Here is a 72,089-nt window from a genome sequence, read left to right on the forward strand (position 1 = left end):
ATTCTTCTAAAAGAATACAATATACTTACTCCCCCTCACGAAAATATCACTTAATATCTCTGAGTCGCCGCGTTCTATTGTTGTGCATCAATTTTTCAAAAGTTGCAGTTGGTAATGCTTTTATAAATAAGTCTGTCAAGTTATCCTTCGAACAAATTTGTTGTACAGTGATGTTGCCATTTTCTTCAAGATCATGAGTGTAGGTGCATTCGCGGTTAATACGTTGTAATTGGATAAGTTATTAGGAATATGACGGAACGAAAGACCAAAGCTTCGATGAAATATGTTTTGTTCTATCTCTCTCAGTATATCCTCATTTGATTTAAGCTATGCAAGTTGTGATGTATTAGTATAATATTGTTGGAAGATTTTCACGAATGTACTAAGTCATTTACCTTAGCCATACACATTCTCAACTAACCTCGTGAATTGCAAGAATTTCAGCATGATTCGAGAAAGTGGTCGTTATGGTCTGTTTCACCTTCGCCATGATATAGCAATTCCCCCACATGTGAACAGATAACCTATTTAATATATAGTTTTGTATAGATCGGATAAATATCCAAAATATGCATAATCAACTAGATCAAAATTTGATTTATGTGAATAAAACAAACTCATACCAATTGTTCCTCGAAGATAACAGAGGATATGCTTATTTCCATTCCAATACCTTTTTGTAGGAGAAGAACTATATCTAGCTAATAAATTTACTGAAAATACAATATCTAGTCTTGTATTTGTTGGGTTGTATGTCCTAAAACTCGCAGTTTGTAATGACAAACATATTATATTATCAATCAATAAAGATATTATTGATATTTATTCAATAAAATTTATTGTTAAGTCTATAAATTACATTTGTAATGACTAAATCCAATAAACTAAGACCCATGACTATTACATGAATACTTGTACTTTATGTGGAGACATAAAGATGGATCGAGTTTGAGTAAATAGCAAAAAACAGTCTATAGTATATGAATAAAGTTTGGTACCTTATTCTAGTAACACTATTGGATACTGCCCACTTTGTATCTAATATAAACGATGTGATCCTGAATCATTCATGTGGAGATATGCAAGTGGAGGCGTCCTATGCAAAGAGTTTGTATAAGACCAGGACCAAGAAATAAGTCACTGTTACTTTATAATGCTGTTTACTGTTTAAAACTAAATGTTTCAAATCGATGACCTAGGTAACTCGACCTTAATCCTGAGCTAACTATGACCTCTTATTTATTCGGGATCATCCTTAGATTTGCATATGTGAGGACTAGCTCAACAGCGCCGGTTCAATAAGTCCCCCATTTCAGGGGTAAAACGGGTAGATAGCTGGGGGCATAGGGTGCAAGACGGAATTCAGTACTCCTACCTATTTCTAGGGATAGTAGTGAGATTGTTTTCTTAAGTACTGATTCCAGGTCTTGAACAAGGGGTCTCACCCTCTCAGTTTAGTGATTGGATCACAAACCTATTGTTCAATAGATGATCAGTGAGACTTAAGGAGCAAGATGCAATTTCGGGGGTAAAACAGTGTTAGACCTAGCTGTTATTTTGAACAACCCATGAAAGGCCGACTTACTGATTGTGATTAAATCATGTGAATAGAAATATATCTATAGTGAGAAGAGTGCAACCATCGAGCTATAGTGGTGTGTCTCGGTGGTTACGAATATTGATTAATTTGGATTAAAGTGTTTAACTGATTAATCTTAAATCGTTGGAGCTCGTGATCTATAGTTCCATAAGGTCCCCCTACTAACTCATAAGAGATTAAACCTTGGATTAGAATACTGAGCGAATTTGAAGTGTTCAAATTCGAAATTAGGGTTTGCAATTTGAAATGTTCGAATTCAATTTTTAGGGTTTGGATAATTATATTTGATATAATTAAACGTTTAATTTTGTCGTAACTAAATGTAATTGGAGAGTTCAAAATATTTAAATATTGATTACATGAATAAGGATTCATATATAAATTAGGTGTTTTATTAATTTAATATTTGATATTAAAATATTTGTTAATTAATTAAATTTATTTAATTAATTAAATTAAAATTAATTTCAAAGTTAGAAAAAAAATTAAATTTGTTATATTTAATTGATTTCTTAAATTAAATGTATTTAATTAAATTAAATTTGAAATTATGATTTTTTTAGTGGTTTTATCCCAAAATGGGATTTTAGTGGATTTTTCCACAATTCAACACCTAACCCATTTCCTAAGTGCAATTTGAAGTGTCAAATTGCTGAATTAGTTTGTGCTTTTGCATGAGTATATATTAAATTATCAAATTTTGATACATGCAATTTTGAATTTTTGAAGAGAAAATTCTATTAAAATATTCTCTCAAAAACAATCTCCAATCCATTCTCAATCCCTTTCAATTCAGAGTTCTACCACTCAAATCTAATATTGAGAACAGTAGAGAAGATTCTTCTGGTGGTCTACTAAAGAAATTGAAAGTCAATTTCGTGGAACTTGCAAGGATTAAGTAGAATTCTTCAAACGTATACTTGTTGAAACCCTTTTCCGTTTTATGTTTTTTATTAACATGTTTTGTACTTAAATTAAGTGTAATTATAGTGATTAATGATTTTGTTAGCTTCCGCTCTATGCGTGTTTATTCCATTAGTATTATTAGAAAGATACATAGATGCACCAATTGCACTGAGATATAGTACTTCAGGATCAAGAAGTTCTTCATTATCTTTTCGAGGTCGAAATATATATTTCTTTATATCCAATGAATAGACTTCCATTGGAATATTTAATGGATGTGCTTTGTCCATACAAAATATTTTCAAAAATTTCCTTGTATAAGTTGTCTGTTGAATAAAATTCCATTTGCTAAATGCTTAATTTTCAAACCAAGGCAAAATATTCCATTTTCTTAAGATATTCTATTGCTTTTGAAAGCTCTTCAAGAGTTCCAATTATATTCAAGTCAGACGATTGTACCACATCCTTCCTAATTGTTTCAATCCATATAGTGATCTCTGTAACTTTATTGAATACCATTCCTGGGAATTTGATGTATATGTTTTAGGTACCTTAAATCCTTATGGGATTCTCATATAAATATCATTATCAAGAGATTCATATAAATATGTTGTAAAACTACATCCATAAGATGCATATCTAGACTTTCATATACAGTCAAGTCAATTAAATATCTTAGTGTAATTGCATCTACCACTAGAGAATATGTCACCTCATAATCAATACCAGGTCTTTATGCAAAACTTTGTGCCACTAGTCTTGCTTTGTATTTTGTGACCTCATTATTTTCATTTCTTTTTCTCATAAATACTCATTTGTATCCCACAGATTTGACACCTTCTAGTGTTCGGACTATTGGTCCAAAAACCTGCCGTTTTGAAAGTGAGTTTAATTCTGCCTCGATTGCTTCTTTCTACTAAAGCCAATCTTTTCTATGTCAACATTCTTCAATAGAGTTTTGGTTCAAGATCCTCGTTTTTAGATATAATATCAAGAGCAGTATTATACGCAAAAATGTTGTCGATAATTACATTAGTTCGATCCATCTTTTTTTCTATCATGACAAAGTTTATTGAAATCTTATTATTATCGTTAGGTATTTCACCTTCCTCACTAGTTATGTCGAGGATTTTTTTCATGGGTATTTACATCCTCAACCAAGTCTTTTTCACTATTAATTATCTTTCATTTTTTAGGATTTTTATCTTTGGAACCCGCTGGTCTACCACGCTTCTGACGTGTTTTAGACTCACTAGCGACAACTTGTTATGTTAGGATATCAATATTTTATGGAACATTTGCAGTTGGTATTGTTGGGGTTGATGCCCTAAAGTCTCGTGTCATGTAGTTTGTAAACAGTATATATGAACACTTGTGCTGTTAATATATGATATTTACTTCACATCTTGTATTTTGCTCGGTTAATTGTTTTATTTGTTTTACCACAAACCAATAAATGTAAAATCCCTGGTTATCTGTATGTGTCTAAAGCATGTATATGGTGACATACAAGTAGATCATGTCTTGATTGATAACCAAAATGGTTTGTAGTTTATGGATACAGGAGGAAAATGTTATCCTGGTAACGCTACAGACACGGCCCGCTTTGTGGAATGGTCACAAGTTTTGTGAGTCACAGATGGTCTGATCCTATTCATTCGTGTTGGGGACATGCGAGCAGGGGCGTCCTATACAAAGAGTTTGTATAAGACCTGACCACGAAGTGTTAACGTCTCGTTATATAACACCGTTCATGATAGAGACTTCACTTCACTAGGATGACCATATGTAACATGACCTCAATCCTGAGTGAGTTGGGAACTTCTGCCATTGAGGGCGGTCCTTTGATTTGTATGGGTGCAAGTGGCTAGGTCGCCAATTCAAACCTACCATTTTGGGATTCGTCTGATTTAGGAGCTGGAAACTCAGCTACACAAGATGAAATTCACTCTTTCCCCGAGGCAGGGGTACGTAGATAGATGACTCCCTTAAGGGTTGATTCCGGGTCTTGAAAGATATGGCGCCACACACCTTATCTTGGCCCGAAAGGTGTTCATACATAGTTGGACTATGTTGTATTGTTCATTAGAGGAATCAGTGGTACTTAAGAAGTGAGATGTAACTACTGTGGCAAAACGATAAATTGGCTCAACTGTACTTACGAGCATCTGTGAAGGGTCATCGTACTCATGATTGGTTATATCCGATGGACACAGAAATATATCTGGTGGTAAGAAGAGTTCAGCTGTTGGTCTTTAGTGGAATCATTGACAGTTAACGAATGGTGGATCTCGTGGCTAAAGAGTTTAGTCAACTATTCATGTACCGTTGGAGCTTCGAGCCACAGGTCCATTAGGTCACCTGGGTAGCTTGGATAAAGTTGAGAACCAGTGTTTGGGATAATTTAAAATGTTCAAATTGACAAGAGGAAGTTCGATTATATATGATATAATTGGACTGATTAATTATATATGATATAATCGTCTATATGTATGAGATACATTATTTTGAAGGAAATTAGACACAAATATGATTTATATCAAGTAGAGGAGAAAATACTATAGTAGATATATGATATCAAACTATAGGATATAAATATAAATGTTCAAATTGACAAGAGGAAGTTCGATTATATATGATATAATTGGACTGATTAATTATATATGATATAATCGTCTATATGTATAAGATACATTATTTTGAAGGAAATTAGATACAAATATGATTTATATCAAGTAGAGGAGAAAATACTATAGTAGATATATGATATCAAACTATAGGATATAAATATAATATGATTATATTTATTAATTAAATTAATTGATTAATTATTTGATAATTAATGAATTTATCCACGTTCGGACGTAGGAAGTGGGCTGTGATGGTTATGGTAACTAGCGGATTAAAAAATGAAAATCGTTTTCATTTTTTCACAATCGTGTATTCATATTTTCGTGCGCGCCCAAAAAGAATTCGTGAAAGCGATCGTGAGAGCCTATACAATAAAAGCTTGTCCGTCTAAATAATCGCCTGCCTTACGATTTCTCTAAACGATCGCATACATTTTTCCTAAACGATCGTTTAGCCTTTCATACACGATCATGTAGCTCTTCTATACGATAAAAATTTCCGCTATACGATAGCAGAGTTTCAACTCCCACTTGCTTATCGTCTACACGACGCGTTCTCCTCTACCAAACTCACCAAAGCCCACTCTTTGGGTTTTTTATGTCGAGAATACTCGGATTTCTCTTTTGGTGGTGTCGTCTCCGCTGCAGTGTTCGTGCATGTTCTGATCGTGCTGTTGCAGTCGACAGACTCGTCGGGTGCTGGTAGATCCGTTGGAGGTTTCCGTTGCTTAAGGTTCGGACGTTCGAAGAGTGTCTTCATCTGGTATGAACCCTTTCCATGATTTTTACCGTATTCTGAGCATGCCGATAATTAGGTTTATATGCATAACTGTATGTGTTGAATGTATGTCATTTGTGTTTCAGTCACTGTGAAATCGAAGCGATCTGAACCCGCTCATGGAACTCTCAGTATGAGATCTTTCAAGTATATGTGACTTAGTTACTTTCTTTGCATCTATAAATGTATATGGTAATTGATTTGTTATATTTTGCAAATGAATTATTTTCTGAATTTCAAGTTCACATTGATCTATACGGCAATCTAGATGAGACAATAATGATTCATTCCATGTAATTTATTTTTCCAAATTCTTAATTCGTCTCCCTAATGTTGGAAAATTTGTCTCATTAAAATGACAATAAGCAAATCATGCAGTAAATACATCACTCGTCAAGGGTTCAAGATATTTAATAATTGATGGGGAATCATATCTAACATTTATTCCTAACCTCTTTTAAGGACCCATCTTAGTGCTTTGTGGTGGAGTAATTGGAACATATACTGCACACCAAAAACTTCTTATATGGGAAATATTTGGCTTATGACCATAAGCTAATTGTAATGACAAATATTTATGATAAGCTACTGGCATAATACGTATAAGTGACGCTGCATACAAAATAGCAAGTCCCCATACAGATGAAGGAAGCTTAACTCTCATAAGTAATGGTCTTGCAATTAATTACAAACATTTTATAAATGATTTTTCTAAACCATTTTGTGTATGAACATGAGCTACAGGATGTTCAACACTTATCCCAATTGTCATACAATAATTTTCAAAAGTTTGAGATATAAATGCACCAGCATTATCAAGACGACTAGTCTTAATTGATAATTAGAAAATCGTGCTCTTAACTTAATTATTTGAGCAAGTAATCTTGCAAATGCAAGATTTCGACTTGATAATGAGCACACGTGTGACCATCTATTAGATGCACTTATTAGTTCTATAAAATATCTCAATGGTCCACTTTGTGGGTTAATAGATCCATATATATCACCATGAATTCTAAAAATGCAAGTGATTCAGTCCCGACTTTAGCTAGTGATGGTCTAATTATTAATTTGTCTTGAGAGTAAGCATCACATGATAATTCATTATATTAAAGAATCTTTTGGTTCTTCAATGAGTGTCCATTTGAATTCTCAATAATTTTCCTCATCATTATAAATCCTAAATGTCCCAATCAGTCATGCCAAATTGTAAATATGTTTGGATTCATGAACTTCAGGTTCATTGTTGCATATGTTTCAATTACTCGTGTATAAATATAATACCATCCAAAAGATAAAGTAGACGATTTTTCCAATATACATTTTTCATTTGAGAAGTAGAAATAATATATAGATATTTTACATTATTCTTACTATCAGTCTTAATATGATAACCATTGCAACGTATATTTTTAAAACTTAGAAGCTTTCTCTTTGATTGATTGGAAAATAATGCATTGTCAATTGTAAATTTTGTTCATCTAGGCAAAATAATATTTGCTTTTCCAAAACCTTCGATCAAGTTTGCAGAACCTGATATTGTATTTACTTTTTCTTTCAGCATTGTCAATTTGGAAAAGTTTTTTATTTGTAAGTATTGTGTGTAGTTGTACTGTCTGCTAGATATAAATCTTCTTTGATCATTTTTGAAGTACCCAACATATGAAAATGATCCATGTTTATTCATTAAAAGAAAATAATTACAATAAGAAAAACATCACTTAAAATGTACAAAAGTTACTAAAAAACATGAAGATAGATTAAAAAAAAAACATTAAGTTTAGATATTCTCAAAATCAAAAGAAACTCTTGATGTTCCATCAACTGCTCCAATCTTCTCTTCAGGAGGTTCAAAGAAGTCCGTCACATCCAAGTTTTTCATATGGGAGGGGTCAAATATATCATTATCCTGGTATGCAAAATTTGCTTCCACATTTTTTCCTTTTTCCTCTAGGGATGTTTGATAAAGGTCAACTAAGTGTTTTGACGTACGACAAGTACGTGACCAGTGCCCAGTCATTTCGAATCAGAAGCATTTATTTTCAACACCTTTTGAACTCTTATCTTGTGGAGTTTTTCCTTTTTGATAATCATTTTTTATGGTTCTTTTGAAATTTGAATGATTAGAGTGACCACCACGAAAATAATAATTATTTATTCCTCTGCCACGGTCATGACCTCGACCTCGACCACAATTATTATTAAAATTCACAATATTCACTTCAAGGAATGATGTCGTTCTAGTTGGTCGAGATTCATGATTTTTCATCAATAACTCATTATTTTGTTCGACCACGAGAAGACATGAAATTTATTTAGAATACTGTTTAAAACTTTTATCTCGATATTGCTGCTGCAGGAGCATATTCGAGACATGAAAATGTCTTCTCTAACATATCAGCATCAACAATTTTTTTCCGCATAACAACAATTTTGAACTAATTTTAAATAATGCATAATTGTAATCATTTACCGATTAAAATCTTGTAGCCTCAAATGCATTAACTCATAATAGGCTTTAGGAAGAATAACTGTCTTTTGATAATCATACATTTCTTTCAATTTTTTACACAAGATATAGAGATATTTTATTATAAGATACTCCATTTTTAATCCCTCGTGGAGGGGATAACGAAGGAAAATAATAGTCTTTGCTTTATTCTGACTAGATGTTGTATTTCCTTCTTTAATTGTTTTTCCCAAGTTCATAGCATTAAGGTGAATTTCGAAATTGAGCACCCATGACAAAGAATTATTGTCATTAATGTCAAGGGCTGCGAATTTTAATTTTATGAGGTTTGTCATGACAATACCATCACAAAATATTATATTTATATTAGAAATTTAATATGTACTAAATATGAAAAATAACATTTAACTTATTAATTGTAATAAATAGTGGAAAAAAGCCCACCTACCTTCAGTGATAGAAGCAACAAGAGCTTGTGCCAATAATGTGTTGTGAAACTGAGGAACACAATGGAGCAGGACGAATATGGAGAAAATATAATATATAATAATAATAATAATAAATAAATAAACATAATAATAAAAAAATAAAAAAATATAACTAAACTTATAGAGAACTAAATTAAAAATAACTAGCATCATAATTTTATGGAAACAGAAAATATATGAAATTTTCTTTTCATTCTCACCATTGTGCATAATTTTAAGATCTATTAAATGTCACTACTTATAGGCAAAATGACAGTAGGATGTAAACTTATATAAACACTAAGCATTAATTATTACAAGCCACATGGACAACATGTATAACTTTTAGGACACTAAGCATTGAATATCTATTTTTATGATATTTATAATAATAATAATAATAATAATTTACATGTTTAAAAAGTGTGAAATATTTATTGAAATATCTTTTAAAAATTTTGTATTTTAAAAATTCTTTAAAAAATATATTTATTGATATCCACAATTTTACAGTGAGTTATTTATTTATTTGAAATATAAAGTAAAAGAAGTTAGAGGGAGAATTTGGAACGGGAAGGTGGGAGAGTGTGAGTCAAGCGCTTGGGAAAGCGAGTGAGGGTAAGAAGGGAAAGAGGACAAAAAAATGAAGAAGCAAGGAGGAGAGGGTTCTTTATCAGAATAGCTGGCAGAAAAATGGCATTTTGGGAACATCATAACAAAACAAATTACACAAATCAACACAACCATTCCCTCCTCTACTTTTTCTATTTATGACAACTATCCAAATTTCATCTCCCATTATTTTCAAAACAATAATATTAATAATTAGACAAATTATAAAAAACCACTACTAAATATAATGCTAATTATAATTATACACTTAAATTTGTAATTGTAAAAATTCAGTTCGGTTAAAATTTGACCTTCAAATTTTGTAGAAATTATAATGATTGTATAAGTTCATTTGGGGTCCAAATTCTATCGTCATTGTATGTTTAGGAGTCTAATTTTAACATGTGTATACGTTTGAAAGCTCAGTTTTTACCATTCAAATATGAGAGTCTAATGTCAATCGCTACTGTAATTTAGGGGTAGTTTTTGCAATTTGCTATAATAATAATAATAATAGTAATAAGGGTAGTTACAATGGGTATCATTTTTAGGACAATAACCAAGTATATAACAACACTTTTTTAAAAAAATTGTAAATATAGCGAAGCCTATCAACGATAGACTTCTATGCTAATAGACTCTTACAACGATATAGTATATCATTGATAGACTCTTATTAGCGATAGATTATCTAAATTTGGTCATACTTATAATTTTTTACATTATGTTATATAATACTTTAGGTCTGATTGCTATATTTTATATCTGCTAATACTTTAGGCTTTATTGCTATATTTGCAACAATTCCTATTAATAATGATCTCCCTTTTTTTTAAACACGACTTAATAGCAATTGACAGATACTACTTTCATTTTCAATCGACCAAATTAAATATTCTACACCGTCACTTGTTATTGAACTAAAAGAATTTTTCTTCACAATTGTGATAAAATAAGTCTTGAATTTTTTTAAATAGTTGATCCTATCGATTTTATGTCTAATAAATCTATAAATTTTTAATTTTGCATATGGTAGATTCTATATCTATTCAACATTAAAAATATATATATATATATATATATATATATATGATCTAGTGGATTTGTTAATTTTTAAAATTTTGACATTTTTGTTGGAATTTATTAAACATAAAATTAAATAGTGAGGAACTTATTTGATATTTTAAAAATTTATTGACGTGATATAAACAAAATTGTTAGATAATGACTCACTAAATACTTTTTAATTTCATGGACTTTGTAATTTTACAACAATGTTCACAATTTAATGTAGCGAGAGTAACTTAGTAAAAAAGAGTGATAAATTAAATCAATCAACCTTTAGAATAATGATAGGCGATTTATACATTAAGTTGTGCTTAATATTGTTATTAAACATAATTTTTTATATACATATTATTCGATATAATGATTTAGCACAATGTGAAAACACGTGACATAAAAAGTTAATCACCTAGATCGAAATAAAAACAAGCCAATTTTTATTTACTACACAACACATTTTTTGTCTAGTTCGTTATTTTATTTACCTTTTCTATGATATGTCATGTCAAATCGCCCCTCATAGTACAATCAACCATTCATAACAATACATTACAATCAAATTTGATTTTTATTTTTAAAAAATGATTAAAACATCCAAAATCCAATTATAATTTTTCACGTAGGATAGGAACTACAAACATAGTTGCATCTCAAATATTACTTTTATTTTTAGAACAATATTTAGGTGAACCTAGACGGCAGCTAAGTCTCATACTCCCTCTTCCTCCCTCTGCTTACACAAGAAAATAATCTTTTAACTATTTTTTTGAAAAAATGAATCGACAATTTTTAATTGCATGTTGTAGTATCTGCACAAATAGATTACGGGTGTACATGGGTTGAGGGTATTTTTTGGACCAACCCGAAAATTCGGATTGGTTTTGTTGGCAACCCAAATGACCCAAATAAAGTTTTCAACCCAACCTTTAAAATTCGGGTTGGATTGGGTTGTCGAGTTATAACTTGTTTTGTTATTTTTAATGAAAAATATGTAAATTTTTTTTTAACCAACCCATAATCCAACTCCACCCAATAAAAATAGAAAAATTCAACTCAACTCAACCAATTCAGTGTTATTTGAACACCCCTACAATAGATGGAGATTTGTTTTCCCTTTTTTTTTTTAATTTACATTAGAAATTCATGTAAATTTATGATTTATCAAAATAATTAAAAAGAAGAAAGAAAAAGATGATTAGATAATGACGTGGAAGAATTGGTGTAAAATTATTAAAAACATAAACCGCCATTGTTTGTGAGTTGTGTTATATAAATCGGAAATGGAAGCCCATTTTTGCAAGTGATGAAAGCCTTCTTCTTCTTCGTCTTCCTTTCTCCGTTTTCTCTCAATTTTCAAGGTCCAGTGAGAGGCAAAGAGAGGAGCCATTTGAGGCTCTGAAATGTATGTGATATTTTGGAATCTGCTTATCGACGGCGAGAAAGTAACCGTGCGGGAGTGGGAGAAGGAGAGATAAATTATTCAAAAAGAAAAAATAAAAAAATAAAAAAAGTTTCAAATTATCAAAAATTCAAATCCATTCACATCTTTTATCCAAATCCAAATCAACTTTTCTCGGATTTCCATATCTTCAACGGAAGAGATATCAACAAGTATAAGAAGAACGATCCGAAATCCAGGTAAGCTTAAATCTCTGTTCAATTCTTATTTTGAGATTCAATTAGAGAAAATACCTTGCGGATCTTGTTTCGATTCTGAATTTCTGTAAGTAGACAACAATGGCGGCGAAGGTGATCTCCGGCAAGGAACAGACGGCACCGGTGACGCAACACAACGGTCAAGTAATCGACGTGGAGTCTGTAAAATGCGAGTGCTGTGGATTGACGGAGGAATGTACTCCGGCGTACATCAGCCGTGTGCGGGAGCGGTACGAAGGGCGTTGGATTTGTGGACTCTGTGCGGAGGCGGTGAAAGACGAATCTCTCAGATCTCAGAGCAAAATCACCACCGGTGAAGCTGTGAAGAGACATATGAAGTTTCACAAAGCTTTTAAATCTTCAATTCCTCCTCTGAATCCGACGGAGGATTTGATTTCGGCTATGAAACAGCTTCTCCGACGATCGCTGGACTCTCCGAAGAAGGAAGCTTCACGATCGCTTGGCCGTTCAAATAGCTGTTTCTCCGCCATCCCGGGCCGGCGAAATCATTATGATTAGACGCCGGCCGTCGTTCACGGCGGTTAAGATGAAAATAAATAATATGTTAGGTTTAAACCTCGGATGTAAATTTTTTTGCTGGGCCTTTTTTTTTCTTCTTCTTCTTCTTCTTCTTCTTCTTTTAATAATTAATTTAGGATTCTGTTGCTTATTTTATTATTGAGAAAAAATCTCGTATTGATGAGTGATCTCAAACGAGATTTGAATTTTGCAGTTGCATGGCTACATGTATCCTTTACTCGATCTTAGATTCTTGGGTATGGTTGTTCTTTAATATTAAGTAATGCATTATTTGACAAAATCTCAAATATTTTTCTGATCGGAAAAGATTGCATAATAGAAGGCAAAATTATATATATTTTTCTTTGGGGGAAAATGTTGAAATTATGTGGTCTAAAAGTTCTATTATATTAAATGTCTCTTCAACTTTGTTACCCACTGTAATTTGTTCGGGTATTAGATTTAATAGAAACATTGTCGCATAGGATCACTAACTAAAACAAAGAAATATAATTATCGATCCTAAGACTTATACCAAAATTGGAGTAAAAGTAGTAAGAACATTATTAAATCCACATGGAAACTATTGACTAGTAAAGCTGTGAGTATACAATTGGGTTGGAGTTGGAGTTAATCAATAAAATGGGACTTGGGGATACAATTGGGTATGCATATCCAATTTCAATCATTAGATACTAATTAATAACACCGAATCTGTGAACTCCACAACCTATTACATATACTAATAGCCCAATTAGCCAATTAAATTACATTACAAAAGGGTTCATGTGTTGAGACATACTAAAGTTGGAATTCTAGTTTGTGCAACTAAATCATCAATTATGCATAGCGTCATGAAGATTTTGTAAACAAGAATTTAATACAATCAATTTATCATATCAATTCAATAAAATTCTATTAAATATAATCCAAATCAAACCCAATAAGTTTACATAATCCAGTACAATTAACTAGAAATCTTCAAGAAACCGAACATACAACTAAACCCAAGAAAGAATTTACCTAGCCTTGCATAGGAATATGAAAAGAACAATGAATGAAGAGGGAAGAATGAGGAATCTGGTAAATAATAGCCAAGAAATCGTCCAAATCGTTCTCACTTCTGTATTTTTCTTCACACTTTCTGTTATAATCAAAACTCCTCTCTATTTGTAAAACAATCACATCGTTGTAATTCTATCAAGAGCGTTGCAACGCTACTGTTGAATCAGACTTCAAGCATCGAAGGAGAGGCACAACGCTACTGCGACGGTGTGTTGCATGCGCACAGAAACCACTCGTCCATTGGAATGATCGATAACTTTTTCAAGATCATAGAAAACTCATAAGCCATTGAGAATGTGACCAAAGTCGACGATCATTGGTATATAAACAGTGACAGATCCAGAAATTTTATTGAGAGGTACTTTATATAATTCAACAAAAATAAATGTAATGAGTAGAGCTTGAACTAAGTCTAGAGGAGGCTAAAAGGCAGATTTACCACTACTAGCTAATGATTTCAAAATCATACTAGTTTATATATATCATATAAAAAACATAAAGTTGAGGGAAGATTCGAACCCCTCTGAATCCATAATAAATTTATTTCTGTATATAAATAAGAACAACTATCCTAGTGTCTTAAGTTTTGGGTGAAACCCAGAAACAAAGTCGCAAAGATTTACATCAAAGTAACAATATTATACGATTATAAAGATAATTACGGTAATGGGTTGGTTATCCCTAAAAATTCAACCTTGACAATATGTTCGGCAAGAAGCTTGGATATGGTCCATCCCATGAGGAGAGTGGATTGTTTGACGACTGATTTTCCTTAATCTTTATCTTGGGATAAATAATTTTCTGTTCACATAGTTATCAATGGTTGATAAGAACTTTATGTTAAAATGATTGGTAGTATAGATGAACTAGAACTCACAAGAAGATACCAATATCTGCGTGCCATGCTCATATAGACAAGTATACAGTAATTAAAAGTGCAATGAAATAATTTTAAATAATAGTTGTATATAAAACAGAGTCCAACTCTTAAGCTTTGTGTAATCAAATTGTTTTTGCTGTCCTACAGTCAACATCATAACTACTACACAATCATGGCCGCCAAATTGCCACGTTATGCTTTTTTTCTTACAATTTTTTTTTTTTGGCTTCTTCTTCACTAGCACCCCTCTATGTACAGTCTATTAATAAGGTTTGCAATGTGTATACTAAATTCTATAATATATCAGGTTGGTTATTCCATTCAATTTGGTGGAAGCATTCACTATGTGCAATCCAATACTCCATCAAAAAGTTCGTATCTTATCTCAAAATATATTCTCGACCAAAAAATCAAAGATTTAGAAGAGAAGAAAAGAAAAAGAAAAAGAAATCTTTGGATTGCTTGAGTGGGTGACTAATAGAAATTCATGAAAATTGACTCTATATGTTCCAACAAGATGGTCAGAGAAATTACTATAATTCATGTCCTCTAAATCAAAACCCCAACCACGACTGACATAAGGGTCTTTAAAGCGGCCCTCCCCATCACAACAAAACTTATGATTTTACCTAATATAAATGAGAAAAAAAGATGGACCCAAGTAGAAGAGTAATACTTTGACTCTTGCTTAGTTTGAATCTATTCTCGTGTATCTCACTCAATCACAAATGGAAATAAGTATATTAAAAAAAACTCTGTTTTAGAAAATGAAAAAAAAAAAAAATTGTCATGTGACCACATGTGATTGGACATTTGGATGAGTTGCAAACAAAAATGGGTGCAAGTGCAACCTGGAATGTGCCATGTATTTTTCTTAGTGTTAAAAGAGCAATATTTGGGTAATGCACCCATCTTCATATTTTCATTCTCATCATACATAAAAAAAAATAATAATAATAAAAAAAAAAAGGTTAAAATATTTCAAAAAATAAGTGAGAAAATTTTTTCATGTGACAAATTATGATTAAATAATTCGATGGAATGCACAAAAATAGGTATTATCCGAGATGCAACCTAAGTATATATATATATTTTTAATTTCTTTTATTTATATTTGTGAGTGTTTGAACCAGTTTATATGCACGTCGACTAATCTTATCAGACAACCTGCATAACCCTACAATATTTGAGTGTAAAGAAGTTCGTAGGATATTAAATCTTAAGTAAGTGACCACCTTAAATTGAATCCATGACCTCTTAGTCATTTATAACGAAAGAAAATACAACACAAACACATGGTATAGTTTCCCTTTCTCCTTTTTCCTCCGAGCACTTGCTGAACTATGTGTTCTTGAACAGAAAATATAGGAACTAGTGTCAATTGGTTAAGAAATAAGAGTCCTGAATAAACGGCCCAGTGCATGTGCTCTGCTAGGTTTTCCGGCAGGGTCGAGTAAGGGAAGAAAAGAAATAAAAAGAAGGGTAGGGCCATGGAGTTGACAGTCCAAGGGCCAATAGGCCCTGGAGGTTGAATCTCAATAGAACCACTTGTAAAACAATGAAAAATATGTCCAATCAATTAGTAGAAGAGATAAAAAGACAAGGAGTGGTTGGTACAAAGGCACATGAAAAAGGCATCTCATTCAGCCCCACCACCTTATTCTATGTCATTATTCTTATTATGCCTTAAAAACCAACATCTTATGGCAAGTTCAGACAAACTAACCTTATTCATTGTTATTGTGAATCAAAGAAAGGCGCTGAGTTGGTCTTAATCTTATCACCAAAGTCTCTGCATGCCTTCTAAGCTTCATCATTCTGCAGAAGTTTCCTCACCTTTTTTCTGATAATATTAAGAATTGGAATATTTTCAAAGGGAAATGGTTATGACAGAAAGAAAGCAAACAAAATCACAATATTCGTTTATTTACTTATTTAGAGTTACTTGTTATCAATTAAAACATTATAAGACATAGATTCTTGAAAAGGCAATCAAATCTCTATATTTCAACTCTTTCTAAGTTTCAATCTGTTCAACCCAAATAAATGTATACAAGACAAACCAAAATTTCCCAATCTCAAGTTACCCTTTATAAATGGGCAGACCAAAAGGCAAACACTTTTTTTTTTTTTTCCTTTTTTTCTTTTTCCTTCGGGGTTCATTAGCTAGATTTGACGTTGAAACAGCTAGGATGCAAAACCCAGGCATCAAAGTGTCTTTATAAATTTATGATTAGGTGCTTGCCTGTGTCAAATCTCTCCGTAGTGCGACGTGTGGAAAGAGTTGGTTTACAGCATAATTATTCTTTTCCCCAATCATTAGTTGTCATCTCAAGTTTGCGTACTATATAGCAACTGCTACTACTCTCAAATTTCTCATCTACAGGTAAGATTTCAATTGAAATTTTTTTCACCTACACTCAAAAGTCAACAACAACAATAATATCAATAATCGAATATTTTAAAGCTGTTACGCAGTCGAAATTTCCATATAGGCCTCTTGTACCTTGTCAATCAGGGAAAAAAAAAAAAGAAGAAGAAAACAGTGAATTTTGAATAGCTTTTCAAAGTTAATTTCAATTTATAACATTTTTCAAACGTAATCACTTGTCCGATTATTTTTTTTTTTAAGAAAGAAACATAATATCTTATGGCGTTGATTTTGTTTGACGTGCTTACCATGAAATTTTAGTTATGAATTGTTCTGTTTTATTAGTTACATCTAACTCTAATCGGCCAGGCGCGGATTAAAAAAAACACGTGGAAAGAAAAGAGTTGAATACCCATAATAAAATTGAAAACTCTAGAATCCTTGGCGAGATATTTTTGAAGGAATTTATTACAAAAGGTATGTTTAGCTAATGTTTTTTTAAAATTTAAAATTTTAGGAAGATCGTTTAGCAATTAGACCCAAACTTATCAAGTTGTATCAATTTAGATTCTAAATTTTTAATTCCAACGAAACCTTAAACATAAACAAGTGTTGCAATTTTTCAGTTGATTCAATTTCAGCTAATATGCCCAATAATTTTTTTAAAAAATCGCATAGAAATCTTCTTTAACTTGTTAACTTCAATAAAATAAATTCACACAAATAATTTGATCAACGTACAAATTAACCATCGGATCACTTTGCCAAAGTTCATAAATTTAAACTAAAAATTAGCTCTAATATCATTTTCTCTAAAGTTTCGTCACTTTCATATTGGATACATGTTTTATAATCCATCAAACATATAAGAGAATTTTTTTTAATGATATTTGAAATAAAAACTAAATAGAGGGTTAAAATTACAACATTCTTTAAAATTTAGAAATAATATTACAATTCTTATCTAAGTTTAAAATGCAATTTGATGAAACTGAAAGTTCCAAGGTAAAATGAATACGAATGGATAAATTTTAGATCAAATTTAATAAGAAAACATGAAAACATAGATGAAGACAGGTGACTTTCTTTAAAATAACATCATTATGGGAGGCTGTAACCCAAAACAAACCCCAAAAGACATGATTTGCCAATATAATATTTTTTTTAAATGTAGATTCAATTCTAAAATAGTTGAAATCAGTTTTTCTAAAAAAATTTAAAATCATTTAAACATATTTTTTTACCAATCAAAACCAATCTTGATGATATACAAACGGCACTTAAATTAAAATTAAATATTAAATTAATTTTGAATAATTAATTAAGGTTCCAATTGATAACCATTTGGTTTTCTATTTTTTGTTTTTGAAAATTAGCATATACATACAACTTCCACCTCTAAACTTGTCATCTACATTTTATCAGTTATTTATAAAAACAAGTTAAAATTTGAAAAGTAAAAAAAGTAGCTTTTAAAAACTTGTTTTATTTTTAAAATTTAACTATGAATTCAAGCATTGTATTAATGAAAGATGCAAGTTATTTAAAAACGGAAAAATAAATTATTACCAAGAGGAATCTACGTGATATTAGATTGATTTTGATAATGAGAATTGATTTTAGCTATTTCAAAACCCCTCCTAAGACGTGTCCATACAATGACGAGAATTTAATTTCAGAGTGAAGATGGCTTATCTGTAAAGAAACGGCAGCTTCCACCTCATCCTTATCTGCAATGGGAAGCAACCGCCATTCGCCACCATTGATAGAGACCACCATCCTATCCAGACTGAATGGCCAAAGCATGTGCTGCAGTTGCGGCGGCCTCACCTATCAACCTTGCAAATCATCTGGGATTGGTGATACTGATATGTGCTTTTTATGGAAATTGGAATTATTCAGAAGCCACAAACGAAACGCACTAAATTAAACAACACAGTACATGATAAGAGATAAAATTAAGCTGCCAACTCAGAGTTTTGGAACACAATATTCATCACTAAACGTAACCACACAAAATTTTCAAAGCATTTGGCGCAAATAGACCAGTGACCTGGTGCAATAAAAAAGAAAGAAAGAAAGAAAGAAACTGTCGTATTAAAGTAGAAACATGCAAAAAAGTGAGGAGCATCATTCTATGATGTGTAATAATATAATATTAAAGCTGCGTGAACGCTTAGCAATGATAAAGTGATAATGAACGGCGCATAAAGCTTCATACAGGAATTTTGATTAGGCAGCTCAATCTTTTTCTACAATCTACAGATTCAGTATCCAAAGGCTTTATATTCCACGATTTTCCATCCCTGATCACCACTTGAGAGAGACTGCCAAATTCTCTATCATATCATCAATCAGAGAACAGTGAAGAGTCAGTACCCGCGGAAAACAGGAGGTCATGATAATCACATCAACTGAATGGATGGTCGTTACCCTACACGGACAATGAATTGCTGGGCTCCTATATACATGGCCTCCAAAGAAAATGGAGGAAATAAATCTTGTAATGGAAGGCTAGCCGATGGAGGCATGTCCGTTGACTAATTTACTATGGCTGATCCAGACTTTTCAAGGAAACCAGTTCACCCTCTTGTTGTTGGTTTCGGAACCTTGAATTGCTGGGGAGCCATCTTCGTAGCTTCTCAGGCCAAAACCTGCTTAAGATATGCCAAAACAAGCAATCACTCAAAAGAATGTTTATCTGAGACCAAATGGACCACGGAGGCTTGGTCCTTGGACAAATAAACATTATATCAGGGACTCAAGACTAAGGAAATTGCATAAGCAAAGTTTTCTCGATTCACTTCTTTGAACTTATCTGTCACTGAAGCCCCAAGTCTCGTGACAGTAAAGTAGTCCCACGATGAAGTTCTTCCAGATGCTCAATAGAATTTTGCCAACTTCACAATATTTAATAAAACCACGACTTCTGCTTCTATCTCTGTCCATTGCTAATGTATTAAAGTGATAATTCATACATTTTTTTGTTCACCCCAACTCACACTTTTACTAAGTTCAATTGTGTTTCTATACTAAAAGTCACATTATCTCTGAAACGAGATGGAAAGACAACATTTACGAAAAATCAACTTTAAAGGATAGCAGGCACGTTAATTTTATAGTGAAGAGTCATTAACATCATTTTTTTTTTTTTTTTGAAGGGCAAATGGGGAGGGGACTTATTATCAATCCTATACCATAGGAGAGTTCCATGATCGTAACTACCACAACCATATATAGCGATAGATAAATACAAATGAAGTATAGAAAATGCATATACATTTGGTTGTCCATGCGAAAAGATTCAAGAATGAAATGATGAGCAGGTTTGAAGATATAAGGAGCAGGTTTACTTACAGGTCTATTCTTTCATAAATTGCCCGTCGCACTGAAGAATTAAAACCATATGCTATTGAATTGAACAAGCCCTACAGCACATAGCCAATCACAACTAGTTTGTTTATATTACCAACAGAAATCTAATTGCATCACATAAATTTGTGGAAAATTTAATCAACTTAATGGTGATTAAGCTGCTTATGATCATGCGTCCATCATTACTGGATTTTGGAACAATCAATAAAATCAATAATGATAAAACCTTGCTATTCTATTAGGTCAATGACATCTGGAAACATACTAAAAACCCCAACGAGCATTATAATCATACTATCAATTTACAACCATTTCCAAAAGGAAAAAGTTGGTTACCATTAGAGAAGCCATCCCAACATCAAGAACCGACAGCCAAAAGATTTTATGACCTGGCTCAATAAAATCATGGATACGGTTGATTGTACCAAAAGCCCATGACCCTATGAGGATGAGCGGATAATATCCCCATCTGTTTAAAGCCTGTTAGATGAGACAAGGAAAAAGTGACCAAGAATTGAAGGTAACTAATCAGAGTCCATCATGTGATTGCTTTAAAAAATAAAATTATACATGCAAAATATATTGTTGCAATGGATGCCAGAATGAATTGTGTTTCTGGATTCTGGACTAATGACAAGTTAAGACATTAAATGCCTATAATTTAGTATTGAAGACTAGTTTTCTTAATTTATTCTTTCAAGTGTCCTTGAAGTTCGTGTGAAGAGAACCAAACACAAAAAGATCATTTACCCCTAATGGAAAATAATAATAAAACAATCTTCATTTAGTGTATTTCTGAGGACATTCTTTTTCTCTCTTCGCCATCATTATTCTTCTGGATCTCTCTAAATCATATCAAAGAAATTATTGGAAATCAAACCTTCATGTCTGCTCTTGCATCCGACTGGTAAGCCCTATCTGAGATGCCAACTGCCATCTAGAAATTCCACGACCGGAAGTTATATGAAATGCAAAGATGATCACAGCATGTAATATTCTTCAGAAATGATTTGAGAACATACACGGGTAGCATTATTAAGCATGCGTATCACTTGAAGGTAAGTAAAGCCATTGTAGAGAATTGCACCCCAGAGTGGCATGTAAAATGTTATAAAGTGAACAGCCTGCAAGAAAGGTCATGCTTGAGTAAGAGTAGGATGAAAATGCAATCACAAATAAAGTTGAAGATTTATAATAAAAAGAAAGTCTTTATCCTTTCTACTTTGAGACACGAATCACACTCCTTACCCATTTCTAGCGACAACATTTTCGTACAGGTTAAAATCTACAGGGCAGTGATTGAAAATGAAGATGAAAATTTTATTCCTTCTGGGTAATATTTCATGTTAAGTTTAACACCCATTTCTAAATGGAAACCCCAAGTAGAATGCAAGAAAACTTCACAAGTTCCCATATGGAACTTACTAATTATCCTGGGTTTTCAGTGCAATACACATTTTAATTGCAGTCTCATCCCAAAAAAAAAACATGCATCCCAGTAACCAGTAATAGCTAAAAACACAATCATGCTTGAAGGAGATGATTCAAAGTTACCCACCTTTCCTGTACGACTTGACTGTGCCCAACACCAGGTACCCAAATGTCCATGGTTATTACCAATTGAACGTATAACAGTCAACACTAACGACGTCCCTGAATTAAAATAAATATTTAAATTATCATTGGAAATTATCAAATAAGTTTAATAGCTCATATATGAAACAATATTAGTTGCAGACTTAGTAATAATAATTTTGGAAACAAAAAAAGGTAATTCAATGTGCTTTTGTTAACCAATATCGACATTTTAAAGAAAAAAAGTAGAAACCCAAAGATATATGAGATGCCACAAATGTAACAGCTGAATTCATACCCCATACATACAAGTGAAACATAGCCTCCAAATCTTCAACGTCGGTTTTGTGTCTAACAACTGTACGGTGAAGGGTGAATGCAATCGTTGTGGTCCACAAGAACGATGCCACACAAAAGAAATGAGTGCTATAGCCCTGAGTATAACAGTAAAATCCAGTTGCCGGATCCCTAGATTGAGAACAATACTCATCAGTAACAAGTTCAGGAACTACCAAGTGAATCCATTTTGTGAAGATGACACCAGGAATTCCTACCCAATCATAGTGAAGAAACTGCAAAGCATATCCTGCATCCCAATAAATTACGATTAGTAAGCAAGCATTTTACAGCTAAACATATTAGCTGAAAATCAGAGGAAGCCTCTGACTCCAGAAACTGCATTTTCCGTATAGTTCTATTTCTAATAGCAAATTTGATCATTTCAGTTCGCAGGAAGAGAAAATCAACCGGAGCCGTGGTCGTCATCATCACATGTACTTGTTATTAAATTATTAGAGTAGCTGGTGAAATTTCACTTATATAATGTGTCATAGAGAATTTAAGAACAATAGCTGTCCATGACGCTAAATGTTGTCCGTTATCTACTTCGTTCGGCGCACGCGATTCTCGCGGAATTTAGCATGGTTTCACGGGTATTTATGAATCACTGGCAAACAGACAAAAATCGATAAGTTACTCAGCCTAGTGCTGCAAAACAAAATTTAAAATATCCATCTGCAAAATACGTTCCGTGCACCAAAAACTGAAGATAAAACTAAAAACAAAATCGAATTTGGTAAAGTGATCTTCGCCAAAAAACCCTAGCAGTTACGAAAGACCCTCCAAGAAGAGATCGTAATCAAAATTGAAAAGTTACAGCAAGGTAGAAACAATAACAAGAATTCTAAATTTCCAACTCTTCGCATATGAACACTAAGTAACAATGCTACGAAATCCGCGCTTCATTATTCGAATCTCACATTAATTTTAGTCAAGTTCAATTGAAGATTCGGTGTAGCTTAATCTTCAATGTCAATTGTCGAAATCAAATAATTATAATAAAAAACACTGAATCTCGCAAACGAAAGGAGGAGACGAAGATAAGTAGATCTGAAATAATAATATAAAGTAGAGAAGAAGAAGATGCGCACGGATAGGGCAAGATAGAAGACGAGCTTGTAGGAGAACTTGCGAAGTTCTTTGAAGAGGACGTAACAGAGCACTATGAATCCCGATCCCACGAACGAAAGGCTGGAGGCTCCGGCGATAACCGCCGTGAGAAGTCGATCGCGGCCGAGAATACTCCCGGCAACTCGCACAACGGGCGTCATTTTTTCCGGGGTCGGCACTGCTCGATTTCAATCTCCCGGGAGAATCACTGACGAAGAATTAGTTCTCGAATCTGAACTGTTGCGTTTTTGCCGGTTTGTAGATATACCGTTTCCTAATCGCCCCAACATACAGAAAATTGTTGCTCCAGTGTTCCTCGATCTCATTCATGTCCGTCGAGTTGGTTTCCACGTTTTTATCAACCGGAATATGCGGTTCAGTGTCCGGTTCAGATCGGTCATATTATATCATCTCATGTCCTATTCCAGTTCTCAATTCCTATCGTTACCCAAAATTTAAATACATTTAATTTGTTTTTTTAATCAAAATGTCAAACACATTTAAATGTTTGACTAGGGGTGAGCATGTTAAGCTGAAAAACTGACATGATGGATCCAAATCGGTCAAAATGGAGTTAGATAGTTGAAAATTAGATAAAAGCGATCGATGTCAATTTTCGATTTTTCAAACTAATTCCAGCGGCAGTTGGGGCGAGTTATTAGACCCGACCCGATCAATTTATTGTTTTTTTTAAAAAAATCATAAAATGCCATTTTAAAAAATAAAAATGGTTAAGGTTTGTTTTTCTTCTTCCTCTTCGATCTTCCATTCCAGCCTAAGTTGTCGACTTCGACTAAGTAGGCTTCCTCGTTCTTATTCGTTCCAGCCGCCGGCCGAGCCAACCATCTTCTTCGTTCCAGCCATCGTCGATCTTCTTTCTTCTTCGTTTTTCTTCGATTCCAACGCCAGCCCTACAAATCTGTTCCAGTCGCCGCCGATCTTCTTCGTTCTTCCTTCCAGTCGATCTTCGTTCTCACACTGCACAGTGTATCTGATTTCTACATTCAAGTAATAATTTTTTTAAAAAAATGTTATTTATATGTAAATTTGTGAAAACTATATATTTTTTTAAAATTAGATATGTTATTGTTTCTCTGCCTATTTGTATATAAGAATTTTTCAATGCTTTCCCATTATTCGAGTAGATATCTGAACTTGTTGCCCATGTTTCAATGCTTCCCCATTATATGTAAAATTATAGATGTGTAGGTAGTGATTGTAATGTACATAGTGGCCAGTGCCATAATCTTGTACAAGTCATTCAACTAGAATTTTCAAATTGTACTTTGAAAACAAAAATAAAAATTAATTTTTTAAAATAATTGTCCAAGTCATACTTAGTGTGCATGAACTTAACAATCTTGCTGAGATTAATTTTGAGTTATCAAAGTATGTGAAGGCGGTATATGTGTATGTCAAGATTTAGTCACATTTTTATTGGGGATGATCACAAATTAAGAGAGAAAACTAAACATGATTGATAAGGAAGTTAACAAATAGTTGATTTTTTATTTGTATTAAAAATTTGCTATTTATAACGATAATGATTTATAACTAAATATAACTTTTACCGAATAGCAAATACTACTAGTACTAACTATTAAATATAGCAATTTTTCTAACAATCTTAATAAATAAATATAATTTTTTAAAAATGGAAAATGAAAAACCGACCAAACCGACTGGTCGTGTTTATACCCAGTCGACGGTCGGGACCGATTTGGTCAGATTATAAACCGATTCTAGTCAGTTCGACATCGATCTGATCGAAAACCGACCCCGACCAGCCAATGATCACCCATATGTTTGACATTATTATAACAACAAAAATATATGTGTGTGCGTTTTAAACCAAAATTTAAAAGATATATTGATTAAAATATTAAAATCAATTATAATAAACTAAAACTAACCTATAAAGCACATATTTTTCAAAAGGGCTAGAGAATTGAATATGTATCTATATTCAGTTATGTGACAAATATATACGTGAAATGGAATATTTTTTTTAAAAAAAAAATCGGATGCACATATCCCTTTCCATATATAGGATAAAAAATTGACATCTTGGGCTAAACTCTAAGCCCAACGGCCCAATAGTCCACTGATTCACTTCTCATCTTTTTCATTATTATTATAATTGGAATTACATTTAGCTTCAATCCAGAAGAAAAATAACTAAAATAATAATAATAACAACTAAAACTAAAAATGATCCAGAAAATTAAAAGTTATATCATTCCCTCAAGATTCATATTCATATCTTCTTCTTCCTATCTTCCTCTTCAACTACTTGTAGGCAACACAAATCCTAAAACCATTATTCCTCCTAGACAAGCCTCTCTCTTCTTTCCAACAAGTATTCCTCCTTTCTTCAATGAATTTTCCTCTTTCCTTCGTCTTCATTCTTCAACGAGTTTCAGTTGGGTCTTCGCTATTGATAACGTCTCAGCTTGCCCTCGACCCCGCTTCACACACATATCTATATTTGTGTTTCTTAACAACTAACTAGTTAAACAAACATTTTAATAGTTAAATTCGCGATTTTACTTCCATAAGTGAAACAAATGCAACAAGTATGGAGTGGATTTAGATGATTAATACTATTAGTTCATCAATGTATAGAGGTGGGCATTTGAATTTTCGATCCCTTATTTAACGAATTAAATTATATGTGTAGTAGATTCAATATGATGTACAATTGTTGATTATATTTATACAAAAACGTATAAAACTTTTAACTTTATATTTCCCCATCAATTTAACTATTTGAATTCACCCGTTTACACCTGCATACAACACTACTTTTATCTACAGGTATTCCATATCTCTCTCAAAAACCTTCTACCATCACCTCACATTTTCTACCAAGGTTGGTAAGAAGGGTTCATTTAAAATAATAATAATTAAAAAGAAATAAAACTAAAATTTACAGGGATTTGTTTGATCCCAATTCATTTCTTCTCAAATCTAAAATATCATACAGAGATGGGCCTCCAATTTTTCCAATTCAGGCCCAGACCCAAGCCACCAAGCCCAAGCCCACTGCCTTCAATAACTCTGTCGTTTCTCCCATTCTTCTCCTCTTCCCCACAGCAGTCCTCCACCACGTAAACAAACGGCGCCGTGAACACGTCGTTGAAGTCTTGCAGGGACTTCAACACATTAACGACTTCCGTTACCGGCGGCCGCCGCTTAGGGTTGCGGCTCAAGCATTTGTGGGTTAAGGCAGCGGCCTTGCGTGCGCCATCGACTGAGTACAGGCCCTCGAGCCTTGGGTCCATGATCCGGCAGAGCCGTTTCGAGTCCTTTAAAAGTGGCTTGGCCCAATCCACTAGAAACTCGCCGGTCTTTCGGTCCATTGATGGCTTCCCCGTCAGCAGCTCTAGTAAAACGACGCCGTAGCTGTACACGTCACTCATCGTCGTCAAATGGCCTGCAAAAGTGGTTCAATTGCGTTAGGTGCCACCAAATAATAATAATAATAATTAATTAATTAATTAAAATAATGGTCCTTATTAGATTAGGAATTTCAATGGTATGATTTCATGCAGCAAAGTTCACTTTCAACTCTATAATTAATTTTGTAAGCTTAATTAAACTAATTGTATAAAATTATAGAGATTAAGGTATATTTCATTTAACTTTTTGAGTATTTAATTAAAAAAAAATAAAATATTTGAAAATTTCAAAAGTATTTTAAATATTTTTTGACAAAAAATTTAAATAAAAACAATTTTTTTAAAGTCAATCTAAACATACGCTAAATTAAAACTTTAGTTCGCTTACCAAATTTGACATATTCAGGAGCAGCATAGCCTTGAGTTCCCATAATGCAAGACATGTCAGGTTGGTCTTCACAATCGACACCACCGTCTTTAGCCAATCCAAGATCGGAAAGTTTTGTTGTATAATCCTAAATAAACCCATTACAAAGAGTCAGTACTTTAGAAACATTACATTTAATTCTGAAACAAATCAAATATTAAATTATATTTTTAGTCCCTAAATTTTTATAATTATTATTTTAAAAAAATACTGTTCTAGCTTTCAGAAAATATAAAATTTAGATCAAGATAACTTACAGAATCCAAGAGAATATTAGAAGTTTTGAAATCTCTAAATATAACGGGTGGGTCGGCTTCGTGAAGGAATTGAAGGCCTTTGGCTGCTTCTAAAGCAATTTTCATCCTCGTTGACCAAGGCAGAGCAGCTGAATACTCTACAATTATTCCAAACTATATTTTATTAGTTAATGATAATAATTAATTAATTTAATCCCATTTTTTGCTGACGTAAAAAATGAGAATTATTGTTGGAAATAAAAGACGAAATAAATAAATAAATAAATAAAAAGGCCCTTACTTCTGAATAGCTGGTTTTCTAAACTGCCTCTAGCCATATACTCATAAACCAAAAGTCTATATTCTTCTTCCCAACAGTAACCGATTAGTTTCACCAAATTTTGATGCCTCATTTGCCCCAAAATTATAATCTCTGCCTATAATAATAAATGCACAAAAAAACAACAACACCAAAATTAATATCATCTCATGCAAAACCCATAATATATATATATATATATATATATATATATTTCAAATTTGCTGAATAAGTTTAAAACTTTCAATCAATTTGGTTTTAAAAACTATTCTCAATAAATTGCAAAAGTCAAACCGATATTCTTTAAAAAAAAAAAAATTGATGTAAATTGCAATAAAACAAAATACTTTTCTACATCATTTATCACGCGGTAAATCTTTTTTTAATCCTTCTATTTTTTTTTTCGTAAAAGAAAATGTACAATTTGTTTTTTTATTTAAAAAAAAAAAAACACGACTTCATAAATAAAAATAAAAATAAAACAAAAACTAAAGGGTTTTTTTTTTTTTTTTTTTCAATGCCTCGCCAAAGTTTTCCGACTTAAAAACTTTAAAATTTGTGAAGGACCGAATTGAAAATAATGTAAGGGCAAATAAGTAATTTTTTAAAAAACTTGTAAACTGAAGGCAACCTACCAGCCATTCTTTATGGCCTTGAGATCCATCGAGGTCGAGCAATTTAACGGCGACCGGCTGAGCTTCCAAGCCCGGTTTAATTTTATCGTCGATGAACCCTTTGTAAACCGGACCGAACCCGCCTTCACCAAGCAAATTGGAGGAAGCGAAATTGTGAGTGATGGTTCGAAGGTCCGCGAATGAAAAAATATGAAGCTTCGGTCCGACGAGGGAATTCGACAAGTCGTCGATCGACAACGGCGAACTCGGATTACTGGCGTCCGATAGCGACAGCCGCTGCGATGAACCTTTTTTCGAAAATCGCCGCCGCTCGTCGTCCTCGGACTCCGATAGACGGCGGTGCGACGCAGTGTAACAACTCGGAATGATCATCGATTTCCACGTCATCTTCCTCTTCATACCCATAATTGCATCTGAATTCTGGATTTTCTTTTGGAAATTAAAATTGAAAAATGTAATTATTTTTTAGGTATTTTCTTTTTCACTCACCTACTGCAGAGGAAGAGTGGTATTTATAGCAATGGGGTTTGCCGCGTGGCTTCGTTGTGGACCCAGTTTTGTGAGATTATTAGAAATCTTAGTCTAATAAATTATTGGAATTTTGAAACGGGAAACAGCTTGCTATTTTCCTTCACGTTGAATTTGATTTGAGAGAGGAACCAATATTTTCTCACAATAAAATAAACACACAATTTTGAGCTTAATTTAAATTTGATCTATAACTTTCAGAATATAAATTTAGTATATATTTCTCATTTAGTATTGAATTCAGTGTTCCTTAATTTCAATATTTTACATTTTTACTTTTAACTTTTTTATAAATGTTCATTTTGGTATTTGACATTATTTTCAGTTATTTAATTTAAAAAATGTGAAAATAGTAAAATTGATTAATAAATATTAATACAATATCTACGAGTGAGTATTAAGTAAAATTAAGTTGAAGTGTGAGTTTTAAAGTCGTATAGATTAAATCGAAACAAAATTTAAAATTTAAAAGTAAATATAAGATTTTGAAATTTAGGAATCAAATTAAAATTTAACTCCGAAATTAAGAATAAAATTATAATCCTTTAAAATTTAGAGATGAAATGAAAATAAAACAAACAAAAATTCTTCCTTCCTATTTTCATTAATGCGTTTATACTCGATTAGAAAGCTTTACCTTTTTTTTATAATTATTTTTTAAAAGAATTAGAAATAATTGGGAATATGATGTTTGGGGATTGGGTGAGAGTAGACTTTTTCCTGACACTACAAGTTTCAAGTAAAAATAGAAACTGATTTTCTGTTTTATTTTTATTCAAAAGATAAACAAGAAAGAACTTCCTGTTTAAAATTATTGGCAACTTTTTTATTAAAGGTTTGCTCTGCCTTAATCTAGCTTCAATTACCCAAAAAATGGTGTAGTTCAGTAGAGGTCTAAGTCAAAGTTTTGATAATAATTGCATTTACATTGATATAATAAATTAAATCAACAACTTTTAAAATAATAATTTATATTTTATAACAACGTAGTTAGTCTTAATAATTTGATTACCTTCAAATAATCATAATCAACCAAAATATTTGAGATTTGAGAGGTGGAAATCTGAAAGTTATTGTTTTCTCTCATTTTTGTCATATTTAAAATGAGCTACTACATCGTGTGACGTGCAAAGCTTGAAAGATTAAGAGTTTAGGATACTTGACTCCATATCTCGAGTGGTTTACATTTATTTTGGCTCGAGATGTAATCTTCTAAATTTGTTTGAGATATTGTCTTTTTATGTTGTTTATCCTTAAAATAATTAAAAAGTTACAACTTACTATTGATATATGTTGGATTGATGACATAGAATTCCTCGAACTCATAATATATTTAGAAGGGTGATGATTAGGTGTAACCTAAACTGCATCTAACCATGTGCATCTTCTTTTTATACACACAAAAAAAAATTAAAAAATTAATATTTCCTTTTTTAATGATTGGGTGCAACCTAACTATGTGCATCCTCTTTTTACACACAAAAAAAAAAAAATAGTTAATTAAAAAAAATATTTATCATGTGTCATAATTTTGTTTGACAATTATTTGAACTGGACCAAGATAACTGCAGCCAGAGAACACCTAAATACAATCCAAATTCTTTTCTATTTAGAATTGTTTTGCAATCTACTTGGAGGAGGGAAAGAAATTGATTAATTAAAAAGTAATAATAATTAAATTACATTTATAATTGAAACACCTAACCTAAAGAAAGCTGAAGTTTTTGTATTTAATTATTTTTTAAAGTTTTCTTTCCCTATCTAGATAATAAATATTTTTTACGTAATGATTTTCTTTATTATTTTTATACCTACAACATTTTCCTTTTATCAACGATGATGGTTATTTTATAATTCAATAGTTTTTCCTTTTCGTATTGTTATTATTTTCATTCACGTTGAAAACAGTATTACTCATTCCACATCGGCATATGTCCGTCATCTAAATAACGTAATAACAATATTCATACAAATTCTTTACAATATAACGCCAATAGTTAGGCATGTTTGACAAGAAATTAACTAGACTTTAGTTATGATTCGAGATTATAAAGTCGTTCTATCGAAATGATATATTTTTGCTCATTTCAACTTACGCGTTTGTTGTTATTTTTACTTATTACATCAATTCTACATCACACGATCTAAATAAATTTAGAATCATCTTCAATATAAAAAGATGAGTCAACTTAATCAACATTTCTCAGTTCCTATCATTGATACTCTATCAATACTTATCTCTAATAGACAATAGTTATATTTTGTTATATTTAAAAATATTTAAATCATTTTTATAATTTAAAACAATTGCTCTTAAACTTACCATTTATGTCATAAAAAAAATACTATACTAAATCACATAGATTCACACACTATATAATTATGATATATTTTCTAATTTCATTATTTTATAAGTTAACGTTAAAAATAACCTTAATTCAGTAGTAAATTAATGAAGTGTAGTCTCTCCCTTCAGGTTGAAAATTTGATCCAACCTCTGTGGCGAATTAAAAATAAAATTAAAACATAAAACATTATAAATCCATATTTATAAAAACCATAAGAAGAACGGCTTATAAGAGATTTTGGGATATAGTGTTATCAGCGGTTGAAATAAATTAGTATCCGTAGTATGGTATAGACATTAATTATCAGTAACACAAGTAGAATTGTATTGTTGTGTATACGTGTCATTTGTTTAATTTAAATGCGTGACGCGATAAGAAATTACGTGGCATACACGTTGCAAATTATTTATTATTTATGAATAAAAAGTGCATGAAATTATGTGTATAATTAATATGATACAAGTTGGGTATTCAGGGGTCGGTAGGGTTGGGATCGGGATAATCGATAAGCATGAAATGTTTTTTTTTTTTTAATAAACTGGAATATATATATATTTGGAGTGTCTCGTTTTTATTGATGGTCTTATTTTAGAATTGTTTTTAAATATATTAAAATAAAAAAAATATTTATAAATATAGTATCATATAGATGAGTGATAAATATAGTATTCTATCAGCGTAAGTCATTAATAGACAATGATATTTTATGTTTAAAAATATTTTTATCAATTTTATCATTTAAAATAAATTTTTTATTTTTTTATTTAAAATTTGAGTTTAAACCATTATATTATTATATTTTTTCTCTTTAATTTTGAGTTTAATTTTTATTTAATAGACGAGTTTCAATATTTTACCTTTTCTTTTCACTTTTGATTAATCATCATTTCAGTCTTCGACTGCGTTAACTATTTAGTTAATTAATTTTCCATAATGATGATGTGATTTGTTTTAATTAAGTACAATAATGATAAAAGAAGATAGTGAAAACTAATTTAAATATTCTAAAATATTTAATAGAAATTAACTCTAGTTGCTTGTGGAATATTTAGTAAAAAATCGACACTTAAAAATTAAGGGAGTATTTGGTATGCAGGTTTGGAATCTTAAGCCTAAAAATGTTAAATTTAGAGGATTAAATTGGGAGGTTTAGATAGCATGGGTTTAATAAAACTATATTTAGACCGTAGGGTTTGAAGTCTGAATTTAAGAAAACCGTGTTTGGAGTGTAGGCTTAAGTAGCCTGGGAATAGAGTGCAAATTTATAAATATTTAGTTTGTGAAATATTTTATTATATTTAATCACTTGTTAGATTTTATATTAGTTTAAATTTGTTATCTTGATTGTTTTAATATAGTTAAGTTTAAACCACTTTAGAAGATTTTTTTAAAAAAATTTGAAATAAAGATTTTGACTAAAATTATAATTTTATTTAATCTATTGTTTTAATAATTTGATATTTTAATTTTACTAGATTTTGAAATAAAATTTTATAGCCTTTTGTCGCTTTAACTAATTTGAAAATGATCATTTTTTCACCATAATAAGCTAATTTAAAATTGAATCAAACTAATATTTTAATACCAAACTAAATTATTGAAAATTTATATATATATTATCAAATTATGTTTGAGGAATAAAAAATTATAAATTTTGAATTTTAGTTTTTATTTGGTCGCCAAGTTGTTTTAAACATTTTAAATCTTTATGTTTAGAAAATGATTTTAAGTCTTCGAGTTAGTTAAAATGACCAATGGAAAAAAAATAAAAATATAATTAAAAATTAAACTAGGACTTCTACACATATAACCTAAATAAATATACATACACAATTGCAGTATAGTAGTGTATTTGGAATGATTTAAAAAATATATATCTTTCAAAAATTCATTTTATTTAAACATTTTCTATGAAAACTCATCAAAATAAAAAAAAAAACACACACATATATTGCAATTCTTCCTTAAAAGTGTCTCTATATACAAATTTGTATGGTTTGTTACCTACTAAGAGTGTTTTTATTAATGTTTTTCAAGTTTGGATGGTGGCGGTCGCCAGAGGTAGTAGTCGGAGTTGGTGGCTAAAATGCCAGTGCAGGGGGAAGGGGTTGCCAGAGGTTGGTTGATGGTGGTTGGAGTTGGCGGATGGGGGGGGGGGGGGGGAACTGAAGATTGGTCAATAACGGTCATCGAGGTGGTGGCTAGATGTGTTGGGATTGGTGTCATGATTCTCCCGGAGTCTCATTATTTTGTAAAGATATACATTGTTTGATGAATAAAATAATTTTTATTTAATTATAACATTTACTCATGTCCAATAAACAAAGCTCATTGGTTATTTTATGTGAACTTGAGCATGTATATGTAATATACAAGTGGATCATGTCTTAAGTGATAACCTAAATAGGTTTGTAGCATAAGGATTAAGGTGGGATACCTGATTCTGGTGACACTACGAATACGACCCGCTTTGTAGAGGTTTACAAGTGTTGTAAACTACTACAGATGGTAGATCCTGACCATTCATGTGGAGACGTGCGAGCGGGGGTGTCCTATCAAAGAATTTGTATAAGACCTAGACCACGAGATGACTAGACTTTGTATATAACGCCATTGATACTAGAGACTTACATCTCGCCTAAACGACCATAAACGACACGACCTCAATCATGAGTGTTTTGGAAACTCTTGCCTTTGAGGGCGGCCATTTGATTAGTATGGATGAGAGTGGCCAGATTGCCAACTCAACATGCCTACCTTTTTAGGGACTTGTCTGATCTGGGAGCTGAGAACTCAATCCACAATATAAAATTCACTCCTTTCCTAAAGCAGGGATAAGTAGAGAGATTGCTCCCTTAAGGGCCGATTCCGGGGCTTGAACATAGTGGTCATAGTTTCTCTTTGGAAGAGATGATTCCATCATAGTAGGACTATAACTTATGTTCATTAGAGGGATCAGTGGTACTTAAGGAGTTAGATGTAAGGCATAACGGTTATTGGCCCAGCTGTACTTACGAGCGATCTGTGAAGGGTTGTCGCACTTTTGATTGGTTAAGATGAACACATAATATATCTGTGGTAAGGAGAGTTCGGCTGTCGGTCTTTAGTGGAGTGCTTGACAGTTAACGGATGGTGGATCCCGTGACTAAAGAGTTTAATCAGTTATTCACATACCGTCTGAGCTTCGAGCTACAGGTTCATAAGGTCCCCTTCGTAGCTCAATGGATTCAGTTGAAGATCAGTTCTTGGTGTTGATTTGAAATGTTCAAATTAACAAGAGGTAATTCAGTTATATATGATATAATCAGATTGATGTATGAGATACATCTAGTGGAGGATTGATGTAAATGTGATTTACATTATGTACCATGGAATAGAAAAAGAACTATGGTTTATATGTTTCATGAGATGAAATATTAAAACTATAGGTTATAAATATAGTATGATAAGTTGATTATTATTTATATTTACAATAATATTAATTACTGGATAATTAAATCTTTTTCTCTAACAACCAATTGAGTTTGAGGTTGTTGGTGGTTCATGGTAATCGTGAGATAAAAGGGAAATTGTTTTCCAATTTTAGAAAGTTTTTGTCAAATTTTGTTTTGAGATTTCTCTCTCGGAAAAAGAATATCACGGAACTTGTCAAGTAAATACGAATTTACTAAGCGACAGCTTGTTTTAGTAAACGATCGTGTAGTGTTTTGTAAACGACAGACACACAGTTAAACGATCGCTTTGCTTTTGCTAGATGATGGCTTAGCTTTTGCTAAACAATTGGGCATCGACCTATATGATAGGTCCAGTCTTCTCCCACTTGCCCAATCATGTACACAATTATTGTTTCCTCCTTCGTCTGTCTCATTCAAAGTCCACACAGAGCCCATCCTCTAGATTATCACACCGAGAATACCAAAGTAGCATTTTTGGTGGTGTCATACTCAACTCGACACCGTTGAGGTTCTGTGGAGGCCGTTTGTGTTGTTGGAATGTTCGTGACCGAGGCGATCGCAGAGGACGAGTACGTGGTGTTCGTGCTGCGGAGCGGTCGTGTTGTTTGAGCGTTCGAAGTTGCTGTGTTCGAGCGTTCGTGAGCAAGGAGCGCATAGATGAGTCAACATATGTTCATAGCATTCTTCTTGTTTATTTGTACTTTTATGGTGTAATTTATGTATTGATTGCATAACCATTTATGTTGTTTACTACTGTAATTTGTAATGTTCATGCATGATTGTAATTTGTAATGATCTATTTCGCTGCTCATGGAAATCCTCGTGTTCGATTTCCTTCAAGAGGTTGACCGACGATGGTCACCAAAGTAGCGATCGAAGTTGGCCGGCGGTCGCACGAGGTAGCGGTTGGAGTTGGCCAACGACGGTCATAGGAGGTGGCGTCCTAAGGTTGGTCGACATTCTTCCTAAATAAAATTAGAAAAAAAATGGATAACTCATATGTTTGAATAATGGCATGGAAAAAAGGATGGTCTTCCTAAATCCATGTCCCCAAACAAGAGTAGTGTTTAGAATATCTAACTCATCTAATCCTAACCCTTGAAACAAACACTCAAATAAAAAAAAATTAAAGTTCAATAGTAAAGAAGGTAATATTTTAAAATCTGGAGATAAATTGAAATTTAAACTCAAAATTTAGGAATAAAATTGTAATATTTTGAAACTTATAAATGAAACAAACCGTAGATACAAAATTTAATGATAAAAAAGTAATTTTCTCTATTAAATTTGTGAGTTTTGTTTTTGTTTTCAAAATGAATAAATAAAAGGACAACTGTACAAGACAGTGTTTGGCTTTTATGTTTAATAATAATTCAACCTTTTCTTTAAAATAAATTCAGCGGTTTAAATGTGATTGTGATTTGTCCCTTCTAATCTCCGAATCCAAACACCTCCTTTCTCACGAAGTATTCGGGCGGGGGCTTCCTAGAGAGGGTTGGACTTCTCCCCCCCCCCATTTTTAGAATTTTAAAAAGCTAAGGAGAATCTTAATCATATAGACCGTTTGATCAAATAATTTATTTATTTCTATAGTCAGAATCATTTTTAAAATTATTTTGACGTGAAAAGTTATTTGTCTGAATTTTTAAATTTTAGCTTTCCTAAAAATTTGGTATCTCCTTATCCAAAACAAATTTTAATCTTTTTAATTTATTTTCTTACATTTATTCTAAATTTTAATTGATTCAAATTTTTATAACAATTATTATTTTTTTAAAATATTATTTCATAAATTATTTTAGTGAAATAAAAATAGTTGCAATTCAAATTATATATATATATATATATATATTCAAATCATTATATAACTAAATTACATTAATTTAGTATTAATTTACCAAATATCTTAACTAGTTCTTTTCTAAATTAAAATTGAAATTTACCAAACACTCTTTTACTTTTCTCCACAACTGATTTTTTCTAGGAGCACAACTACCAACAATTATTTTAAAAGTTATGACAATCCCAAGCGAAGTTTAAATATGAAATTAATAAATTAACATTTAGTTATAAAAATTATAATTTTTTAAGAAAAAATTCTTATAAATAGAAAAATCCTAAAAGTATTTACATTTCATAGCAAAAAGTTTTAAAAGTGCTATATACTTTTGGAACTCTTTGCTATAAATTGTAACTATTTTTAAATATTTTTTTATATTTAAAAAGACCATTTTTTTTAAAGAATTATAAAAGTAGGGTTAAACCTTTTTTTTTTTTTTTTTTTTTTTTTAAAAAAAAATCTACACGATATTTAGATTTTTGACATTATAGTCAATGACGTTTGTAAAATTGATACAAATTTGAATATTTAAACTTTAAAAAATATTTAACAAGTCTACCATATTTAGACATATATCTAATTATTAGACTTCAAAGCAAATAGAATATATATGTTAGAAAAAACTACATCAGATAGATAATATATGAACTCAAGTCAAAACACAAGCATATGAACTCTAGATATATGAATTCAACTCAACACCTCAAATAGATCTTAAGTTAAAAAAAAAATTGATAAATTGAATCAATGTATATAAATTTAATTTAAAAAAAATTAAAAATCAAATAGTTACTAAAAAGACTTTAATACCTAAAATTAAGAATTACCTAAATTTTATCTGGCATTAGATATATTACATATTAGAATACTACTAAAGTGATAGGCTCATTAGTTCAACTTCATGCAACCAAGAGCAAATCCAAACACCTCTTTTTTTGGTCTTTAGATTTAAATAGAATAAAAAATAATTTTTTTTTAATATTCCCTTGTCATTGGTCCATCCAGACACAAATATGGATTAATTCTCCATAAATTTGCTTCCTTTAATTTTATTAGAAATTAATTTGTTTATTTAATTTAACAACCGATGCTAAATAGAAATAATAATTCAAATCTTTACGAGGTTAGGAGTTTTTTTTATTTTTCCATTTGTGTTTTTAGTTCAATCATTATTACGAAGTGAAAAATAAATTGACAATATTTAAAACGATACATGATTTATATCATATTTATTAAATTAGGTTAGTTTCTGTTCGTTGAAATTAAATTAAAAAAATAAAACGACGAATCCAATTTGAAAATTACGATTAGAGGATATATATATATTAAAAATAAAATGGTGAAGAGTTGGAAGCAAGGAAGAGTTTGAAAGTGGTCAAAATTACAAGGTGAACCAAATTGATCTACTCTCCAACTAACCCTCTACTAATTTAATTAATTAATTTTTAAAAACTTCAATATTTTTGCTATAAAATTACGACATCGCTTACATCTACAATATTAATTGGTTGAATTTATTACTATTATTATTATTATTTAATTCATGGGAAAGAGACTATCATGTTATGCAAAACATGCTCTTAAATCAATTGGTGACTGCTTTGTTAATTAATTTAATATATCTGACCTAAATTAATGGAACCAAGTTGAGGAGTCCGATATATATGTGTGCGTGTGTGGGGTTAATTTAAATGGGTATTTTTTAATTACCTCATGAACTTAAATTAATACTGTAAAATTAGGTCATTTAAATAATATATAATTTTTTTTATTGGTTTCTTATTCTGTAAATGAGTTAAAAGAGTCCAGCCACAAAGTTGATAATAATTACATTATATTGACAATAATAACATTATATTTCAATTGAATTATATTCGCGTCGAATTGAATTAAATGAAAAATGGGAGTAGATATGAAACGAAGAATAATGGGAAGATTTTGAAAAAATTAAAGTTAGCTTGCGTAACGCACAAGAAATTCTAGAAACAAAGTTAGGAATTTAAGTGGTTTTAGATTTTTTTTTTGGGGGGAGTTGGTGTTATATATAATAAAGACTAATTAAAGGGTTAAAATAATAATATTATTAACATATATCTGGTCATAGTATTTCTCAAACCACATCAGCCCATAGCTTCCAACATCAGCAATCTCTCTCTCTCTCTCTCTCTCTCTCTCTCTCTCTAGATTTAGGGCTTAATCTTAGTTTTAATTTTAGTTCCTATTTGTTTTTTTAGTATGAGGGTCATTCAAATCTAAGTTTTAGTTTATAGTATTTATTAAAATACTATGGTTACTGAAAAGTGCTAAACCTAAAATAGGGTAACAAGTTGTTATATTTATAGATGTGATTAGTAAAGTTTTTCGGAGATAAAATATGTCTAAGAAAAATATTAGGGTCGATGTTTTGAATTATTGTTTTGCTTATTGAGTAGAAAGTATCATAGAGAGAATAGTTCATCTTGAAATTAAATGATATATCCATTTCTTCATTCCTATTGTATTTTTAAAGTGCAATTCAATTCACTAATTGTAATTTGTTGTATCAAGTTTTCTTATCTTTATAAATAATATAGGTGTTTTTGAATGATATGGAATTAGAAAAGTGATAATAAATATTTTAAAGAAAATATGAATTAAATCTAAGTTGACTTTTTATACGTATACGTGTCTCAAAATAATAAACTTGTAAGGGACTTTGGTTAAGATTATTAGTGTGTTATTTTATTATCTAAAAACAATGGTCCTCTCTAAAATTAAAACATAAGTTGAAGAGCTTATTTCAATAATAATTCTTAATGGTCGAAAATTCGGCCCACTATATTTTGGTTCTCAAAAGTAAAAGAATTAGTCATTTTTTTCTTTAATAATATGTTGGTAGGGAATTGAATCTTCAACTTCGAAGTTGATAGTACATCTTCGATGTAAATTAAGTTATGCTATTTTTTTTTTTAAAAAAAGGAATTAATTACTTTAAATGGTCTCAATTGCATGAAAAATTCAATAGTTCTAGTTGATATTTAAAATTTTTATTTTGTTCTAAAACATGAAAAAAAAAGGAGTACAATCTTAACTTTTTAGAATACACATGGTCGTACAAGTTGTTCTCAAATATAGGAAAATGAACAAAAATGTTTACAAATATAGCAAAATTCACTATCTATTGTGATATATCATGATAGATTATCGTCTGTGTCTATTGCAATTTATTGCAGATAGATTGTGATATCTCACTATTATGCTAAATATTTTTAACAGTTTATCATTTAAAATAATTTTTGTGAAAGAAAATATAAGTAATATTTGGAAAAAAGACCTAAAGTCAAAATTTCATCGGGAATCATTTAAACATTCGATGAAAACAAATTAAATAAAAAGAATGTTTGTTTATGGTTGGATTTAATATTTTTCAAAGGCGAGAACAAAAGAGAGTAAACAGGTGTGATAAATATGTTTCTTTTCAAAGTAGTGTGTTTTTAACCTGTTTACACTACTTAAATTCACACGTTAATTACGTACAATATTTTACGAGTTCTTTAGCGCATTACGTAAGGTTAACACGCTTAAGTACCTTAGTCAAGGTATGGATCTTCATTATTATTATTTTTAAATAATTTATTTTAAAAAGAATGAATATAACTATTTCACTTGTCTTTAACGTTCTATATTTTAATTTTTATCGCCATTAATTATTTGACGAAGGAAAAAAATAGAATGTACATGAGTGTTGATTGGATCATATATAAATTAGAATGTACATGAGTGTTAGTTGTCCAATAAGAAGAGATTTTGATCCGATCAATAATAGTAAACCCAAAAGAAACACCATTTTATAGATGAGTTACTTCTCTAATTGAGTGACAAATAAATATTAATGGTTGGAGTAAACTTGCATATGAACACACGTATCTAATTTATTTTCCTCTTAAATATGATATATAACAACCTTTATTCTCTCCAACATTTCTTAATATAATTAAACACACTTTTAATTATTTTAAAATTACTTAATAAAATAAAACTATTATAATTTATTTGCTAAAACTCTCCTACAAAAATACTCATTAACTAAATCAATCAAGACGTGTATTATAAAATGATTCCATGCTCTAATAACAACCACAAAACTAATTATTATTATATTTTTAGTTGAAACTAAAATGGACACGATTTAAACAAAATAATAATAATAATAACAACAACAATAAATATGAGAATATATTAGTTCATTGGCCATCGACGGTTGAGAAAGTGAGGTTCAAATACGATGTACTTTTTCGAAGTCAACCGACCACAGGCCGGCGAGAGCCGCCTTGACAAGGTGGCGTAGCGTGCCGCCTCCGGGATTCTGTCGTTTAGGAGACAAAAAAGCCGACGGTTACCGAACAATTACCAAACAGATGGGAAAGGCTTTTGGGTTTGGTCCCCTTCTAAACATAATAAAAAATTATTAACTAAAATTCTATCACTCGAATTATTTTATGCGCGATAAAGAAGTAAACGACACCGTAGTAGCAATTTAAAATTAAATAAACAAAAAATTGGCATGATTTTAAATAATGTCTCTTTTAGTTTGGACAAAAAAAATGAAAACCCTATCCGGTTTTCTTTGTCGGATTTTCCGAAATACCGTTAACTGCATTGCACGACCATGGAATCTAAGATCTCCCTCTGTGTGTTTGGCCGTTTTTTTTTAGCTTCTTTATTTTTATATTTTTAATTTATTATAATCTTTTGTTTCCATATTTCAGTACGATCCTTTTTTTTTTTTTTTTTTTTTTTTTTTTTTTTTTTTAATAGTTCATAGACAGAGAGAATTTAGAGAGTAAGAGACAAATTAGAGGGAAAATGTTTAAATCTTAACAGTTTTATATAATATTTTTAATGTAAGACAAATCGAGTTTGAGATTGGACTAAAAGAACATGAGTTTGAATTGATTTTTGAGAGAATTATTTTAATAAAAATAGGTTTCAATTATTTAGATATGTTTCTGGACTTTTTTTTTTCATTTTAATTTTAAAATTTAAAAATATCACAAAAATACTCTTAAGGATTTTTCTATTAGTTATAATTATGAGGGGAAATTATCACACGATTAATGATGTGTTAAAATGAGAAAGCATACCATGATATTATTTATGACATCATTTATGTATAAATTGATGTAACACCGGTATTTGTTGTGCAAAAATTAATTTGATAAATAATGTTAACAATTCTTTGTTTTATTGAAATAAATGGTAGCGACGATTTTAATCTTCTATATAATTGAAATAGTTTTTATTATCAAATGTGGCCTTGAATTTTGTCATTTTACTATTAAAATTAATTAAAACCAATCTCAAAATATTGGGGTATCTATATATAATTTAAGTAGGATTGAAAATATATAAGTAAGTACTGATTTCCAGTAAAATTAAGTATGGCAAGAAAATGACATAAATATATCTTAGATTTCTGTTACTTTAGTAGAAATTTCAAATAAAATTTAAACAAAATATAACACTAGTAGTACATTTTAAAATGTATATACATGGGGATTAAAATATTGAGTTCAAAGGGAAAGTTAATTAAGTTTTAATTTATTATTAATAGAAAGGGCAATGACTTTTTAGTTATACAAGTTGAACTACACGTAGCCGCCGCATGGAGTCTGTGGGTTAGGAAATTTAATACGGATTTGGTACGCAGCCGTGGAATTTGGTCTTATTAATTAAGTTCGTATTAGCTCTCTAATTTTTTTTTTATTTTTTATTTTATTATTATTTTCAATTATTATTAGTTTTTTGGGTGAAGACTAAAGACCAAGGCATGAAATGACAGTCTACTAGCTCATCTTATAATCTCATCCAAAAATTTCAGATTTGACTTTGAATTTATATTTCTAGACGCCCATGAAACCATATTCTAGAATTAGACTTGCAAAGTCTTTTTTTTTTTTTTAAAAAAAAATATTTTTTGGTGAAGACTTATACAATTTTTCATATCCATAACTTTATTGTAAAAACAAATTGGAGGAAGAAAAGGATAATATGACAACAAACTAATGACGTGAATAAGTTAGTGACACAAATATATTTAGGCAAAGTATGATAAGTGTTGAGATATTAATAAAGGAGTGAAATCAACCTTTACTTTTATGTTATATTTTTTCTTTACAACCACTTTGGTAAAACATCCTATATATAAAGGATCATTTAGCACAAAGTTTAGAGTTAGAAAAAGACTTATCTGTATTTTGTAATCTCTCTAAGAAACTAGAAATTCTAGCTCCTCTCGTGGATGTAACTAGGCCTCATGTTGTTGAACCACGTAAATATCTTGTGTTCTTCTTCTTCTTTTCCTCACTGCATGCGTGATTTAAGCAACAACATCATTTTCTCCTTCTCGAGTTTATACAACCTCCCTCATCTCCTTTTTCCTTTTCTCTCACAACTGTAACTCTGAGCAAAACAAAAAATGAAAGCTGATTTTGTTTGAATGCAATTAGTAAAGGACTTGAGTGGGAAGAAGGAATCCTGACCTTCAACGTGTCTAGTGGGATTATCTTTAATGTGACATTTTTTCCACCATTTGTTTCTTTTAAGACCATCAATCTTGGTCTTTATCCTTCAGTTCTGGGCCTCAGTGGAAATAGGAAAAGCCCATCAAAGTGGTATCAAAGCTTGCAAGAATAAGAAAAATTCTTCAAGAATTCAAAGAAATATAATCTTTGAGGATTGCAAGCACACAAGAAGGTAGAAAATGGTTGTTGCAAGGTATGACTTAGAAAAGTTTGATGGGAAAGGAGATTTCAGGCTGTGGAAGGCCAAAGAGCTATATTGGGGCAATAGAAGGCTCATAAGGCTCTTGTCTAAACTCCCTACTACTGTAACAGAAGATGACAGAGAAAATATGGAGTTGATTGCACATGGAACTCTTGTTTTAAATATCTCAGACAGTGTACTTAGACAAGTGATTGATCAAGACGCTGCTTTTAAAATGTGGACAAAGTTGAATGAGCTATATGAATCTAAAGATCTTCATAATAAACTATTCTTGAGGGAAAGATTCTTTACATTTAAAATGAATTCATCCAAGACCTTGACAGAAAATCTTGATGAGTTAAAAAAGATTACAATAGAATTTAAAACTCAAGGTGACACTATTAGGGCAGATAATGAAGCTTTTGTGCTTCTAAATTCACTTCCAGAAACATACAGAGATGTTAAAACAGTCCTAAAGTATGAGAGAGATTCAATAACCACAGATATCATCATTTCAACACTTAAAATAAAAGAAATGGAGTTAATGTCAAATAAAGAAGAGAAACCTAGTGTAGAAGAACTATTTGTGAAAGGCAAAATTGAACATCACAATAAAGAAAAAGGCAAACAATTTTTCACAGAAGAAAACAAGGAGAAGTCTAAGATTAGATGCAAATATTGCAAAAAGACAGGACATCTAACCAAAGATTGCAGAATTTTGAAATGAAAAAATGAGCCAAAAAAAAAATACATAATAAAAAAATCAGTCAACACAGTTAGGAGAAACCTCAGTAGGGGAAGATTCATTCTTCTTTTCAGATACCTTAACCACTTCAAACCAAAAAGCAGAAATTGAAGAACTAGTAAAGAACCTTGATTGGGTTCTTGATTCAAGGTGCTCTTTTCATATGACCCCTAACAAGGACTGGTTCAACACTTACAAAGAAATGGATGGAGACTCGGTCTACATGGGTAATAATCACTCATATTCTGTAGTTGACATTGGCTCAATTTCCCTAAAATTAGAAGATGGGTCAGTGAAGCTACTAAGAAATGTCAGACATGTGCCCAAGTTAAAAAGAAATATGATCTCATTGGGTATGCTTGACTCAACTGGCTGTGAATACAGAGGAAAAGGAAGCTATAAAAGATTCTAAGCAAGTCTCCAAAGGGGTAAAGATAAATGGTGTATATGTAGTTCAAGGAGTTCAAAAATTGCAATATGCTTTAATTGTAACATCCAAAGAACTTACTGAAGGAGACCTTTGGCACAAAAGACTTTCACACATCAGTGCCAAAGTCTTCAAACTCTGACCAAGCAAGAAATCCTTCCTAAAGGGGTTCACCAAGGCCTATTCTTTTGTGAACATTGTGTAATAAGGAAGGCTACAAGGCAGAGTTTTACCAAGGCTTAGCACACAACTAAAGCAATCCTTGACTATGTGCACTCAGGCCTATGGAGTCCCTCAACTTTCTAATATTTGAGTGGTGTCAGGTACTTCCTAACCTTTGTTGATGATTTTTCTATAAAAAGATGGATATATTTTCTTAAAACTAAAGACATTGTCTTTAAGAAATTTAAAGAATGGAAGATTTTGGTTGAAAAACAAACAGGCTACCAAATTAAATGTCTTAGAACAGATAATGGGCTTAAGTTTTGTGTAGAAGAATTCAATGTTTTTTGTAGACATCAAGGAATAATCAGACACAGAATAATAAGGTATACACCTCAACAAAATGGGGTGGCGCAGAGGCTAAATAGAACTATACATGAAAGAGTGAGAAGCCTTTTATCTGATGCTAACCTACCAGAGAAGTTTTTGGCTGAAACAACCTCTTATACACTCTACACACTCAATAGATGCCCACAAGCTTCATTGGACCTACCTACTCATGATGAAAAGTGGACCAAACACCCCCCCAATCTAAGTAACCTAAGGGTTTTTGGATGCATTGGTTTTGTACACCAGAATAAAGGAAAATTGAATGCCTGAGCAGTCAAATGCATATTTTTGGGGTTCACTCAAGGAGTGAAAGATTTCAAACTTTGGCATCCTATTAAGAAAAAAATGTGTAACTAGCAAAGATGTTATCTTCAGGGAAACAGAAATGTTTATGCAGAAAACAAATACTCTTGAACAAACACCTCAAGAGCTGATAGATAAAATTGAGCTGGAGCATTCACTTGTGCCTGCATCAGTTCCCTCAAGCTCAAATTCTGAAGATACAGGTGTTTAGATGTCTCAACATGAAGAAAAAGAAGAGACAACCACTGATACTCAGCAAGAGGGACCAGACTTAAGAAATTATCCCTTGGCTAGAGACATACAAAGGAGAACAATAATGCCACCTACTAGGTATGAGGGCTACATCAACTTAGCATTGAATGCTTTAGAAGAGATCAGTGATTCAGAACCCTTTACTTTTGAAGAAGCAGTGAGTTTTGCAAATACAAAAAGATGGATAGAAGCTATGAATAATGAAATAGAGTCCCTGATGAAAAATGAGACATGGGATTTAGTTCCTCTACCTAAGGGGTGTAAACCTATAACATCTAAGTGGGTGTACAAGTTTAAAAAATGCATCCCTAATATTCAAGAACCTAGGTTTAAAGCTAGGTTGTTTGCTAAGGGGTTTACACAAAGACAGGGAGTTGACTACAATAAGATATTCTCTCATGTTGTTAAACAAACCTCTATTAGACTACTTCTATCCATAGTAGTACAACAAAAACTAGAGCTTGATCAACTTGATGTAAAAGCAGCTTTTCTTCATGATTACCTAGAAGAAACTATACATATGTGTCAACCTAAAGGCTATCAAGTCAAAGTGAAAGAAGATCACTACTGCTTACTTAAAAGGTCCATCTATGGACTAAAGTGGTCTCCTAGGTACTAAAACAGGAGGTTTGATGAGTTTATGTAAAAGAATGGCTTCCTAAAGAGTTCCTATGCCAACTGTGTTTACATCAATACTAAGACATTTGCTAATCATGTCTATCTACTTCTATATATGGATGATATGTTACTATCAAGTAGTTCTAAGGATGAGTTGAAACAAGTTAAAATCTCATAAAATCAGAGTTTTAAAATGAAAGATATGGGCAATATAAATAGAATACTTAGTATTGATAATAAAAGAGATAGAACAGATCACATATTATACATCAATCAAACTAAGTACTGTGAGAAATTGATACAGAAGTTCCATATGAAAGAAGCAAAAATAGTTTGCACACCCATTACACAACATTTCAAACTATCAGCAGAAAATTCACCCAAAAAACAGAGATTGAGCATAAAAAACTAATGTTTGCAGTGCCTTACTCCTAAACAGTGGGAAGTTTTATGTATTTGATGATTTCTACTAGACCAGACATAGCCTATGCAACTAGTTTGGTCAGTAGGTACATGGCCAACCCAGGAAAGAGACATTAGGAGGCCACCAAATGGATTATGAAGTACCTAAAGGGCACAATGGGAGCTAGACTTCTATACCAACAAGTCATTGACACAGAACCAGAGTTATTTGGCTTTGTTGACTTAGATTATGCAGGGGATCTTGATAGAAGAAGGTCATTGTCAGGGTATATCTTTCTATTTGGAAGTTGTGAAGCTAGAAGGCCTCATTGCAATCAGTGGTAGCTCTTTCTACCACTAAAGCACAGTTTATTGCCCTATTAGAAGCTATGAAAGAAGACCTATAGTTAAAGGGTCTACTTTAAGACTTTGGTATGACATAGACAACAGTAAGAATCTATTGCGATAATCAGAGTACTATACATCTGTCTAAGCATCCCCAAAATCATAATCGTACAAAACATGTAGATGTAAAGTATCATTTTATCAGCAAGAAAATAGAAGAAAAGAAGATTGAAGTCCTTAAGGTTCATACCTCTGATAACGCATCTGACATGCTAGCAAAAGAAGTCACTTAACTCAAACTCCAGAAGTGTCTTGACGTAATCAGGTTTGAACTGCCAGAGAAAGGTTAGAAATGAGAAATTAGCAAAAGGGAGCTGATTCAAAGTAAATGTTAATATCAAGGTGGAGATTTGTTAAGAAATTAATAAATGGCAATGAAATCAAGCTTTACTTTTATGTTATATTTTTTCTTTACAACCACTTTTATAAAACGTCCTATATATAAAGGATCATTCAACACAAAGTTTAGAGTTAGAAAAATACTTATCTGTATTTTGTAATCTCTGCAAGAAACTAGAAATCCCAGCTCCTCTCGTGGATGTAGGCATCTTGTTGCCGAACCACGTAAAGATCTTGTGTTCTTTTTCTTCTTTCTCTCACTCCATGCGTGATTTGAGCATCAACATCATCTTCTTCTTCTTGCTCCCTCATCTCTTTTTTCCTTTTCTCTCACGATTGTAACTCTGAGCAAAACAAAAAATGAAAGTTGATTTTGTTTGAATGTTATCAATAAAGGATTTGAGTGGGAAGAAGGAATCTTGACCTTCAACGTATCTGGTGGGATTATCTTTAACGTGGCATTTTTTCTACCATTTGTTTCTTTTCAGACCATCAATCTTGGTCTTTATCCTTCAGCTTTGGGCCTCAGTGGAAATAGGAAAGGCTCATCAATAAGGTTGTCTTTCTTACCTTCACACATAAAACAACCAATTTAATAAATTAAAATGACAAATAAATGAATATGAAAAAAGCGATTGCACCAAGGATATTTTTTTTCCTCACAAATTTGAGATTACGTGTCTTTTAGCAATTACATATCATACTATAATGGAGATTACATTAGACCCTTATTCACACTACAAATCACCTTTCAAATGATTGAAATATGATGTACTTGACTTCCAAGCACCAAAACCTAATATTATGATAGCTTGGAGATATACAAAGGAATAAACCATCAACTTTGATAAAGAGAACAAAGAACTATTATTGCTTTGAACAAAAATAAATAAATAAATAAAAAGAACGCATAACTCTAAGAAAAAACCCATAGAAAGAAGTGTAAAAAACAATCTCACTAAAACTTTGGAAAGAAAAAGTGTGTGTCAATATCTTTATTCTCGTGATAGCACCTAAATGTTGTCCTCTTAAACAACACAAATCCTAACATAAATAATTATCACTACTGCAAAATTTGATATAGATTACAGTCATATAACCTTAATCACTGATCCACTCTAAATTCCACTCAAATTAATGAAGAAGGAGCTGACTTTCATGCAAGCAATCTAATTACATAGTGAAGAACTTATAAAATGAAAATTGAAGTTTCATTACTTTCGATTCAGTGTTTCCACCATACAATCTGAGTTAGAGATTAGTAGAGAAGCACTTCTTGGTGGTCTACTGAAAGATTGAAACATCAATTCGTGGAATTCAACTGGCATTAAAGAGTTTTCTTCAAAGGTTCTGTGTTTTTAAAACACTCTGCTAAAATTGTGTTTCAATGCATGTTTTAAACTCAAATTAAGTGTAATTAGAGTACTTATTGATTCCGTTTTTTCCCATTGCATGTTAGTTACTCTATCAATAAAAGTATTTTAATTTTGAAGAGATTATTTCTACTCATTGTGTACTTCAACAATCTCAACTTGTGCACGTGTCCTTTTTTAGTGTGGTAAATTGAAATAAAAAAGAACAAAAGATAAATGTTAGAATATAGAACTTTAAATTCTCATAATTACTCTCATCTTCTCAACCACGATAATGGAATTTAAGATTAGAATGCTCACATTAAAGTTTAATTTCACCTTTTGAATGTCTTTAAGTTAACATTTCTAAATAAACTTTCAATTTAAAGTAAAATCCTATATGAACTATCAACATACACCATACCACTAGAGATTTTAAGATTAAAAATTGAAGCCTTACAAGTGATACGATGAATTATTATTGTATGTTGCAAATGTGATAATTAATTCTTTTAGTCCTTAAAAGAACTAAAAGTTACAATATTCTAACTCTAACTAGAAGACAAATAAGCATCATATCAAGTTAATATATTATGATAATGAATTGAAAAAGTCATTTAAATAAAAAAGTTATAATATTCTAATTCAAACTAAAAGAAAAATTAACATCATAACAAGTTATTGTATTAGGATAAAAAAAGAAAATTTTACTGTCTTTAGAGACAAAAATGAGGTTCTCCTACAATGAGACAACAAAACAACCAAATTCAGAAACATGTTTAGAATATTTAATTATTTTTCAATTTGTGCCAATTAAAAAAGACACTTAAAAAAAAAGAACCAAGAATGTATATGAAATATTATTGACATGTTTTAACAACAACAAAAAAATGTTGAACAATGAGACCCAACTACTAGAAATTAAAAATCAATTTAAACAATTATGAGAGGAAGCAAGAATCTAAATGAAGAAATAGTGAGACAAACTTGAGCAAAGTGGATTGAAGTTGAATAACTTTATTATGTTACTTGATAGAGAAACTGGAGAATTGAGAGATTGCTAATCCAACTATCACAAACAATGTTGATCAACATTAAACTCCAAAAGGCTAAAAGGATTTACTAGATGACATTCTAACTACATGAATTTCTAATTCAATAGAGTAGTGGGTAAAGATAGTGGTTCCAAATTTCACTTTTTTTTTTTTTTTTTTCAATTTTTTTAATTTTTAACAACTAATGGGATTTTTTTAAGTGAAAAAATTTCGAATATTTGAATAATCAATAAATTTAGTTTTAATCTCACATAAAATTATCATTGAGAGAACATTTTATTTTTATGGTGCAAATGTTGATTTTCAACCACAGTGTTTTCTTAAATATAATTTTAAGACATATATTCAATTACAGTATTAACAAATTATTTTAAAGTAAAACAATACGAACAATACAATCTAACTATAGATTAAAATTCATATTTATCGTGGTAGAAAGTTAATATTAAACTTTCTATGGTTGTTGATAGTATAATCTCTAATTGTCTTTTAGACCACAATTTTTATTGACCGTGATGTAAAATTAATTTTTACACCACAATTTTTATTGCTTATAGTGTATAGTTAATTTTTACATCATGATTTTTATTGATCGTAGTATAAAATTAATTTTTACAACACGATTTTTATGCTTGTCCTATACAATAAGTTTTTACACCATGATTTTTATGAATTATGGTGTATTGTTATTTTCACATTTTGATTTTTATTGACTGTGGTACAAAGTTAATTATTATACCTTAGTTTAATTAGCCGTGGTATAAAGTAAACTTTTACACTATAATTTTTTTTTTACCGTAGTGCAAAAGTAATTTTTACATAATGATTTTTCTTGACTATGATGCAAATTTAATCATTACACCGTAATTTTTATTGATCGTGGTACAAAGTTAATTTTTACACCATGGTTTTTCCTTCACCATGGTTCAAAGTTACATTTTATACTATGATTTTTTTTTTTTTTATCATGGTGCAAAGTTAATTTTTATACCATGGCTTTTACTGACCGTGATGCAAAGTTAACTTTTACACAGTGGTTTTTATTGACCATAGTGCAAAGTTAATTTTTCACCATGATTTTTATTGATCATGGTGCAAAGTTAATTTTTTACGCCACTATTTTCAAAATCCTGTAGTCTATAACATATCTTTAAACCATGGTTTTTAATTTGTGTGGTCTCTAAATAGGTGTATTCATTTTAGATCATGGTTAATTCAATCTCTACAACATTAGACCATTGTTTTTTAAAAAATCATAGTCTTATATCTAAATAAAAGTATAGTGTATATTAAATTTTGTAGTAGTGATATCAATTTAATCATAGCTTGAGCTGGTTAGGTTAGCGATATATTTTAAAAGATACAATTTCAAACCCTAATACTCATTAATTCTTTGAATAGCAATGGGTTTTTTCTTTTTCTTTTTTCCAATTAAGGGTAGATTTCATGGCATTAAGAGTAAATAATGAAAAAAAAAAAATATTGGGTGATTGAGAGAAATATGTATACTCAACAGATACCAACTATATTTGAGTTAACTAAAACTCATCCATTAACTTGTTAAAATATATCGTCAATCGAGATTAAAGGTTTGTGATCATTCATTTTGATGTCAAGATAATAAAATATATTTAACATTCACGTGATAACAATGATAAATTTATAATTTAGAGAAGAATGTGACCTGTAAGATAGAAAGATACGTGCATTAGTGTGGTACTTGTCACATAGGCTCCGATGTTAAGTTAGAAAGCGTATATATGCAGCAAGTAGAGAGCTTCTTCCTAGAGCTAACATGATATATTTATAGGTGAAATTGACCCTAAGACCTTCTCCATAGAGTTTTAAAATTGCATAGTGATCATCCTTTCACTTATTAGGTTGGGGCATGCTTCGTTGGGTTGAAGTCAAATACATTCTTTTAGCCATATTTTGGGCTTAAAATAATCTCTTGGGTTGGGACATGCATGAGGCATGCCCCATCAGGTGTTTTGCGAGGCTCTGCCTCGACCAATTCTATTTATTTTCAAGATCCATTTTGATCCTAAATTGCCACTTTCAGTTCGAATTACGTTAACTTCTTGACTTTGTTACTTTTATGGTTGTTAAACGTGGAATATGTTCTTTGGTGTAAGAAAATAAGAAATAAATTGAATGAGCTGACTTCATTATACCCTATAATAGTGGGACAATAATTCTCCAAACTGAATATGTTTCACGTTTTGAAGTTTCTTTGTCCTCATTTGAAAATAAAATAACCCCCAAGGGATCGTATAGAATTTCTATCCGATCCTTATTTTTCAAACATTAATCTACTAATATTCTTTATTTCAATATCCGACAAGTATATGTTCATAAACCCAATAATATAAATTAATTTAATTAACTAATGTATATAATATGCCGTCAAATACCACACCCAAATTTAGAAATTAGAAATTTTAATTTCAAGATATTTTTAAAAAGCTTATTATTATTATTATTATTACTTTGCCTGTTGTTGAGATAGTCAAAGGATCTATAAATTCAAAATCTGCTAATCTACATTCATGAAGCCGAACAATACATACCATAAAGTCGCATTTGTGTAATGCATTAATAATTAATATATATTTTTCCCCATGAAGTCTACTCCCAACTTTCAGAGACCTAATTGCTTCCGACATTTTTTTAAATTCACCCTACAAAAATTACATATATTATTTTCATGAAAGGATATATATATCAATTTATACCTCTTATTTTTTTTATATCAATTTAAATCTTGAATTTTCACAAATATATCAATTTAAATCTTGAAATTTTATAAGTATGTTCAAATAAAGATAATAAACGATGTAAATTGATACATTTATGAAAGTTAAGAAATGACTATAATCATGAACTTAAGTCTAATTTAGATTTTCTAATGTACATCCAAATCAATACATTATATTTATTTTAGGGATTGGTTATCGATTTAAAAATAATAATAGGACATAAATTTAAGGTTAAAATTTTAAATGTGAAAACACGTATGAAACACGAATGTTAAAATTTAAATTGTAATTTTAAAAAATATATTAATAAAAAGAAAAGGAAGAAAGATATTAAAAGAAAGTTTCTAGAAGGCAGGTGAAGTTAGAAAAAATAAATAGAGAAAGCGAAATAAGGGGAAAAGGCTTCGAGAAAGGAAATTGCGTAGGGAGTTAGTGAGACAAAAGAGGTTCGGTGAAGGATTGGACCGGCGGTCCGACCGTCCCTATCGATCACGCAAATGAAAACAACAACCAAATAATAACAATAATACTAATTAATTATAGTAATAATATTAAAAATTTTACCCTCAAATTTTAAACTTTATCAAATTGGACTCTAGACTTAGTTAAATGATGTCTTTTTCTACCATTTATCTCATATTTCACTTATTCACTAATTTTCACTAATTTTAACAAAAAGTTATATAAAAGTCTTCCTAATTTCATTAATTTCAAGAATATCAAGTTTTAACACAAATTTGAATTCGATTAATACACAAATTATTCTAGAATAATATTGCCAAAAACTCACAAATTTTAACAAAAATTAAAGCTTTTTTTTTTCTTTAAAATATTATCAATATTTTGTCATACACATATTTTATAAATCATTGAAATTGTATGATAGTGCTTTTAAACGACTTGCAAATAGTTATTAGAGGTGAATGTTAATATATATATTTTTTTAAAATGAATTATTATAACAAATCAAAGCCACTGAAGCATATGAATAAATTGATTATTTAACATAATAATAATTACCGCAAAATAGGGTCCAAGAATTTTTGGTATTATTTTTATTTGGTCCCTATATTTTCAACATATTACATTTTTATCTGCAAGTTTTGAGTTTCATTTTTATTTGGTTTTTAAGTTTCAAAAAGTTGCATGTATGTACCATTGAGTTTTAAATTTAGTTTCTATTTGGTCAATAAACTTCATAATTTTACATTTTTACTCTTTGGTTTTCAAAAATGCCCATTTTTACTGGTTTGTGTACTTTTTCTATTAATTAAATTTTAAAAAATTAGTTTCATTTAATTTCAACCACTGTTAAAATTAATTGAAAAGTCCACATCATGGTATTATTAATTATCGAAAGTTAACATCGAGGATTAAAAACAAACACAAGTCACTCATGAGTAAAAGTACAGTTTCTTAAAATCCAAGGACCTCAAACCTCAAATAACAACTAAACTCTTCTCTCGAGAATAAAAATGTAACATTTTGAAACGTATTGACAAAATAAAATCTAAATTCAAAACTTAAAGGAAAAAACGTAACATTTCGAAATTTAAGAGATGAAATAGAAAATTACAGAGATTAAAAAATATATTATTTTCTAATAAATATATAAATAAAAACAAATTTCAAATTAAAATAAACAATTTGATGCGATCTTCTATCTCCGTCATTATCGTACTCAAATAATCTCCAAACCTAAAGCACCTAACCACACCGTTAAAATTCTCCCCCACGTCGCCTTCCCTAATTTTAAAGTCTCCTCCCCTTTCCCATCCCCCCTTTGACACGCCACCCACTTTATCATTTTTCAGCCCCATATTTCATTTCTTTTTCAAACTTTGATTTCATACCATCTATGGAATTCATGGACATAGTGATTATATTTTTTTGTGTACTTTTTTTTTCCTTTGATTTTTAGTTGATTTGCACTACTTTTAACTTATATTTTAAGATTGATTTGTTAAGGTGTGTTTGTTCATATCTATAACACCCTTAATTTGTTTCGCAAATAATCAGAGGATACTTTAACATAGACATTTGAGCACATTATCTTTTACACGTTCTCTTCTATTTTTTGTGTTGACTTCTGAAGTTAAACCCTAAAGAATAACCAATTGAAACATCAAATGATTATTGGGTCACAAACCAAGTAACCTTTTTGTAGTATGGTTTATAGCAATTTTAATTATAACAATACTTTAATACTCACCCTCGATTATACTTATAATAATAAAAGAAAGGACGATTAGAAATCAATATTAATTGAAGAGGAAATCACATTACAAATCAATCAACACAAAAACTTTTTTTTTTTTTTTTTTTTTTTGTTAAACAAGTGGGAGTATGAGCGATTGAACACCAACTTTAATGACATAGAGAGGTGGTCATTTAAACCACAAAAGCCGAACCGTTTCTAAAAACCAAACCGAAAACTCAATGAAACCGAAAAATGCGGCTCAATCCGGTTTGAAGAAATTTTGAAGCCAAATTAATTCGGTTCGGTTCGGTTTCACTTTCGAAAACCAAATTTGAAACCGAACTAAACCGTTTTTAACTAATATATTTATTTATTTATTTATATATTTTAAACAAAGAGTAAAACCGAATTTAAAACCAAACCGCTTTTAATTTAAAGAACAAAATCGAACCAAGCCGCATATATGCGGTTCGGTTTGAACCAATAAATCGGTTCGGTTTGGTTTCACATTTTAAAAAATTCAGTTCAGTTCGGTTTGACCACCAAACTAATCGATTCATTGTAGCCATCTTTTTGTTGGTTGTTATTAGATATAACAAAATGAGCTAATTTATTTATAGATATAGCAAAATTCAGTGATACATAGTGAAAGACAGTTATATTTTGTAGTTTTGTCATTTAAAATAATAATTATTTTTTTTTTCAATTAAGAGTAGGAAGGTTTGAACCATCTCGTGGCTACTAACATTTCGTAAGCCAATTGAACTATGTTTTATTGAACAATTATAAATGATGTTGATTCTATTTGTTATTAATTATGAAATAAATGTATTGATGAAAGCATGCTCACAATTAACGTATTTATCTACGAATTATAATTACTGGTTGACTCCATATAATGTTGTCATCGAACCAATTGAGATGTTTTCAATTTTTTATTTTAAAAGCATCATTTGATCAATATCAACAAGTGAAAAATTATTTCTATAAAAGAAAGATGCTGAAATTTTAATTTACTATTGTAAAAGGTATATTTCAAGTCAATGGATTTGGCTTATTTATCAACTTATGTGACTTTGAAAACGACTAATTATTTTCAAATTTTCTGTTTTGATTTCCACAATGATCGAAAGCTATGCATAAGGCCACGGGCTACAAATAGATATTAATCATTGAGGACAATATACATATATTATCGACTTGAGATTTGATTGTACGACGAGATCTCTGAAGATATTTAATTCGTGGATATTGTTTTCGGCTACCCTCTTGCGGTCAAATTTGACAGCAATGAACAGTCATGAATGACAGTCGTCAGAAATATGAGACCTACAAAATAGAAACTTGTTACAAGCTGAGTCACGGATCTCGCTCTCTTTAAGACGTTTTGCCGCTCTATTCAAGTATGCAAGCAATTTTTCAGAAGTGCCACGTCATCCCCAAGATAAAATGCCCCAAAAAATTGTCTCGATCGAAAATGCATAGTACCCGATCGGAAAACTCACAACCTTCAATGCTCAGCAAACAGAAAAATGTAAGTGAGGGGAACCGAAGAAAACGAGAGAGAATTGTGAAAATGTGGTGTGTTGAAACTGTTGAAGGCTTGCGCCTTTTATAGGCCTCATAGGCCAACTGCGGGGAAAAAGTCGTGCCCAACCATAGAATGTGTGGTGCAGGTGGGAAGATTGGAATGGACGACACGGGCAGACGACTTACCGGCTTGCGACACATGTTGGAGGAGTTGTTAAAATAATCCCACACACGCCTTGCCCGACCGGACGAACGATGGCGAACATTTGGGATGTTCATCATACCCACATTAGCCTATCTTCTTACTCCCTCTAAAACATGGGTACCCCTTGGGGCCCAAACCCAAAGTTCAAGATGGGAGTATAAGAAGGAGACTCCCCTTTAAAGAATAATAAATGTGGGATTCTCAACCAAAAGTTTTTTCCTTTTCTTTTAAAACTTGAATTTTCACCCAACAATCCTTCACTTGAAAATTTAAAACATAAGAAAAACATTTTTCATCGAGCAATATTAGTCTATAAACACTGTGCTTAAGCAAAAGTATCTTACGACTTGAATCTTTACGTATGGTAGATGATTCAGAATATACTAGAGTAACCTTTGGTTTTGAACTCTATCTCTAACAACATCTCACACACAGTATCACTAGGGTGTAGTTTGAAAGTTCATGCTTTAAGGCCTAGCACGTGTATCCTGATTTAGTGAACGCTCTAAAGAGTTTGCCTAAAAACTCCATAGGAAGCGACCCCCATTTTCACATTCACATAGGTGAGTCTATCAAAAGTGCTGGTGTAGCTAGGTACCCCATTTGACATCAAGTATAGATCTCATTAAGAACTAAGTTTAACCTTTCTTGCGCTTCAAGATATCATGCTCAGACTCTAGGTCATAGAAAGAGGGACTCTGTGTTAGTTTTAGCATGATTCACTTTATGTCACTTGTGATCAGTTATTACCCGTTGAATCTGTTTCTTGGGATCTCCAGTCTACAGGTTGGATTTTCCTCATAGTTATTCATCTCTTTATAGGCATGAGTCCCATCCTTTCTTAGGTTTTGAAAACCTTCTCTCTGGCCAATCCTTTTTCGTCAAAGGATCTACCAAATTTTCATCAGTCTGTATATGATCCATTCTAACTGCATCAGTAGTCAGGAGCTCTCTAATGATATTATACTTCCAACGTATTTTTCGTCTCTTTCCATTGTAGTAACGTTATGAATTTTTGTGATTGCTAAAATACTATCGCAATGGATCAATATGGTTGGTCAGACTTTTCCCATAGGGGAATCTCTGATAGTAGACTTCTAAGCCAATCTTCTTCTTCACTAGCTGTTGCTAGTGTTATCATTTTTTACTCCATCGTTGGGCTAAAATAGTTTGTTTCTTAGAATTCCAAGAGACATATTCGCCTGCTATATTAAAGATATAGCCACTCGTAGCTTTTGAATCATCCGAGAGGGAGTTCCAGTTAGCATTGTTGAATCCTTCCAGGACAGCGGGAAACTTCTGATAATGTAATCTTAGGTTTTGGATTTTCTTCAAGTACCTCATAATATTTTCTATAGCATTCCAATGCTCTATACTAGGCCAGCTTGTAAACCTACAAAGTAATCCTATAGCATAAGCTAAATTAGGCGCAATGTAGTTAGCAATGTATCTAAGACTGGTTATGATGCTCACATACTTATATTGATTAACACTGCCACTAGTGTTCTTGAACAACTTAACACTAGGGTCATAAGGAGTACATGCTGATTAACATTCAAAGTAATTATGTTTATTTAGAATCTTTTCAATATAGTGAGAATGATCTAAAGAAATTCACTTTTCAGACTTAGTCACTTTTATGCCTAAGATTACACTCGCTTGTCCGAAGTCTTCTTGTCGAAGTTTGCATTCAATGTAGATTTCACATCATTTGTGACATGCAAGTTCGACCCAAAGATTAACAAATCATCTACATATAGACACAGGATAGTGCAAAGATTATTTTCAAACATATAGTAGATGTATTTGTTATTTTCATTAACCTTGAAACCTTTAGATAGGATTAGGTTATCAAACTTTTCATGTCATTACTTAAGAGCTTGTTTCAGACCATAGAGAGATTTATCTAGCTTACAAACCTTATTTTCTTGACCATGGACTATAAAGCCTTCAAGTTGTTCCATGTAAATCTCTTATTCAAGTTCACCATTTAGGAAGGCGGTCTTTCACATCATTTGTCCCTTCAGGTTGTTCCATGAAAATCTCTTATTCAAGTAAATATGTAAATATTAACCTACTCTGCTGATATAATCAAAATTTAAAACTTAACCATCAATCATATATATTAACTGCTATAAGTAAATAAGAAACTAATCAATCCATTGCAGCCATCTTTTTATTGGTTGTTCTTAGATATAACAAAATGAGCTAATTTATTTATAAATATAGCAAAATTGAGTGATATATAGTGAAAGACAGTTATATTTTGTAGTTTTGTGTAACATCCCCAATTTCAGAAAAATTAAGTTAATAATCTAAAATTATTGAGTTTAAATTTCCCTTTCATTTGGAAAATTGGGATTAAGTTGAAATAATTGAAAAACTTTTATTGGTTAAATGAATTTAATTGATTAGATATTCGAACTGATTATCTTGAAAATATTGAATTTTGCATCCCTTTGATTTTAGATTTTAGGGTCAACTTAAAAAAAAATTAAATTAAATTAAGGAGATGATTAATTTCATGTGGTTTTGAATTGATTTAAATATTTGAAATGATTTAATTTGTGTCAAATTGGTGGATCTTATGCCATTTAATTTTGGTTTTTGAAGCCAAAATTAAGATAATTTGAAAAGTTAATTGATTTATTAATTTAGTAACCTCTCTTTGGTGTGAAATTAGATTCAAGATTTGGAAGTTTTAAGACATTTCCATCAAGCTAGACACTATTTTTCGTTTTGCAGAAAATTGGTAAAGATCGGTAAGTTTTAGGTAAGTTATTGGTTGGTTATTCTTTTGGATTGAGAGTAATAGTGGAAAAATTAAGTTATTGATTTTGGATTTAATTCTTGATCAGATTGGCTAATTGAATCAAGTTTTGGAATTTGCCTTGGACCAAGCCACAACTTTGGGTTGATTCAAATTTTCCAAAGGTTTTAAGGAATTATTTGCATGGACTTTTGTGACCAAGTTGAGGTAAGTGGTACTATTATCGGTGCCTTTGTACCAGGTGACCTAGTCTAGAATTATAAAGTTAACTAATGGACTCTTGAAGCATGATTTTGTCATTATGTTTTACTTGTTGCATGACAGTTATAAGTATTATGAGCATGTTCAGATTTCTAATCAGTATTGATATTATGTATGTGGTGCATGAATAGACCAATAGAGCGGTTTACTGTCTCGCCTTGACACATATTTTATTTCAGAGGACCTACGGGTCTAGTTTCATGTTTGACGGTGTGCCTACGGACCGCTAGACATGCATGAGTCAAAAGGTTCATGTTCATGTTATTTTTCCATGTTTGACGGTGTGCCTACGGGCTGCTAGACATGCGCGAGCCGACAGGTTTACGTTCATGTTACTTTTATTTTCATGTTTCATGTTTGACGGTGTGCCTATGGGCCACTAGACATGCATGAGCTGATAGGTTTACGTTCATGTTATTTTCATGTTTGATGGCAAGCCTACGGGCCGCTAGACATGCATGAGCCGACAGGTTTACGTTCATGTTATTTCCATGTTTGACGGTGTGCCTACGGGTCACTAGACATGCGTGAGTCGATGTGTTCACGTTCATGTTATTTTCGTGTTTGATGGTGTACCTATGGGCCGCTAGACATGCGTATCAAGAAAAGATAGTACATCTTTTGGTTTTCCTTTCATCATCAAAAATTGATGTAGTTATATGAGCTATGGGCTATTTTTTTTTTCTTTGCTCGTGGATGCATAGCCTGATCCCGGTAATGAGATTACTTACTGAGTATTTTATACTCAACCTTTTTAATTTTATGTTTTTCAGGTAATGATAGGAACGGACTGGCGTGTGACGAGAGGGACCTGTGATTGTGCCATATGGGACATGTAAATCGCTTCTGCTCAGTTTATGTTTTTAAGCTATTTAAATGTTTTGATTTGAAACTCAATGTTGGTCAAAATTTTATTTGTTTAAGTTATTTTTTTCCTTCATTATTTTAGGGGCCCCAAATAAATGTTTTACTTATTTGTTATTTATTTTGAAAAACTATGTTTATTATTTTAATGAAATTTATTCTCCTCGATGGTCAAAATATTTTGAATGTAAATATGTAATTATGAGTAACGACCGTTATCAGAGTACTCAAAAGTTTGGGTCTTTACATTTTGTCATTTAAAATAATTATTTTTTTTTTTCATTTAAGAGTAGGAAGATTTGAACCATCTCGTGGCTACTAACATTTCGTAAGCCAATTGAACTATGTTCCATTTGGACAATTATAAATGACGTTGATTCTATTTGTTATTAATTATGGAATAAATGTATTGATGAAAGCATGCTCACAATTAACGTATTTATCTACGAATTATAATTACTAGTTGACTCCATATTTTATTGTCATCGAATCAATTGAGATGTTTTTAATTTTTATTTTAAAAGCCCCATTTGATCAATATCAACAAGTGAAAAATTATTTCTATAAAAGAAAGATGCTGAAATTTTAATTTACTATCGTAAAAGGTATATTTCAAGTCAATGGATTTGGCTTATTTATCAACTTATGTGACTTTGAAAACGACTGATTATTTTCGAATTTTCTGTTTCGATTTCCACAATGATCGGAAGCTATGCATAAGGCTAATGGCTATAATTAGATATTAATCATTAAGGACAATATAAACCATATATTATCGATTTGAGATTTGATTGTTCGACGAGATATATGGGAAATTTAATTCGTGGATGTTGTTTTCAGCTACCTTTTTGCAGTCAAATTTGACAGCAGCGAACAGTTACGTACGGCTGTTGTCAGAAATATGAGACCCGAAAAACAGAAACTTATTACAGGCCGAGTCATGGATCTCACTCTCTTTAAGATGTTTCGTGGCTTTGCCCAAGTGTGCAAGCAGTTCTTCAAAAGTGTCATGTCTTCCCCAAGATAAAACGCCACAGAAAATTGTCTTGATCGAAAATGCATAGTACCCGACCAAAAAACTCACACCCTTAAATGCTCGGCAAAAACGTAAGTGAGGAGAATCGAAAAAATCGAGAGAGAATTGTGAAAATGTGGTGTGTTGAAACTGTTAAAGGTTTGCGCCTTTTATAGGCCTCGAAGGCCAACTGCAGTGCAAAACTACAGGGGAGAAGGTCGCACCCAGCCATAGAATGCAAGGGAGAAGGTCGCATCGAGCCATAGAATGTGTGGTGCAGGTGGAAAGACTAGAATAGATGATGGGGCAGATGACTGACCGGCTCTCGACACGTGTTAGAGGAGTTGTTAAAATAATCCCACACATACCTCGCCCGACCAGACGAACGATGGCAACGACGGCGCACGTGTGGGATGTTCATCATACCCACATTTTCCTATCTCCTCACTCCTCTAAAACATGGGTACCCCTTGGGGCCCAAAACCAAAGTCCAAGATGGGAGTATAAGAAGGAGACTCCCCTTTAAAGAATAATCAATGTGGAATTCTCAACCAAAAGTTTTTTTTTCTTTTCTTTTAAAACTTGAATTTTGACCGAATAATCCCCTAAAACATAAGAAAAACATTTTCATCAAACAATATAAATCTATACAATACTGTGCATAAGCAAAGGTGTCTTACAACTTGAACCTTTACGTATGGTAGATGATTTAGAATATACTAGAGTAACCCTTGGTTTTAAATTCTATCTCTAACAACATCTCACACACAGTCTCATTAGAGTGTAGTTCGAAAGTCCATGCTTTAAGGTCTAGCACGTGTATCTTGGTTTAGTGAACCGTTTAGAGAGTTTGTGTAAAAACTCCATAGGAAGCGGCCCCCATTTCCACATTCACATAGTGAGTCTATCAACAGTACTTGTGTAGCTAGGTACCCCCTTTGACATCAAGTATAAATCTCATTAAGAACTGAGTTTAACATTTATTGCACTTTAGGATATCATGCTCAGACTCTAGGTCATAGAAAAGGAACTCTGTATTAGTTTTAGCATGATTCACTTTATGTCACATGTGATCAGTTATTATTTGTTGAACCGCTTTCTTGGGATCTCCAGTCTATAGGTTAGATTTTTCTCACAGTTATTCATCTCTCTATAGGCATGAGTCCTATCATTTCTAAGGTTTTGAAAACCTTCTCTGTGACCAATCCTTTTTCGTCAAAGGATCTGCCAAGTTTTCATCAGTCTGTATATGATCCATTCTAACTGCACCAGTAGTGAGGAACTCTCTAATGATACTGTGCTTCCAATGTATTTTTCATCTTTTTCCATTGTAGAAGGATTATGAATTTTTGGGATTGCTACAGTACTATCGCAATGGATCAATATGGCTGGTCAGACTTTTCCCATAGGGGAATCTCTAACAGCAGACTTCTAAGCCAACCTGCTTCTTCACTAGCTGTTGCTAGTGTTATCATTTTTTACTCCATCGTAAATTGGGCTAAAATAGTCTATTTTTTTGAAATTTTAAGAGACAGTTCCGCCTGTTATATTAAATATATATCCACTTGTAGCTTTTGAATCATCCGAGAGAGAGTTCTTGTCAGCATTGTTGAATCCTTCCAGGACAGAGGGAAACTTCTAATAATGTAATCTTAGGTTTTGGTTTTTCATCAAGTACCTCATAATGTTTTCTATAGCATTCCAATGCTTTATACTAGGCCTTCTTGTAAACCTACAAAGTAATCCTAAAGCATAAGCTAAATCAGGCCTAATGCAGTTAGCAACGTATCTAAGACTGCCTATGATGCTCGCATACTCAGATTGATTAACACTATCACCAGTGTTCTTGAACAACTTAACACTAGGGTCATAAGGTGTACATGCTAGTTAACATTCAAAGTAATTATGTTTATTTAGAATCTTTTCAATATCGTGAGAATGATCCAAAGAAATTCCCTTTTCAGACTTAGTCACTTTTATGCCTAAGATTACACTCACTTCTCCTAAGTCTTTCATGTCGAAGTTTGCACTCAATGTAGATTTCACATTATTTGTGTCACGCAAGTTCGATCCAAAGATTAATAAATCATTTACATACAGATACAAGATAGTGCAATGATTATTTTCAATCTTATAGTAGATGCATTTGTTACTTCCATTAACCTTGAAACCTTTAGATAGGATTAGGTTATCAAACTTTCCATGTCATTGCTTAAGAGCTTGTTTCAGACCATAGAGAGATTTATCTAGCTTACAAACCTTATTTTCTTGACCATAGACTATAAAGTCTTCAGGTTGTTCCATGTAAATCTCTTATTCAATTTCCCACTTAGGAAGGCGGTCTTTACATCCAATCTGATGTACTACAAGGTTATAATGGCTAGGGAGTGAGAACAAAACACAAATCGAGGTAATTCTAGTGACAGGAGAGAAGGAGTAAAAAAGGTTTATGTTTTCTCTTTGTCTAAAGCCCTTTGCCACTAACCTAGCTTTAAACTTGTCAACTGTTCCATTAGGTATCAGCTTCTTCCTTAAGATCCATTTGCATCCTATTTCCCTTCTACCTGGGGGTAGGTCTACTAAGTGTCAAGTCTTATTTGACTCAAGAGAGTCCATCTCATCATTTATAGGTTCTTGTCATAAGTTGGCATCTACAGAGGACAGAGCTGTTTTTAGGTTTTTAGGATCTTCTTCTACATTATAGGTCTGAAAGTCATCCCCAAAATCCTTGGCGGTTCTAATTCTTTTACTTCTTCTAGGTCTTGGGTCAGCTTCCTCTGTAGAGGTAGGATTTCTAACTAGGATTAGACTACTAGATTCCGAGGCCCCACTATTTCTCGATTTAAAAGGAAATCTATCCACAAAGAAGTCCGCATCATTTGACTCAATGATCACTTGGTTTACTAGGTCATAGAACATATAAGCTTTAATGTTTATGGCATAACCTATAAAGATACACTCATAAGCTCTACTGGCTAGCTTTCTTCTTTTAGGATCTGGAATCCTTACAAAGACTAGACATCTCCAAATTCTAAAGTATGACAAGTTTGGTTTCTTATTCTTAAGGACTTCATAAGGTGAAGTTGGGTTTTTAGACTTTGATATTCTATTTAGAACATAACACATGGTAAGGATGATTTCACCCCACCAATAAGATACAGCTCCTAAACTAAGTAAAATAGCAACTACTAGCTCATCTAAACTTCTATATTTCCTTTTGGCTTTTTCGTTCATTTTAGAAAAGTAAGATGCAATTTTTTCGTATGTTATTCCATGTGAGTTAAAGAACTCATTAAAGTTGTCTGAGTCATACCCAGTTCCCCTATCACTACGAAGTCTTTTAACTTTTCTGTTAAACCGATTCCTTACGTTAGTTACAAACAATTTGAAAGCATAAAAAACATTACTTCTGTTTTTCAGCAAATATGCAAAAGTAAAATCAGAGCAATCATTAATGAAAGTAATAAAATATATTTTACTGTTCCTAGTCAAGATACCATCAAATTCACATAAGTCAGAATGAATTAAATATAGAAGCTCAAATACCCTAAGTTCAGATTTATACGAAGTCTTAGTTATTTTTGCCTGACTACAATACTCGCATTTATCAAATTCATTCATGGATAAGTTAGGTATCATTTTCAGCCTAATCATGTTACTAATTAATTTCTTATTAACATGACAAAGTCTAGCATACCAAACATTCAAAGAACACGACATATACACAGAAGATTTCATTTTATTTTTGTATAAATTTAATATGAAGATTCCCTTAGTTGCATAACCCTTCCCTACGAATACATTATTCTTAGTAAGAGTATATAAATCTATCCCTATAGTTTGAATAAATCCGACCTTGTTGAGTAAATAGCCCGAGACCAAGTTCTTTCTTATCTTCGGAGTGTGCAGGACATCCTTCAACATGAGGGTCTTCCTGGAGGTAAAATTTAGCTCCACCTTATCGGTTCCAACAACTTTCGTTGAGTGGTGACCCCACAACAGAATACTTTTATCCTTAGCTTCAGTATAAGTTTTAAAGAGACGAAGGTTGTGGCAGACATGACACGTAACGCCAGTATTTATCCACCACCTCTCAGAACCGCCAATCACATTAACTTATGTGATCATGGCAACTAACGGTTCTTCTATCAAGTTCACTTGACTAGCAGGACGACGCCTGTTCCTACAGTTTCTAGCCATGCGTCTAGGTTTATTACAATTAAAGCAAAGGAGCTGTATTGTGTCTCCTGAAGGGGTTTATGCTTCTTTTGTACGTTTTGGTTGCTGGAACCACGATTATGAATTTTCCTATTTGTCCCCTTGGACTTTTGGTCAGGCTTTATCGTCGCATAGGTAGATCTCTCAGAAACGATATTCACCTCCTCCCTCTAGTCCTACTTTCGAGTTTCTTTCTCAATCCTTAGTCGGGTGATAAGACTCTCCAATGAAAACTCTTTGGTCTTATGCCTCAAGGTATTCTTAAAATCCTTCTCAAGGGAGGCAGTTTGTCAATAATATTGACAATTAGAATTATTCGTCTAGGGGCATACCTTCAGTTATTATTTCATGGGCTATCTTCTGTAGTTCATGGGACTAGGCCTCCACAGATTTGTCATCCGTCATCTGGAACTTGAAGTAATGGCTGACGACATATTTTTTTTGACCCAGCCTCCTCGATATGGCACTTCTTCTGTAAGGCGTCCCAAACTTTCTTTGTTGTCTTCATTGTGCTATTGTAATCATACAGATCACTAGTCAAACCATTTAAAATGAAATTTTTTTCATAAAAAGTATTTTTCATCCCAATCAAGAGCTTCTTTTATTTGTTGTTTAGTCAGATCTTCTTTCAGTTGGATTATCCGTGGTACAAACATCTACAACTTTCTTAACCGTATGGAACAATAACATATTCTGCTTCGATCGTTTGAAGTTCAATCCTTCGAACCGGAATGGACGGATGAGGTCAGATGTCATAATGTCGTAATGACTTGTAAGGGCCATCACAGAAGTGGCACATGAACAACATCTTAATATTGTTATTTTCGGATACCCTTATGACGATCAAATTTGATAGCAGCGAACAATAACGAACTATAGTTGTAAAAAATACGAGACCTGTAAAACAGAAATTTGTTACAGGAAAAGTCGCAGATCTCGCTCTCTTTAAGACGTTTCGTGGCTTTGCCCAAGTGTGCGAGCAATTTTTCAGAAGTACCACGTCTTCCCCAGGATAAAACAATCCAGAAAACTGTCTCGATCAGAAATGCACAGTACTCGACCGAAAAACTCACATTCTTCAATGCTCGACAAACAGAAAATTGTAAGTGAGGAGAACAAAAGAAATCGAGAGAGAATTATGAAAATGTGGTGTATTGAAATTTCTGAAGGTTTGCACCTTTGATAGGTCTCGAAGGCCAATTGCAGTGCAAAACTGCAGGGGAGAAAGTTGCACCCAGCCATAGAACATGCGACATACACATAGAACTGCAGGGGAGTTGAATGAAGCCATAGAACTGCAGGGGAGTTGAATGAAGACATTAAATAATAATAATAATAAAATAAGGAAAAAATAATCCCCATACACACGCTCGCCTCACTCGACGGACTAGATGGCGGCGCGCACACGTGGGATGTCCACCATATCTACATTATCCTATCTTCTCACTCCCTCTAAAACATAGGTACCCGTTGGGGCCCAAACCCAAAGTCTAAAATAGGAGTATAAGAACGAGGTTCCCTTTTAAAAAATAATCAATGTGGGATTTTCAACCAAAAGTTTTTTCCTTTTCTTTTTAACTTGAATTTTCACTCAACAGTAGAATTTGAACTTTGTATTTGTATTGATTCCAATGTAATGAGTACAATCTCTAATAGTAATCCTTTGATGTTTTAGTTTGAAAAAATAAATTTTAACCTTTAAACTTGTACATCTTCTTGGATGATCGGCATTTGAGCTTGTTGATCTTCTTAGAGGATCGGCCTTTGGGCTTGTTGTTATACTTGGAGGATTGACTTTGGACTTGATGATCTTCTTGAAGGATCAACCTTTGGGCTTATTGATCTTCTTGGAAGATCGGCATTTGAGCATGTTGATCTTATTGATTAGTTTGGACTAGCCTTTGACTTGTTCATCGACTTGGATCAACTTTTAGTTTGTTGATCGTCTTGGATTAGCCTTTGGAATTTCAATCTTCTAGTCTTTGAGCTTGAAAGCTTTCGTCTTCAGGATTTGAGAGCTTCATGTCATCAATCTTCAAAGTTGAGGGCTTCATGGCTTCAGTATTTAGAACTTGAGAAGAGTTATATTCTTTATATTTTCGGAGCTTGAGAGGAGTTATAGTTATATCTTTCAGATCTTCAGAGTTTCTGTCTTTGAAACTTTAGATATTCAAAGAGCTTTGGCCTTCACTTCTTTCCATCTCTAGAAAGTTGTAAACTTGAGATCAATCAAAGCTTTAGTCTTCTGAAATTCAAGGAAGTTTTATTATTCTTCAATCTCTGGAAGGTTGTAATCTTGAGGTCGATCAGAGCTTTATAGTCTTGAAATCTTCCGAGCTTCATTTTTCAAGTCTTTAGCACTTCGTTGTCAATGCTTTCAACCTTTTCCGAATGTAAAGGTAAGACATTTATATAGAGGCCCAAAAATATTGTGCTTGAGCCTCGTCTTTAACTTGGCCTAGAAATTTATCATGAGCTTGAATTGGGTTGGGCCTGAGCGACTTTAATTACTCGATCCAATTTAATTTATAATTTCCACAGTGGACTTGGGTTTTCGTTTGATCACGTGGTAACTTGTGATTAGATAAAATTTCTCATTCAACATTGATCTTCCCACAAACTTGCCCATATGTAGCAAAATAATAATAGTAATAATAATAATTATTATTATTATTGAAATTTTGGTACAATGTGATGTTCACTACTTTATCATTAATATTATTTTATTTATGCTTGTTTATTGTTATTACAGCTAAGCGAAATTACACGTGTAATTTTTAAACTTCGAGATTTGTGTTATGTTTATTTAATCCTTCAACTTTGTTGTGTCTAATAAGTAAGTCAATGACAAAATTCAATTTCTTTTTAACTAATCAAACTGTTAGATTTAATTTTTAATATATATCTAATGAAACCCTAATTTACTTTCAATTTTGCATCTAAGTATATATATATATTTTTTAAATCTAATTTAAGATTAGATGAACTATATAGGTAAAAGACCAAAAAGTCCATACACAGTCCACCATTTTGCGCTTCTTTTTCTTATTTTCTCAAATTGAAAATTATCGCTAATAGCAACTATCAGTGATAGTTATTAATAGCAGCTATCAGTGATAGCTACTGATAACTTCTATTAGTTTCTATCAGTGATAGCTTTCAATTTGAGAAATATTAATACAATCTTAAAATAGTAACACTTGAGATATCACCTTTTAAGTTGCTATCAGTTTTCGATGGCTATCATTGATACACTTGATTAGTTGGAATCAAACTTAAAATATTAACACCTAAGGCTATCAATGGATATCAATGATAGACTTTTATAAGTAGTTATCAACTTTTAAAAGAAATACTATCATCTTTCAAAGATTAATATTTAAAATTATAAGTGATGAAAGTCTATTAATAAGGGGTCTATAAGTGACTATCTCTAATATTTACCTAAATCATATCACCAATATCACCAATATCATTCATTTTATTGATATATACCTAAGATATATCATTGGTAGCTATGGCCATCATTAATAGCTTAAATTAGTGGCTATCACCAATAGCTTTTAGTAGTGTCTATTAATGATAGACATTCATCAAATGAAATTGACTTTTATAGATATATGGAAATCACCTAAGTTCTATCATCGATATCACTGATATCACTTATAAATTGACTTTTAAAAGAAAACCATCATCTTTCAAAGATTAACATTTAAAATTATAAGTGATGAAAGTTTATCAATAAGAGGTCTATAAGTTACTATCTCTAATATTTACCTAAGTCATATCACTAATATCATTAATATCATTCACTTTCTTGATATATACCTAAGTCATATCGCTGATATACGGATATCACTAGTAGCTATGGCTATCATTAGTAGCTTAAATTAGTAGCTATCAATGATAGGCTTTCATAAAATGAAATTGACTTTTATATCACTGATATTACCGATATGTGGATATCATCTAAGTTCTATCACCGATATCACTTATATCGTAGTTATCAGTGATAACTTCTATCATTGATAACATGCTATTAGAGATAACTTCTGTCATTCTTTTTTACTATCTAATAACGTGTCATTGTTGATAACTTCTATCACTGATAAACATTCTATTAGTGATAACTTCTAGGCATACCACTTACACTTTAGTTCGAGATTCAACTTTATGAATTAAATTCACTAAGTTGGCTATCGATGATAGACTTCTATAAATGCTATTAGCTGTGAAAAATATCATCAAAGATTAAGCTATCAATGATAGAAAATATTAGTGACTATCATTGATAGACTTTCATTTTCTATTTATATTTAATATTTTGTTATAATAGTCAAACTTGATTATTGGTTTGTTGGTGTTAAGTCATTTATGAATTGGGTACTTTCAAGTTTTGGATATGAAACTCAACCTCATAATTCTTATGAAAAAAAAAAAAAAGAAAGAAAGAGAAGAAGAAAAAGCTGAAGAAAGGAAAGAAATTTTTTTCAAAAAAAAAAAAGCAAAACTCGGAGAAATGAAAGAAAATTTTTTAAAAGAAAGAAAGGGAAGAAGTAAAATCTAGGGAAATAAAAGAAAATAGAAATTAAAAAAGGGAAAGGAAATAAGAAAAATTCGGAGAAAGGAGAGAAAATAAAAAAAATAAAGAAAGGGAATAAGCAAAAACCGAAGAAAGGAAAGAAAGTAAAACAAATAAAAAAAAAGGAAGAAGCAAAAACTGGATAAAGGAAAGAAAATAAAAAAAAATGAAAGAAGCAAAAAAAAAAAAAAAGAATAGGAAGAAACAAAAACCAAAGAAAGAAAAAAAATAAAAGAAAGGAAAAAAGAAAAAAACTGAATAAAAGAAAAAAAAATAAAAAGAGGAAGAAGAATGTGTGCAACAAGACGAGACGAGGTTGACTAGTCAACCTTTCCATATTTGTAAATATTCTAAAGATTTTGGATTTTTTCCTTGGCTTTCTACATGCAAGGTCTTAATTTTAACCTAATATTACCCTTATGTCTTGAACTTTTCATTTTTTTCATAAATGTCATAGTGATTCATATTTTTAAGAAAGTAAGTGATTTTACTATTTAACCCTCCAAGATTAAAAATATATATATATATAAAAGAGGAAAAACTTTTCATATTCCACACATGCTCCATTAATGATTTTTTTTTTAATAATTTCATTTTCCGCTCTCATCATTTCATATCCCACCCATGTTTCACCTTCTTCAATTTCTCTTTCAAGACCCTCTCTCTCATCTTTTCCTTGCTGCCTCCCTTCCTTCGTCCACCCGACCAACATCGATGACATGCCTGCCAAGATCCAACCATTGCCTTCCTCTGTTTGGGTCACTAACCAGCTGTCGTCGCTTTCCTCATATCTCGTTGTAGGTTTCTTCCTCAAATCTCGTCGTCATAGGTTTCTTCATCATATCTCCCTCTCTTTTCTCCTTCCTCATCCCTCTCTTGTTTCCTTTCTGGCGGTATGAGTTGCAAGTGGCTAGCGACAGAAGATGGATGACGTAGAGCGAATCTTCCAGCGTGTGGCGAGTAGATCTGACGTGGGGCAATATTTCCGGTGTGGGGCTAGGAGATTCGATTTAGGGTGATTTTTTCAACATAGGCAAGTAGATCCAGCGCGGGGTTTTTTTTCTGCTTGAGGCGTGTAGATCCAACACAGGATGAACTGACTGTATAGGGTTTTGGATGATGACGGTCGACGGTGATATATAGGGTATTTTTATATATATATACACTATGATATATATTGTCATATGGTGGTTTTTTATATATATACTGTCTTATAGTGATTTTTTGTTTTCGATATATATGGTGGTTATATATATATATAAATAAAGTGATCATTTTATATATGCTGTGATATATATCTTCGATTTTTTATTGAGATTTTATTTATTATGATATATATACACTAATATATATTGAACATTAATTTCATTTGTGATTTATATATATTTGATTTCAATCTTACTAGTACATTTTATATATTGTTTATAATATTTACAAACATCCAAGGTAAATGTTCTAAAGTATTTAAAAATAACCATAAATCTAAACTATGGTATATTTATATAAATCATTTTACTAGTATATTTAAAAATACGTTGAAATATTTTTACCATTTTACTAATATATTTCATATATTGATTTGAATATTTGCAAATATATAAAATAATATTCTAATGTATAAAGACATACATATCAGAGTAACGAGATATCAATACCTAATTTGAAGTGCATATATATCATAATACTTGAGATATATACATCAAACAAACAATGAAATATATTGACATACTATCAAAACATCAAAGGAATATATTATTAGAATACCTAGGATATATACATCAAATAAACAACGAAATATATTACATAATATATACATAATATCCGTTAAAATATTTTCAATTAAACGACGAAATATATTACATAATATAAAAATTAGCTGAGTTT

The 72,089-nt window shown here is 31.5% G+C and overlaps 3 protein-coding genes and 2 long non-coding RNA genes across 12 annotated transcripts; 1 reads left to right on the top strand and 4 right to left on the bottom strand.

Moving 5' to 3' along the window:
* Positions 1-11,790: 11,790 nt before the first annotated feature.
* On the top strand, positions 11,791-13,004 carry LOC120086213 (uncharacterized). The gene is made up of 2 exons (XM_090317841.1): positions 11,791-12,166; positions 12,260-13,004. The coding sequence occupies exon 2, from the start codon at positions 12,266-12,268 to the stop codon at positions 12,701-12,703; it is 438 nt and encodes a 145-aa protein (XP_090173967.1). The 5' UTR covers positions 11,791-12,166; positions 12,260-12,265; the 3' UTR covers positions 12,704-13,004.
* Positions 13,005-13,887: 883 nt separating this feature from the next.
* Positions 13,888-17,034, bottom strand: LOC120085606 (uncharacterized). Its single transcript, XR_005483999.2, has 3 exons — positions 16,894-17,034; positions 16,375-16,491; positions 13,888-14,024 (listed from the first exon to the last, which is right to left on the bottom strand). It is a non-coding gene; the product is annotated as an uncharacterized LOC120085606 (long non-coding RNA).
* Positions 17,035-19,096: 2,062 nt separating this feature from the next.
* GCR1 (G-protein-coupled receptor 1) lies at positions 19,097-23,844 on the bottom strand. Of its 6 annotated transcripts, none has more exons than XR_005483998.2 (10): positions 23,400-23,748; positions 22,524-22,555; positions 22,268-22,437; positions 21,953-22,047; positions 21,417-21,518; positions 21,275-21,331; positions 20,731-20,874; positions 20,377-20,447; positions 19,453-19,673; positions 19,097-19,358 (listed from the first exon to the last, which is right to left on the bottom strand). XR_005483998.2 is itself a non-coding variant. In XM_039041671.2 (9 exons), the coding sequence occupies exons 1-9, from the start codon at positions 23,577-23,579 to the stop codon at positions 19,568-19,570; spliced, it is 957 nt and encodes a 318-aa protein (XP_038897599.1). In that variant the 5' UTR covers positions 23,580-23,844; the 3' UTR covers positions 19,097-19,567. The 6 variants fall into 6 exon arrangements, 3 of the variants coding, with proteins under 3 accessions (XP_038897599.1, XP_038897598.1, XP_038897600.1); XR_016532123.1 differs by having other exon boundaries at positions 19,453-19,960; XR_016532124.1 differs by lacking the exon at positions 20,377-20,447.
* Positions 23,845-26,145: 2,301 nt separating this feature from the next.
* ARSK1 (root-specific kinase 1) lies at positions 26,146-28,934 on the bottom strand. The gene is made up of 5 exons (XM_039042974.1): positions 28,437-28,934; positions 27,784-27,919; positions 27,504-27,640; positions 27,208-27,334; positions 26,146-26,854 (listed from the first exon to the last, which is right to left on the bottom strand). The coding sequence occupies exons 1-5, from the start codon at positions 28,839-28,841 to the stop codon at positions 26,397-26,399; spliced, it is 1,263 nt and encodes a 420-aa protein (XP_038898902.1). The 5' UTR covers positions 28,842-28,934; the 3' UTR covers positions 26,146-26,396.
* A 13,718-nt stretch (positions 28,935-42,652) lies between these two features.
* Positions 42,653-47,737, bottom strand: LOC150034142 (uncharacterized). 3 transcript variants are annotated; one of them, XR_016532331.1, is made up of 4 exons: positions 47,539-47,737; positions 47,246-47,327; positions 43,129-43,222; positions 42,653-43,048 (listed from the first exon to the last, which is right to left on the bottom strand). It is a non-coding gene; the product is annotated as an uncharacterized LOC150034142 (long non-coding RNA). The 3 variants fall into 3 exon arrangements; XR_016532329.1 differs by having other exon boundaries at positions 47,246-47,737; XR_016532330.1 differs by having other exon boundaries at positions 43,129-43,269; positions 47,246-47,737.
* Positions 47,738-72,089: the final 24,352 nt, after the last annotated feature.

Source organism: Benincasa hispida, chromosome 9 (assembly GCF_027475165.1).
Source record: "Benincasa hispida cultivar pf3 chromosome 9, pf3_genome.v1.1, whole genome shotgun sequence".
Lineage (NCBI taxonomy): Eukaryota > Viridiplantae > Streptophyta > Magnoliopsida > Cucurbitales > Cucurbitaceae > Benincasa > Benincasa hispida.

What these genes read in the sequence shown, in the direction of transcription:
- ARSK1 (XM_039042974.1), bottom strand. Translation starts at nt 28,841, where the DNA reads ATGGGTATGAAGAGGAAGATGACGTGGAAATCGATGATCATTCCGAGT. An exon ending in CTAATATTCTCTTGGATTCT is followed by an intron (nt 27,335 to 27,503) that starts GTAAGTTATCTT and finishes GGGTTTATTTAG; the next exon opens with GATTATACAACAAAACTTTC. An exon ending in TCCTGAATATGTCAAATTTG is followed by an intron (nt 26,855 to 27,207) that starts GTAAGCGAACTA and finishes CCACTTTTGCAG; the next exon opens with GCCATTTGACGACGATGAGT.
- GCR1 (XM_039041670.2), bottom strand. Translation starts at nt 23,579, where the DNA reads ATGACGCCCGTTGTGCGAGTTGCCGGGAGTATTCTCGGCCGCGATCGA. An exon ending in AGTTTCTTCACTATGATTGG is followed by an intron (nt 22,438 to 22,523) that starts GTAGGAATTCCT and finishes TTCTCAATCTAG; the next exon opens with GGATCCGGCAACTGGATTTT. An exon ending in TGCTTAATAATGCTACCCGT is followed by an intron (nt 21,332 to 21,416) that starts GTATGTTCTCAA and finishes TGGAATTTCTAG; the next exon opens with ATGGCAGTTGGCATCTCAGA.
- LOC120086213 (XM_090317841.1), top strand. Translation starts at nt 12,266, where the DNA reads ATGGCGGCGAAGGTGATCTCCGGCAAGGAACAGACGGCACCGGTGACG.